General features: G+C 36.2%; 3 protein-coding genes and 1 long non-coding RNA gene across 6 annotated transcripts; 1 reads left to right on the top strand and 3 right to left on the bottom strand.

Annotated features, from left to right (window-relative positions):
• Positions 1-3,591: 3,591 nt before the first annotated feature.
• On the top strand, positions 3,592-3,921 carry LOC128197918 (chaperone protein dnaJ 20, chloroplastic-like). The gene has a single exon (XM_052880770.1). It carries the CDS (start codon positions 3,592-3,594, stop codon positions 3,919-3,921), a length of 330 nt encoding a protein of 109 aa, XP_052736730.1.
• A 35,249-nt stretch (positions 3,922-39,170) lies between these two features.
• On the bottom strand, positions 39,171-52,800 carry LOC108338231 (AP-4 complex subunit mu). Its single transcript, XM_017574991.2, has 13 exons — positions 52,660-52,800; positions 51,640-51,734; positions 51,013-51,216; positions 47,349-47,465; positions 47,113-47,241; positions 46,175-46,301; positions 45,983-46,086; positions 45,773-45,877; positions 45,554-45,648; positions 44,291-44,378; positions 44,091-44,151; positions 43,918-43,991; positions 39,171-39,424 (listed from the first exon to the last, which is right to left on the bottom strand). Exons 1-13 carry the CDS (start codon positions 52,715-52,717, stop codon positions 39,326-39,328), a joined length of 1,356 nt encoding a protein of 451 aa, XP_017430480.1. The 5' UTR covers positions 52,718-52,800; the 3' UTR covers positions 39,171-39,325.
• Positions 52,801-61,455: 8,655 nt separating this feature from the next.
• Positions 61,456-66,298, bottom strand: LOC108338372 (beta carbonic anhydrase 5, chloroplastic). 3 transcript variants are annotated; one of them, XM_052880291.1, is made up of 10 exons: positions 66,093-66,298; positions 65,865-66,014; positions 65,657-65,712; positions 65,347-65,493; positions 65,206-65,254; positions 65,016-65,129; positions 64,840-64,893; positions 62,243-62,325; positions 62,043-62,166; positions 61,456-61,875 (listed from the first exon to the last, which is right to left on the bottom strand). In XM_052880291.1, exons 3-10 carry the CDS (start codon positions 65,710-65,712, stop codon positions 61,672-61,674), a joined length of 831 nt encoding a protein of 276 aa, XP_052736251.1. In that variant the 5' UTR covers positions 65,865-66,014; positions 66,093-66,298; the 3' UTR covers positions 61,456-61,671. The 3 variants fall into 3 exon arrangements, with proteins under 3 accessions (XP_052736251.1, XP_017430702.1, XP_017430703.1); XM_017575213.2 differs by having other exon boundaries at positions 65,865-65,992; XM_017575214.2 differs by having other exon boundaries at positions 62,043-62,148; positions 65,865-65,992; positions 66,093-66,296.
• Positions 66,299-66,846: 548 nt separating this feature from the next.
• Positions 66,847-69,221, bottom strand: LOC108338373 (uncharacterized). The gene is made up of 3 exons (XR_008250465.1): positions 69,078-69,221; positions 68,858-68,928; positions 66,847-67,063 (listed from the first exon to the last, which is right to left on the bottom strand). It is a non-coding gene; the product is annotated as an uncharacterized LOC108338373 (long non-coding RNA).
• Positions 69,222-72,089: the final 2,868 nt, after the last annotated feature.

Genomic DNA, 72,089 nt, shown 5'->3' with positions numbered 1-72,089 from the left:
GAGAAATCATAGTTGTTGCTTTCCAAGGATGAAGGAAGATCATGGAGATAAGGAAGAAAAACTCGTTCACCATGACTCTGTGATGGAAAATATGAACCCTACCTTAGAAAACCAGTGAAATTCAAGAACGGGTTATGGGTTATTGATAACAGTTGAAAAACTGTTATTTTTATACTTAAAATTGACTTCAATTACAACCTTTATGACTTAGAAATTAGCTTGAACTCATGATTTTGTTGAATTGTTGGAAATAAGAGAGTTGGACAGGTTTTATGCTTGATTTCCCTGTTTTTGCAGGTTTTGAGATGAAATTAATGAAAGAAGAGAAAAGGGATAGTGATGGAATCAGAAAAGGACACAAAAAGTGCAAAAGAACAGAAACTGCAAGTACCGCTCAGCGCAAATTACCGTTGAGCGGCACTCTCAAAGACCCGTTGGCACCGCTGAGGGGAAGAATTGGTCACGCACTATTACCGTTGAGCGGTATGTACCGCTGAGCAGCACTTTTATGAGCTTGGGCCTAATTTACTGTATTTTTTAGAATAGTATATAAGCTTTAGGACGTTCTAGGGTTCGTATCTCTGGTTGGGACGAAGCAAAAACGCACTCTTTCATCCCTTGGAGGAGGATTTTGGATGCTAAGGCTCCTTTCTCAACTTTCTAGGGTTTTATCCTTCACTTTTCCATTGTATTTCATCTAGTTTCACCATGAATATGGTGAACTAAACGTATTTTGTTGTTGAGGAATCAATGTAAATCCTTAGAAACTCTCTTGTATCGAATTTGTTCTTCAAGATCATTTTTATGATACATGCTTTCTTTCATTAATAGTTAGGGTTTTTCCTCTTTGCTCAAAGCATGCATTGTTTAACTCATTCGATGTCATGGTTATTGGTTTTGTCGATATGGACACATACAGGGAAATCTAGATCTGGGGAATCTCTCCCAACAGTATATTACAAACCTAGACATAGGAGTATGATGGTTGGTTGCCTTTAAGCTTCTGTTCACTATAATGCATGATTAATTGCTAGGGAGATAAGACATTGTAAACTAGTGATTAAGATTAGGCTTTCTTCGTTGAGACATCGGGTTTAAAGTAATTTAGAAAGTGGCATTAATATTAATGAAAAGAATGATGAACTCCTAAATACAAGAGAGTGGATAGGATGAAATTGATAAACCCCAACAACATATTAATCCATATATTTCAATTCACGTGTTTTGTTTCTTCTTGCCCATTGATCATCACATGCATACATATTTACTTTTCAATATTTTGCATTTAAACCTATAAGAATTTGTTCACAAGTTTTAGATAATCAACGAAACACACAACTGTCTAGGCCGTGAGTCCTTTGGGAGAACGATACTTGGTCTTACCAGGTTTATTACTTGATACGATTCGGTTACACTTGCCGAGGGTTAAGAAGTTTTTGACTCCATTTTCGAGGATTGAAGTAAAAGAAAAAGGAAAATAAAAGAAAGACAAAGAAAGGCTCAATGCAAAAGAAAGTTGGGAAGAAGGAAGAATGGTTGTGTTTAGATGATTCACTTAACTCAAGGATTTTGTGATCCAGAAAAACCAATTTTCTTGTTAGCCCAGCCACATTATAAGCCATAGAAAAGTCCTTGTGATGATACTTGCTTGTGAATGTGTTTGATTGTGGTTAAATGATAGGCAAAGTTAATTCGTGTGACATTATGATAGTAGAGTGAATGAGTGACCTCTTATACACTTGTGTGTTTGAGTGAAACACTTTATCTAGTGAGGAAAGATTCCATGAACATATAAGTGCATCTATGCTTAGTTGAATGATCATTCATAAGAATAACATTTGTTGAATATTATGTGATTATGTGAACACTAAAGCATGTGTGCATCTTGACTGAATTCTTTGTGTTAAGCTTATATGAGTAATTACTTATTTTGAAAGAAGGAGTTTTGAATGTGGTGAACCATTGTATGGATTGGTGGAAGATTGAGTTACATTTTGTTTGCTTGAGGACAAGCAAAGTTCTAAGTTTGGGGTTGTAATAATAGTTGAAAAACTGTTATTTTTAGACTTAATTTTGACCTTAAAGACAAACTTTATGACTTAGAAACTAGCTTGTAATCATGCTTTTGCTTATGTTTTGGAAATAAGAGAGTTTGATGGGTTTTATGCTTGGTTTCTCTTCTTTTTGCAGGTTTTAAAATGAATTGAATAGAAGAAGTGAAGTAGCTATACATTGGAGTCAGAAAAGGAAGAAAAACTGCATAAAAGAATAAGTGAAGTAGCCATAAGTTAGAGTCAGAAAAGGAAGAAAAAGTGCATAAAAGAAGAGTTGCAAGTACCGCTCAGCGGAAATTACCGTTGAGCGGCATTCTGAAGTCCCGTAGTCACTGCTGAGGCGCAAAACTGTAGATGAGCGTCAAATAGAACAATCGCACTTATCGTTGAGCAGTAATTACCGCTAAGCACCATTTTAATGGGCCTTGGGCCACTTTTCTGTAATCTTTAAGAGTCTATTTAAGGTTTTAGTCGACCTAGGGTTAGTATCTTTTGGCAGAATGAAGCAAAATCACACTTTCTTCACCCCTTGGAGGAGGATTTTGGATGTTCAAGCTCCACTCTTAAAATTCTAGGGTTCCATCTTTCATTCTTTCATTATGGTGAACTAAACCTTCATTGTTGTTAGGGAATCAATGTAATCCTTTGAAACTCTCTGATGAGTCAATATTTTCTTGATTTCACTTAGCTTATTGTGTTAGAATTAATTAGGGAATTGTGCTTAAATGTCCGGTATTTTTCTGTTTTTGTTAATTGTGCTTAATTTGATCAGAAATTCTTATTTTAATTAATTTGAATTATCTGAGACTAATTATTTGCATTATTAATTGTAGGGAAATTGTTGGATAACAATTTGGGACATTTGGAAGGTTGTCACTTAATTCAAGACTCTCCATAAAAGAAGTGTGCACAAGAAAGAGGACACTATGGTGATTTTACTCTTTGCCCCTTTGAGAAAGGGGTGCTTCAATTGAAAAAGGGGGTGCATCCAGCAGCACTCACGCATTTGGGTGGAAAGAAGCACCACGAACAGCAGCTTCCGTTCTTCATTCATCACGGTTTGCACCCATTTATTTCTTCATCCAACAATCCAACACATGAAGAAAGAGGGTGTTACTCCCTCCACCACCACCACTTCTCCCTCCACCTCCCCACAAATTTCGTAATGACAAAATTGTCCTTTTAAATTTTAACTTTTTTACTTTTAATTACCAAATCCTACATACATCACTTTTACTCTCTCGCTCATAGCCCTACCCCCTAAGCTTTCTCTTACTCTCTCTCTTGAGATCCGCCTCTTCTTCTCACCTCCGTCACACTCTTTTCTCTCGCTCAGACATCTCATCCAAACTCTACCTTTGCTCTCCGTGGTGGTGTGGTGCTCTCTCTGTGTGGTGGTGTGGTGCTCTCTCTCCGTGGTGGTGCGGTGCGGTGGTGTGATGCTCATATCTATTATTAGTTTTTCGTTTCATGCAGAGCCACGAAACAACAGGCATGTGTGAAGGAGAACTTGTACAAGGTACTGAGTTTGAGTCCCATGAGTGCAACCACAGATGACATAAAGAAAGCGTACAGATCAATGGCTCTTCAGTACCACCCCAACGTGTGCCATGACGGTTCCAAGAAAGAAGAGTTGACGAGGATGTTTGTGCAGCTCAACGCCGCCTACACCACCTTGTCCAACCCACAGCTTCGAGCGGATTATGATTATGAGTTGGGTTTGAGAAGCAAGAAAAGTGTGGGTAATGAGAATTGGAGATGTAGGTGGCAGGAGCGGGTGGTTGAGTTGAAGAGAAGGTCTTACACGCGTATGGCACAAAGGGACGGATCCTGGGGCTCTAGAGTCAGAGCACGAAACATGAATTGAAATCAAACATCTCAATGAACCACTTCAAAAACTCAGATAGTTTTGGACTAACTTGTGTTTTTATTTCGATGAATATATGTAATATGTAGTTCAGTTTTTCAATACTAAAAACTACGCAGGATTAGTTCAACTACAGTGGTTGATGTATGTATAATAATTTCTCTGTAGTAATTCCATTTTTCTCGCTACTTCCTCGTATTATTTTTTGTGAAGAAAAGTTTAGGGTAAACTATATATATATATATATACATTTATATTTATATATATATATATATATATATATATTTATATATATATATATATATATATATATATATATATATATATATATATATATATATATATATATATATATATATATATATATATATATATATATATCGTTCACTAATAAATATTCAAAGCTATTCACACCAGTGTAAAACTAAGCTTCCACAACGTACAACTTATTATAGACTCAGAAAAATTAAAAATAGAATAATTATACGGTGACATTATGTAAATAAGTAGAACTTTTTTATGTAAAAATAACACTTAATGTTATTATATTTGTGAAAATTTTGAATAAATTACTAGTTTTGTATTTAGGATGGGTGAAATTCACACATGCAGTCAGAAGGTGTACAGGAGTATATTCACAAGTGGGTTTGGATTAGATTTGAAAAAGTATAATTCAAAAGAATTAATTTTATTGATCAGAGTTGCCCAAAAATTTGCACCATCTAAATCAAATTATCAAATGAGATATGAGATGCTTCACATCAGAAAAATGGATCCCAATCATACCATACAAATATATATATAAGATATTGTTCTTAATCTTGTGGTGTGTGTTGGTCATCGATCAGGTATAGCAAACTCCCTGAAACATTTTTATTTGCGACATTCCATCCATATAGAAATCAAGCATATATAATCAACTTTATCCATCAAATCATGAAGTCAATTTTCTCTCTTCTTCTGCAACTATTGAGCGCATGTATATCATTACGAATATATTAATATTCCCATAAATTAAGATATAAACACATAACACATTTTATATTTCCTTTTCCTTTCATACATCAGCATATAAAACATGAAATAATAGAAGATAACCAAGCAGAGCTATGGAAGACACATCTGCATACTCCCTGCTCAGAAACTTTCTAATGAGCACTTTGAATTAATTCCTACCCTTTGGATTTCAACGGTTGAATTGAAGCTATAGTTATTTAATTTCTTCATAATACTCCTTCACCATTTGCACTTGAAACAACATCAGCCACTGTTGGAAATATGTTATTTTCTCCAATGACATCCGTTAACTTAGATGCACAGAGTTTCTTTATCACAATTGGTCCTGGGTTTGCCATGATAAGCTCAAAATTAACATAATAGAATAAACTAATAAAAACAAAATCTTAAAAATCTTAAATTAACGTATTAAATGGATATGAGCATCCATTAACGGATGTCAACATCCGTTTAAGGTGAAACGGATGTCGACATCCGTTTCCCCTTAAACGGATGTTCACGTCCGTTGACGGATGCTCATATTCGTTTAATGGTTTCCACGTTAATTTAGGGTTCATACCTTGCCGCTTTTTCACAGTGCTTTCAGTAAGTTTTCCAAAGCGTTGATGGAGTCCACCACCACCTTCAAGCAATCCCGAGACTGAATTTTGCCACTGCTACAGCAATTCCTTCAACCACATGCAACCTCTCACTCACCACACCCTCACACCACAACAATGAAAGAAAGAGAGGAGAAAGAATTCCCAAAATGAATAGGTTGTGTATCGCTGCATGCGCTCAGAGGATTGGAGTGGTTAAAAATTATAAAATTTTAATCCTAAAAATAAAGTTTTACTGAAGGATAAAATAGGAATAAAGAGATGGAGTGAGGGGTAGAAGAGAAAGAGGGAGGTGGAGGGAGCAAGGGGTGGTGGTGGAGGGAGCAACACCCGAAGAAAGAAGTAGCAGCCCAGTAGCACACTCACGCTCACGGCCCAAAGGAAGGAACAACATCTTGGGAGGTGTGTGCTTGGAGAGAAAGGGAGGTGCAGCAGCGGGTGGTGTCCAATGCGGAAGAGTCCATCACGTCCATCACAGCAACTGCCACCGAGACGAGGGAATCTAGTAGCACACCACACGGACTCAATGAAAAAGAAGGGTGATGTCAAGCAATTTGTAGCACACCTCCATGGTCCACGTGCATCCAACTATTTTCACGCACCCACCATCAGCACACGAGCGGCCCACGGGAATTGAACCTAGTCCAGCATCCGGACATCCACGCGGCCCAGCACAGCAGCAAGGGCACATGTGTGCTTAAAGAAAAAGACCAGTCGCCACTTGCCATTTTTGCCATTTACTCTCTCGGTCTTTGGTTTTTAGGCTTTTGGTTTTTGAACTTTTCTTTGGCTGGAACGCTGTTTTGAATGAAGAGAACCAGGAGGTTTTTAGAGTGATGTAAGGTAGAGAAAGAAAAAAAAAAGGAAGAACGGAGAGGGAGATATGGAAGGCTACGGTTGAGGAGAGAATGCACATTTGATTTTGGCTGGAAGCAGCAGCAGCATGTGGAAATGGAAGTAGGTCCTGGACTTTGGAAGGAGAGACGTGGAGGATGACCCAGCCGCCACCTGTAGCACATTCCAATATTTTGCTTTCATTCAGCATGAAATGGGTCACGCACATTCCAACATTTTGGATTTAGAAGCTGCCAAGGTAGCTTTTAGAGAGGGGAGTCCAACCGCACGTAGAGCAGGAGCGGAGAGCACAAGGGGATGAGTCATTTTGAGTGGTGTCTTGGCCTGCTGGAACGTTTTTATTTTTGAAGAAAAAGAGGTGAATGATGTTACGGTGTTAGGAAAAGCTCTACTTTAGTTTTATATTGCTGATTACTCATTGCCGATTTATTTTTATTTCATTTGCTTCATGAAACTTGAGTGAAGCGTGTGCGGAGAGCACGGTGATGGATTGAAAGAGAAAAAGGTGACTCATTTTGCTAGAAGGAGAGTGATGAGAGGGTCGCACCTCTCACAAAAGTTGTGCATAAAAGAATGCAGTATAGACTAGGAAGTGACTCCTAGGTCGTCTCTCAAGGACCAAATGTGGTTCGAGTCTTAAATCAAACACGTAGTGGGGGGTTTTGGTGAAAGATTTTTACTTTGATGTGGTAAAATTAAATTAAACTGAAATTAAATAAAACACAACCGAATATAATTGAAAGAATTAAAGTGCATGAAGGCGTTTAAAGAAAACAATACAATAGATAAATATTCAAACACAATTCAAGTTATAAAAATGCAACACTTAAGATAAAACATTAAATGAAATATTGTAAGGTAAACATTAAAACAATGAATCTAAAAGAAAGAAGAAATATGGATGCAACCCGTGAACGTGACACCACATCTCCTCCAACGTACTTCACTTCTTTTCCCAAATAAAAATTGCCCACCGTTGCACCATCTTCATTCAATTACTAAAAAAAAATAAAACATTCTATCCTTCAACGTGTCCCATCACCGCACAATGCTTCACATTCACGTGGACACACCTTACTTCTAAATTAAAAAAAAACATGAACACTTAAGGAATCAAAATAAGTGGCAGCAAATAAAATAAACTAAAACTACTCCAAGCTAGAATGAAAAAATTGAAAGCATCCTAAACAAATAAAAGTGTGATGCGGCTGCACCAACTCAAAGAAATAAAAGAAAAATTAATCATGTAGACCACTTCTTTCTTTACGTAAATCACCAACCATCCTTCCACTTTTGCTTTCTAAAGTGGATGAATTCTTCTCCACATGGCAGCTGCACCGTGACCCCACTTACCTTCAAAAACCGTGCTCTCTTCTTTCATCAAGGAAAGGAAATGAAAATTAACTTTTTCTAAAAGAAACCACCCATCACCGTGAGCAACTCTTCGTGGCTTCCCATCAACTTTCAACTAATCAATTCTTCATTTGTCAAAGCATTTAATTACCAAATGAAAATGATAAAGGCTGCCAGCATGCACACTTTAACACTAATATAAAAATAAAAATCTGGTTCAAACATGAAGACAAAATCAAGAATAAGACTCTTCAAAATTCTTCTTTGTTTCAACATAGAAAAGAAAACGAAAAAAAACTTCTACACTGCTATCACCATGCGTCTAAGAAAAGAGAATGAAATGCTTCTCTTCCCTGGTTGAAGTGTGCTTCCAGCTTGTAAAGAGTAAATGTATCACTTCCAAAATCAATCATGTGCTTTCTTGTTGCTACCCGTAACCCTCCATGCTTTCTTTCTTTCTTCCGTTCTGCTCCTTTCTCGGTGGTGGCTCTCTCCTCTCTTTCAATACTTCCCAAGATGATGATAATAATTCTCCCTAAAAAGTAACGTTCAAAGTAAAAACAAGCAATTGGTAGCTGGCTGCCTCCCGGCCGTGTGCTCCTCCATTCTCATTCAAAAACAATGTTCCCCCCCCAAAATCCAAGAGCAGAATGAGAGAATAAATTCCGTGAGGGGTGGTGGCTGGGCTCTCTTTCTAAGGGCCGTGTGTCCTCATTTTTAGGGTAGGGTCCACACACAATCAAACCCTAGGTCCAAGTCATTAATTTCTAATTTTGGGTCTAATCTAATTTACCAAAAATTGACTCAAAATATAAGAGTTGATTTAAGAATTCTAAACTACTGAGTTACAATTTAATTAATTCTAAAATGTTTGTTTGGAGAGTCTTGAATTTATTTGGCATTCTTCCTGATGTCCCAAAATGTATTTCCGCAATTTTCCTGCACTTCAAAAAATGCACTTAATCAGCTCAGAAAATCCAAATTAGCACAATTACAAATTTCTGACCAAATTAAGCAGAATTCGGAAAACGGGGAAATAACAAACAATTAAACACAATTCCCTGGTTTATTTAAGTGCAATAAACTAAATATAATTCAAGAAATAACGACTCATCAAAATAGACCACACTTAGTCTTTTGCACTCCTGGGCAAAACCAAGACGAAAACCAGGGAACTACTCAAACATCAGGGAGCTGACACAGACTCGACAGACAGACAACAAAGACTCAACAAAGACAGAAACAGAATTACACAGTTCTCCAGAAATCTGGACCAAGAAAAGAAGTAGACATTATCCGACACAGAATCAATCAGAAAAAGCAGATACTCATGAAATCATCCAAGCAATTCAGTACAAGGAAAGCAGTCAATCAGTTCAAGAGATGAATCAAAAGCAACAGAGCCTCACAGATGCACACAATCAGTGTTTCTCTCAAGTGTTTAAGGTAAATCAATGTCACTCAATGCACTCAAGAAAGCAATCACAAACAGACTTGGCAAGCCTCTAATATCAACACTTAAGCACATACGCATGTTCAAATCAAAAGGTCTTTTCATGGTTGTAATGGGGCCAAGGACCAGGGAGGATACATCTGGATAAGAAGCTTCAAACCATACGGAACAGAGGAGCAGTGGGGAACAAGTGTAAACACATTCAAACACACTCACAACCTCTAATTCCATCCTCTTCTTGACTCCATTATTCACAATTATTCACATTTTTTTTTCTTCACTATTTTTCTACTCTTTTTTTTTTTCATACTGTCTCTTTTCTTTTCTCTCTTTTCAAAACAAAACTGTAAAAGACAAGATACACATATATTTACCAAAAACAAAACAAGAAGAGGAACCAACTAGCCAATTCATATGAATCCCCAAGAAGACCACACTTGTTCCCAAAACACTTCCAAAGCTCCAAAATTCCCTAAGGTTAAGGTAATCATGGTTTTTTCACTTAGGGCTAGTGTATGAGCTTCAAAACAAAGAAATGAGGAACGTATAGGCTCAAAAGGGGTTTTCAAAGGATTAGAACAAGGTAAGCTTATTTGGCTAGAGGGGTTCAAGAACAAAACTGCCTTTATCACTTCCAAACATGCATATCAATCAAGAATTATCAACAAGAGTCAAGCCAAGGCATATGTGCAAGCAATCAAGAGACATATCACACACAAGAAAGAACATAAAGTGGCTCAAATTCTCACACAGGGCATTTGTGTCACAATCAATTCAACTCTCAAACATCATGATCATCTTCCAAGCAAAGAAAAGCAAGGAATCCAACATCTCAGAGTATCAATGAAGTGCAGTGAAAGACTAGTCTACAACTTAAACACAGTCCAGAATTGAAGAGAAAAATGAAAAATTGTACACAAGACACGACAAAAATAACCTAGAAAAGAAAAAATTTAACCAAGAAAACAAAAACTAACAGAAAAATCAGAATCTCCCCCAATAGACCACACTTAAACTACACAATGTCCTCAATGTGTCATAAGCATAAGATCGAAAATCAAAACAGTGAACAGATCATGGACAAGTGCAATAAAAGTAGGGAAAAGGGGAGAAGAGAGAAAGGAAACTCCCCTGATCATGGTGGCAGTTGCCAATTTTGGACTTTCAGGGAGATGTCTTCCACCATAGTATCCAGCAAGGAGGTTTTGAGGACAAATTGCTTCATCCTCCAAATCTGATCTAGCAGTGAAATGTTTTCCACAGCTGGATCTATGCAATGATTGTTGATGAGCAGGTTCAACAGGTGCCTGTTGATCTTCAAACTATTGTGTATGTAAGCACCCTTGTCTTCCACTGGGGGTGCATGTTGGTCAAATTCATATGTACCTCCTGCAGCATGGTTAGTACATTGTGGCTCCAAAGAATTGACACACAAGGGTATAACACCCAATCCCAGTGTAACAGGCTGAACAACAGATAAACTCTCAGAACATGAATCAATTTCAAATTCAGAAACAATATTAATCACAGACTCAGATTCATGTTCAGTGCATGGAGAATAAACATACGAATTTGATATCAAAAATTGATTCTCATCATGTAGAGAGGAAGAATTAAAAACAGACTCATCAACAATACAATCATCAGCATACCTCTCAATAACATAATCAAATTGAGGTATGCTTACCTCCTCTTCCTTGAAGATTGCTAAAGTGTGGGAAGATGAAGGTGGTCTACCTGGTTCAGGGTTACTGCTTATTTCTGCCTGCTCCTCAAAATACTCATCACTCTCCTCAGGTGCAAGAGTAGGGACATAGGATAATGTGAAAGTAGATGGCACAATAGTAAGTTCATGACTCTTCTCCCCATCTTCTATGTTGATGCCACTATCATCATCATCTGGAATCTGAACAGTCTGAAATGGTAACTCTGAATCTTGAGACTGTTCCTCAACGAGTTGAGTGGCCATCTGCCCTATCTGATCAGTCATACTCTGAATGGCAGCTCCTATCTCTTGCTGGAACTGCATGTTCTCTTGCTGGAACTGAAAGTTCTGCATGGTCATCTGCTCCAACAACTCCTGCAATGTAGGCTCAGAAGTAGAAGGCTGAGGAGCTATTTCGGCAGGAGCACTATACTGCTGACTCTCGTATTGCTGGACTGGTGGAGGCATAAAAGTACTCTGGAATGGTGGTTCTTGATATTGATGCTGTGGAGCATCATACCATCCCAAGGTAGGGTCATTCCATCCAAGACCGTTGCTGTAAGCATATTGCACAGGGGAAAATTTGCTCAGAAACTGATGCTCAAGATATCCCCAATCGGTAACGGATCTCAGAGGAAGAGAGTCTTTCCAATCCTTAGCTGCTCCTTGTAATGAATGCGGAAATGCGCTCAAGAAAATGTAATCAAGAGGGACATCTAGAGGCTTCATTGAAGAGCACATGATGTGGAGCTCCTCCAAATGTCTGTGTGGGCATTCTCCTGCAAAACCATGAAACTTAGGCAGCAAATGTATCAGTCCAGGGGTGAGATCGCAATGAAGATCATCCTCCTTAAGTGAAACCGGCTCACAAAGAGAACTCTCAGAAATTAGAGGATGAGTCATATTGTTCTCAACATAGAAATCAGCAGAATATGAATTATAATCAGAGTAACATGCAGAAGGAGAATCATAATCAGAGACACTCACAGAATAAGCACCATTCACATAACCAAAATAGGTAGACATGGAAAAAGAAAAATACTAAAAATTACGAAACAAATAAAACACAACACATTTATACATGCACCACGCACACAAAACAGAACATCACATCACATCACATCACAACACAAGACAAAACACAACACACACAAACACAACAAAAAGACCTAAGACTAAACCATTGGTCCCCGGCAACGGCGCCATTTTGATGAGAGGGTCGCACCTCACACAAAAGTTGATTGCAAAATTAATGCAGTATAGTACTAGGCAGTGACTCCTAAGTCGTCTCTCAAGGACCAAATGTGGGTTCAGTCTCAGATCAAACACGAAGTGGGGGGTTTTGAAAGTGTTTTTGTGATTAAAAATGAACTAAATTAAAATTGGAAATTAAACACGGATGTAAATGAAGAATCAAAACGGTTGGTCACTAAAGCTAACAATACAATTAAATTATCACAATTGAATATAATAGACAACATTAAAATGAATCAAGCAGTAAACTGAACGGTCCTAAAGTAAGATGTGTGAACTAATTTAAATGCACTAAAGAAATCTGAAAATTCATCTAACACTATTGAATTGCAAAAAGTCACGCATGAACAGTAAGCTGAATTAAAATGAGCAAGCTGCTTCCAAACTAAATGCAATGTATATAATATAGAACATTCTGGATGCAAGTGTGTGTAAAGAAAAAGATTAAAGAAACCTTCCTGATGCGAACCATGTGCGCCTCCAGTGAATCAACGTTTTCTTTTAATAAAAATAATAAACATCTAAGTAATCACCGTTTTCTCCCTAAGAGAATGAAAATGTATCCTAGAACTAAACATTAAATTCATCATGCCAACCGTGCAAAAAAAAACACTTGAACACAGTAAAAGGATTGAATCGAAGTTTCTTTGAGCTACTCCCTTGGATGTGACAGCTGCACCCTTGTGCAATTAAAATGCATTTGAGTCTCCCAAAATCACTTAACGCCTCTGCCTATCAAGCAACGTGCACACCCTTCAACCATCGGATTTGTACCTCTCCATTCTGTTCTTCAACTCACGTGTGCGTGCAGTTTGCTTCCCCTCCGTGAGCTTCCAAAATGAAAAACCTCGTGAGCCCCTTAAGAGCCGTGACACCACTGCCCTCAATAATTAATCATTGTGCTTTATCTAAAATAAAGAAAATGCATTGCTTGTGGATATTAAAGAAAGAAAACGTGAATCACGGTGCTTTCAAGACGTGACAGAGGTGCCTCTTTTCCAATTGAAAGAAAACGTAAATCTCCAAGTAAATAGTTTTGTGCATCTAGCCTATGGAACAAGTAAAAGTGCTTCTAAAATTTCATCCAAAATCTCGTAACAGCATGCTACCCATTTCTACAAAATTAAGAAAATTGCTCAAAGAAAACTCAAAAATGAATGTGGCGGCTGGACTGCCCAAAGTAAAAGTCACCCCCCTCTTCATCCAACGTCACGGGTTTTAAAAACCCTTCTCCAAGCTGCAGGACGTGCTACGTGAATCAGCTGGGAGCGTGAAGTCCAGCCCATTTCCACAATGTGCTGCTGTACTGGACGCTGGACGGTGATGCTTCTTCATGCACCCCCAAACTGTTGGGCCTTGGGCCTACTGCTGGACGTGCGCTGGAGTGTGCTGGACGTGCGCTGTCTCGCAACCTGCTGGACGCGTGAATCCCCTCATCCGCGGGCTCCCTTTTCCATTTCCCGGACGCATGGTCTTGTGTTGGACCGCGAGTGGACGTCCGTTGCTGCCCCAACTGGACGCTGCTATCCGCGTGAAGCCAAACTAGGCCGTGCGTTCTCTTCATTTTGCAGCTCCCAAGCTTGCTGGACCGTTCGCCTTGTGCACCTTTTCTCATGCTGCTGGGCCGCCTGCTGGACGTAGCTGCTGCCCTTCCGTGAGCTGGATATAACTTTGGAGCTTTCCATTCCAGCACGTCACCAATTAATAATCACTTTTTCTAATTGTTCACGTGACAACTACTGTGCTTTTGTGCTCTTCACTCATTTTACCTCCAAGTGTCCCAAATTGTATTTCCAGAATTTTTCTGCAAATTAATAATGCAAATAATTTGTTCAAATAATCCAAATTAATTAAAATTAGAATTTTTGGTCAAATTAAGCACAAATAGCAAAAACGGAAAAATACCGGACATTTAAGCACAATTCCCTGATTAATTCTAGCACACTAAACTAAGTGAAATCAATAAAATATTGATTCATCAGAGAGGACGGTGATTGATGATGGAGAAAGGGGCAGCTGCACGTTGGAAGAAGAGAAAGCATTTTTGTTTTGGAGAGCGCACGGTGATGGATGTGCATTGGTGCTTCCAAACCATAATACCCTCTTTATTTCTCAAGTTTAATAGTTGCATGTTTTAATTGGATAATTGCAATTGATTCCTCCTCTGCATTTAATTGGTTCAAGCATTTTTCTTGCATTAAAATATGATTCCAGTGCATTAAGTTTTTCAATTGTTGCTTCTATTCTCGGGTTGCATTTAATGATTCGTATTCAAGCTCATTTGGTTCATTTAATTCAGCAATCAGTTTCGTTATGCATTTATGCGTGTACTCTATTTATCTGTTACATTTTAATTAGTTCAAACATCTTACTTTAGGAATGTTGGTTCACTACTTTCAGTCACTTTAATTTGTTTACTGTCTTCGATTCACTATGTTGTCTATTCCATTCGGTTTTTTTTTTATCTTCCGGCATTTTTAATTTCCTCACTTATTTTAGAAACCTTTCGGTCTCAATGTAGAATCGTTCGGTCTTCATGTTTTATTCGTTTATTTCAAAGTGTTTTCAATTATGTTTGATTGTATTTAAGTTCCAGTTTTAATTTAGTTCATTTTGAATCACAAAAACACTTTCAAAACCCCGCACTACGTGTTTGACCTGAGACTCGAACCACATTTGGTCCTTGAGAGACGACCCAAGAGTCACTTCTTAGTTTATACTGCATTCTTTAATGCACATCAAATTTGATGGGCCGCGACAGCCCGCATCAAACTTTGGCGCCGTTGCCGGGGACCAACGGTTCGGTCTTAGGTCTTTTGTTGTGTTAGTGTATGTTGTGTTTTGTCTTGTGTTGTGCGTGTGATGTTTTGTTTTGTGTGTTATTGTGTGTGCATGTCCCATGTTTGATTGTGTTGAGTTTTATTTGTTTCGTAATTTTTAGCATTTCCTTTCCACCTTCCCCCTTCTTTCACCATGTCTACCTATTTTGATGATGTGAATACTGCTTCTTCTGCTTGTGCCTCTAAGTACGATTCTCCTTCTGCATGTTACTCTGATTGTAATTCATATTATGCTGATTTTTATGTTGAGAATAATATGGCTCATCCTCCAACTTATGAAAGCTCTCCTTGGGAGCCAGTTCCACCTAATAGGGATGGTGATCATCTCTTTCTCAACACTGGAATGATAAAAATGTTGCCCTAGTTTCATGGTTTTGCATATGAATGCCCACATGAACATTTGGAGCGGTTCTATCGAATTTGTTGTTTTATGAAACCTCCAAATGTCCCGGATGATCAGGTTTTCTTAAGGGCATTTTCGTACTCATTAAAAGGAGCAGCAAAGGATTTGAAAGTGTTAGCAAAATGATGAAGATGAAGTTTTGATGATGTCCAAATCAAGTCAAGAACAATCAAGACTCATGAAGAATGATCTTTGAAGACTTGTAACCTTTTGTAATAATTGTATGAACATAGGAAAATTAGTAGTTTTATGTATGCATTCAAAAGTGATGTAAAAATAAACCAAAAAGCCAAAACTATGCAGTGCTAATCGATTAACAGAGGGTGTTAATCGATTGTTCCAGTGCGCCATGAAGAAGCCCAGCATTGCAGTGTTAATCGATTAACACAGGGTGTTAATCGATTAACGTTAATCGATTAACAAGGGCTGTTAATCGATTAACGTTAATCGATTAACAAGGGCTGTTAATCGATTAACACAGGAGCCGTTTGAAAAACTAGCCGTTTTAAGAGCCGTTGAAGTATCCGTTGGGTTGTTAATCGATTAACCACTGTAGCTAATCGATTAACACAGTCAGAAAAGCTGAAAACGGAAAATGGAGGAGCCTTTGGATGAGTCTATAAATAGACTCTCATTTTCTCTCAAGAAAAGAACCTCTACTCTTCCCTTGTGCTCAAATACTCAGAAACTCTTGAGAATTGTGTGCTCTTGCTCAGCTAAGGAAACTCTGTCTGTAGAGTTGGTGATATACTGCTACGGTGATAGAGGAATAGCTGGTTCATCCTTGGTGTGTCTAAGGAGGTGTCTGGAAGAGGAAGTTCATCCTTCGTGAAGTATTCGAAGGAGGTGTTCATCCTTCGTGAAGTAATTCGGAGGAAGTGTTTCATCCTTTGTGAAGATTCAAAGGAGGTGTTGTCTCATCTCTTGTGGCATCAAGAGAGGTGTTTTCTAAACTTTTACAAATTGTATCTTTGTGATTGTAGTTTGTAATTGTTTTGTGTTAGTGAAACTGTTTATCTTGTTTTGAGATAAGCGACTGGACGTAGGATTGGTAAGATCCGAACCAGGATAAAATCATCTGTGCAAATTTCTCTCTACCTTACTCTTGCATTATTTGTCTTTATTAATTGCTAAGTAAGTTTAATTGAGTTGAAATTAAAAGGCACACGTTAGTATAAAAACCCTCTTGGTTTGTTATCCCACGCTAACCATTCCGCTGCAGCCGCTTCTGACAATTGGTATCAGAGCATGCTTTGATAGTCATTCAAATGGCGGGATCATATCAAACATTCGCAGAGGGTGCTTCTATCAATAGACCACCACTATTCACAGGTGAAAATTACGCATTTTGGAAGGTCAGAATGCAAATATTTATGGAATCTATTGATATAGATATTTGGGATGTTGTTGCATTTGGTCCTTTTGTTCCAACAAACAATATGCAGGAACCAAAGCCCCGTGACCAATGGACTGCTCAAGATAAGAAAAAATTTGGTAATGATGTAAAAGCTCGTAATATTATTTCATCTGCTTTAACTGTTGATGAGTTTTACAGGATTTCTGTTTGTAAAACTGCACAAGAAATGTGGGAAGTACTGAAAGTAACCCATGAAGGTACAAATGATGTTAAGAGAGCTAGAAAGAATACCTTAATCCAGGAATACGAAATGTTCAGGATGAAGCAAGGGGAAACAATAGTAGATGTTCAGAAACGCTTCACCAACATCGTAAATCATCTTATTGGACTAGGTAAGTCTTTCGATACTGATGAGCTTAATATAAAAATTCTAAAATCTTTAGACAGGTCTTGGCAACCAAAAGTGACTGCAATTTCTGAGTCACAAAATCTCAACACAATGACCATGGCTGCATTATTTGGAAAGTTGAGAGAGCATGAACATGACCTCGGAAGACTTGATGAAGAAGAAGCAAAAGCCAAAAACAACAAGAAGAGTTTGGCGTTAAAGTCGGAGGTTGAAAGAAGTAAAGGTAAATCGGAAGATGAAGACTCAGACGAAGAAGAAGAATTGAGACTCATGATAAAAAGGCTCAACAAGTTCATGAAGTCTAAAGGTAAAGGAAAATTTAGATACGAAAAGAAAGATAATCCAGTATCTTCCTCAAATTACCGATGCTATGGTTGCGGAGAAAAGGGGCATCTAAAAGCAGACTGCCCAAATCAAAGGAAGGGTGAAGAAAAGAAAGAAAAGAAATTCTTCAAGAAAAAGAAGGCATACATTGCATGGGAAGACGACAATGAGATCATTTCAGATTCAAGCTACTCAGATGAAGAAGCAAACATCTGTTTAGTGGTGAACGACGACGCTGGAAGCCAAGTAAGTACATCTAGCGATTCTGATAATTCTAGTCAAATTAGTGAAGATGAATTGCATGAAATTTATGCTGCTTTAATAGTAGAATCTGAAAAACTAGATCTTGCTCATAAGAAATTGAAAAAGGATTTCAAAGAGTTAAAATTGAATTTTGAAAATACTCTTGAAGAAAATCAAAATTTAAAAACAAATTTTGAAACTATTATTGATGAAAATAAAACTTTGAAAAATAGAGTTTTATTTCTTGAAAAGGGTAAATTTACTAGTAGTGATGAATGTGCTTCTTGTGAAAATTTTAAGAAACTACTAGAACAAACAACCTCAGGAGAATGTAGTAAAACAAATGAAAATAAGGTTGTTAAAAATAAGTATGTTCCTAAAATTAAAAATAAACATAATCATAGAACCCATAGAACTTGGGTAGAAAAAGGAACAACTTATAGGAACACAAATGTTGTATCATGCTTTTATTGTATGAAAAAGGGTCATACATCAAACAAATGTAAAATTAAGCATTATGGTGTTCCAAGTGGTAGATATATTTGGGTTGTAAAATGATTTCAAATTTTTAATTTAACCCAAAGGACCCATACAAAATAGTTGGGTACCTATTGTTTAAAATTTAGAATATCTTTAAAAACAATATTGTTTTGTTCTAAATATTTGAAAAGAAGAATTAAGAAATTTTTATTTCAAAGAAAATGGAATTATTTTTCAAACGGAAAAATAGAAGAATGTGTGCATGTTGTCTTTGATGAAATTGTAGACCTTGAGGCAAAACCTCTTGAGTCATTTAAATTATTTGCAGGCAATGATGAAGATTTGTAGAAGACAACAAATGAAGTGAAGAATGATGTCAATCCTCAAGATGAAGATCTAAACAAAATGTGAAAACAACCTAGAGGATTCTCATTACAAAATTGGAGGGATATCTAAAGGGGTACTTTATATTTCTATGTTTTTTTTTATGCCCTTTATATTTCCTTGTATGCCTACCTCTTTAAATTCAATAAAATGTATGTTGCTTTTCTTATTATTTCTCTACATACATGCTTTTATTAAGGGGGAGTATATTTTCTAATAAATTTAGGGGGAGCTATACTACATCACTTTTTAATAATGATCAAAAAGGGGGAGAAATATTTAAAGTCTTAAACTTATTTCTAAGTTTACTAACAATTGTTTCTTCCTTAAGTTGTATTTTAAATACAGATTATTATCAAAAGCCTTAAATCAAGAAGGTTTTGATCATCATCAAAAAGGGGGAGATTGTTAGCAAAATGATGAAGATGAAGTTTTGATGATGTCCAAATCAAGTCAAGAACAATCAAGACTCATGAAGAATGATCTTTGAAGACTTGTAACCTTTTGTAATAATTGTATGAACATAGGAAAATTAGTAGTTTTATGTATGCATTCAAAAGTGATGTAAAAATAAACCAAAAAGCCAAAACTATGCAGTGCTAATCGATTAACAGAGGGTGTTAATCGATTGTTCCAGTGCGCCATGAAGAAGCCCAGCATTGCAGTGTTAATCGATTAACACAGGGTGTTAATCGATTAACGTTAATCGATTAACAAGGGCTGTTAATCGATTAACGTTAATCGATTAACAAGGGCTGTTAATCGATTAACACAGGAGCCGTTTGAAAAACTAGCCGTTTTAAGAGCCGTTGAAGTATCCGTTGGGTTGTTAATCGATTAACCACTGTAGCTAATCGATTAACACAGTCAGAAAAGCTGAAAACGGAAAATGGAGGAGCCTTTGGATGAGTCTATAAATAGACTCTCATTTTCTCTCAAGAAAAGAACCTCTACTCTTCCCTTGTGCTCAAATACTCAGAAACTCTTGAGAATTGTGTGCTCTTGCTCAGCTAAGGAAACTCTGTCTGTAGAGTTGGTGATATACTGCTACGGTGATAGAGGAATAGCTGGTTCATCCTTGGTGTGTCTAAGGAGGTGTCTGGAAGAGGAAGTTCATCCTTCGTGAAGTATTCGAAGGAGGTGTTCATCCTTCGTGAAGTAATTCGGAGGAAGTGTTTCATCCTTTGTGAAGATTCAAAGGAGGTGTTGTCTCATCTCTTGTGGCATCAAGAGAGGTGTTTTCTAAACTTTTACAAATTGTATCTTTGTGATTGTAGTTTGTAATTGTTTTGTGTTAGTGAAACTGTTTATCTTGTTTTGAGATAAGCGACTGGACGTAGGATTGGTAAGATCCGAACCAGGATAAAATCATCTGTGCAAATTTCTCTCTACCTTACTCTTGCATTATTTGTCTTTATTAATTGCTAAGTAAGTTTAATTGAGTTGAAATTAAAAGGCACACGTTAGTATAAAAACCCTCTTGGTTTGTTATCCCACGCTAACCATTCCGCTGCAGCCGCTTCTGACAGAAAGATCGTCTTCCTCGAGGATGCGTTACCAGATGGGAAAATCTTAAGCATCAGTTTCTGAAGAAATTTCCCCCTGTGCAAAATAGTTACAACAACGATTCTGGATGGAATGACACTGGTTTGGGATGGTATGAAGCTCCACAAAAATATCAGGAAGCACCATCTCAAAATACCAGGAAGCACCATCACAAAAATTTCTCCGCCAGTCCAACAACAACAGCAGATGCAATTTTATGATGCTCCTTCCCAAATAGCGCCTCAACCTTCTACTTCTGAGCCTACATTGGAGGAGTTACTGAGGGAGATGGCCATGCAGAACATTGATTTCATGCAAGAGACCAGAGCATCCATTCAGAGCTTGAATGACCAAATAGGGCAGATGGCCACTCAACTAAATCAAGAACAGTCACAAGTTTTAGAGGAATCACTATTTCAGACTGTTCAGATTCCTGATAATGACAGTGCCATCAACATAGGAGATGAGAACCAGAGTCACGTGCTCACTGCACCACCCACTTTCACATCGTTCTATGTCCCTACTCTTGCACTTGAGGAGACTGACAAATATTTTGAGGACCATGTGATAACAGTTGAAAAACTGTTATTTTCATGCTTAAATTTGATACTAAAAGCAACCTTTAACACTTAGAAACTAGCTTGAAATCATGCTTTTGGTTATATTTTTAGAAATAAGAGAGTTGGACAGGTTTATGCTTGATTTTAGTGTTTTATGCAGGTTTTAAGGTGAATTTAGTGAAAGAAGTGAAGAAGGATAGGAATGGAATCAGAAAAGACATTAAAAAGTGCAAAAGGAGAAGCCGCAACCACCGCTCAGCGGCAGTTTACCGCTGAGCGGCACTCAGAAACCCACGTTGGATCCGCTGAGGGGTGAAAAGGCCGCTGAGGGGAGGAAACCAACTCACGCACTTACCGCTGAGCGGTAGTTTACCGCTGAGCGGCATTATTTTAAGCTTGGGCCTAATTTTCTGTATTATTACAAACAGTATATAAGCTTTAGGTATTCCTAGGGTTGGTATCTTTGGCTGGGACAAAGCAAACACTCTCTTTTCCACCCCTTTGAAGGAAGATCTTGGATGCTCAGGCTACCTCTCTACCTTTCTAGGGTTTTATCTTTCATTCTTTCATTATTGTTCATCTAGATTCACCATGAATATGGTGAACTAAACCTTGTATTGTTGTTGGGGGATCAATGTAATCTTGTGAAACTCTCATATATGGAATTTGTGATTAAACATCTTATTTGAGATACATGCTTTCTTTCATCAGTAGTTAGGGTTTTTCCTCTTTGCTTAATGCTTGCATTGTTTAACTCATTCATTGTCATGATCATTGATTTTGTCGATATGGGAGTGGCATTAACATTGATGAAAAGATTGATGAATTCCTAAAGTATATGGGAGTGGATAAGATGAAATTGATAACCCCAACAACATACTCATCCATATAATTCATTCCGTGTTTGTTTTACTCTTTTTGCCATTGATCAAATTCATGCATACATATTTAATTACTGTCTTTTGCATTAAAAACCTACAATCAATCGTTCACAAGTCTTAAATAATCAACAAATCAGATAACTAACTAGGTCGTGAGTCCTTTGGGTAAACGATACTTGGTCTTACCTAGTTTTATTACTTGATACGATTCGGTCACACTTGCCGATTGTTAAACAAGTTTGTGGCGCCGTTTTCGGTGTTCATAAATTTGTCATCAAGTTTTTGGCGCCGTTGCCGGGGACTCGTGGTTTAACTAGTTTATTTGTTTGATTATTGATTATCTTTGACTTGTTTTTGAATTTTTAATTTAAATTTCGAATTTTTATTTTCTGTTTATACTTTTCAGTTTTTATTTTATTTTATTTTATTTTATTTTATTTTTTGGTTATTATTTTATTTTATTTTATTTTATTTTTCTGTTTTTATTTTTTTGTTTTCTGTTTTTATTTTATCTTCTTATGGCTGATCTTATATCTTCTTTTATATCTTTTTGTGCTAACAATTGTTTTTAGGGTTTTGTGCCTAATGTCTGCAGAATGCAATTTGGTCAAGAATTTAACTATATGGGCACTCAATTCTACCAAAGTAATCTCAACCACTGGTGGGAACCTCACTCAAGCATGGATCAAAGCCAATTTTGGCAAGCTGCTGGACAATTTGAGAACCAACCACAACAACAATGGCAGCAACAAAGCTTTAAAATCAACAAAGGGAAGCGAAATATCTCTTCATTTAGATAAGGCATGGAGGAAACACTAGGTCACGCATGGGACAGGTACAAAAGCCTATTAAGAAAGACTCCCACGCATGGATTTGACGAAGGAGAAGTAGTCCTAATCTTCCTTGGAGGTCTTGGTTCACAAACCATGATGATGCTTGACACCTTAGCTGGAGGCAATATAAAATGGAAGACTCCAGAGGAAGCCACATAAATAATTGAAAACATGACTACTAATGACAATAAGTGGAACAGTGAAAGAGGAGCTCCTATTCAACAAAAAGGAGTTCTACAGTTGCAATCCAATTATGCCTTGATAGCTCAGAACAAGTTAATAACTCAACAATTGGAGAATCTCACAAAGATACTTGAACAACTGCCAAAAGAGTTAAAGACTGTTGCACAGGTTCAATCACAGTTGTGTGAATTATGTGGAGGTGATCATATCAATGGTCAATGCGCCTTTCCAGCAGAAGCTTTAGAGGATGTTAACTTCATGGCCAATCAATTTCCATACAGTCAGGAGAATTTCAATCAAGGGTGGAAACCACACCCAAGTATTGGTCAAGGATAAAGTGGGCAAGCTGGACAAACTGGACAATTTAACAAGCAACAGCAACAACCAACCTTATGGCAATAGATTTCTATACTTAATGAAAGATCAATAAGGATGGAAGAAACTCTTCAGCAATTTATACAGAAAACTGAATCTTCTCAAAAGAGCACTAAAGCTGCTATTAAGAACTTGAAGATTCAAATGGGGAAGATTACCAAGCAGTTGGAAGAAAAGCTTGACACAAATTTTGGGGCTAATACTGAGGTTAACCCCAGGGAAGAGTGTCAAGAGCTAGTGAGTGTAAATGTTGAAAAAGTTGAGTTGGAAAAAGAAGAGAGAAAAGAGAGAGAAGAGAAAGAAGAAGAGAAAATTTGTGTGAAGATTGAGAAGGTGAGTAGAAAAAGAAAAGAAAAAAAGAAAGTGAGAGAAAAGAGAAAGAGGACGAGAGGAAAAAAGAAAGAATCATATGAAAAACCTTGTCCCCATCCAAAGCAGTATCATAGGAAGAAGGAATTTGAGCGCTTTATGGAAATCTTCAAGAAATTGGAGATTAAAGTTCCTATGATTGAGACATTGCAACAGGTTCCTGGTTTGATCAAATTTCTGAAGAAGTTCAGTAGAAAGAAGAAAAAGAAGATGGAACATGAGCTTTATTGGGTCAAGCTAGTGACGCTAAAAGAGCGCTTGTTGGGAGGCAACCCAGTGATTTAAGAACTTTTAATTTTTGATTTGGTGATGTAATTTTGAACTTTTTGGGTATTTTTGTTTTTGTTATAAGTTTGTTACAGGGTTTACATCTACTGATGGATGTTAGGCGGAAGAGTATCTACTGAAGGATACTATGTTTGTATACACCTACTGATGGGTGTTGGTAAGGAATATTTGCACCTACTGAAGGGTGCTGGAGGATTTTGGGTCAGGCTCGTGACATTAAACAAGCGCTACCTGGGAGGCAACCCAGTTGATTGACTTTTCTGTATTTTTTGTTTGGATCCTGCTTTAGTTGCATAATAGGGTTGTGCATGAGTGATCTGAAAATTTTATTGCATGGAGCCAGTGAGGGGTATGTTTAGGACGCATCTGGGTCAAGCTAAGAAGAAGAACACTTCCCGTAAGTGCCGCTGAGCGGTAGTGTCGCAGAAGGGGCTTGGGTTGCCCCTCAGCGGAACCCGAGCCCATTAGGGGTATTTTTATACCCTAAGCTGCGCCTTGGCCTCTCCTTTTAGATTTTTCTCTGCACACACATTCCTACATACGTTTCCAAAGTTTTCTACAACTTTTCCCTCACCCCTTTTGAGAAAATTTCTTTTCCACTCACTTTCTTACTTGTTGTTCATCTAAGTTTGGGGTTGGGAGAGAGCATCATTGATGGGGCTGAGTTTTTCAAAGCACTAAAGTAGGATTTGTCTTATTTATTTATTTTTGTTTAGGGTTCGATGTACTCAATTGGAAACTTTATCTGTTATGATGGTTTGCTGATGATTGTGATTGTATGATAAGTAATGCTTGAATGATGCTTTGATATGGATTGATTTTGAGATATGTACATTACATGCTTATACAGGTGGTTCACAAGCTTTGTGAACAAATGCAAGTTGTTATGATTGTGAATGAGCTTTTATGTGAGGTTTTGAGCTCCAGAGTTATTACTTTGAAGTTATTACTTTGGAAGCATGAATAACTTTGCCCAGGTTTTCTATGATTGGATTACTTGCTTGTTTGCATTATATGATCAAGGCCGTTTGTTGGAAACCCTTATATTAGCCAAAATTGCATGAAATAAGCCACTAAAAGAGAACACTATGTGTTCTATCATTTAAACCCTTAGCCTTGGACATAAATTTAAAACCCTTTTTGAAAGCTTTACCTTGAGTTAAGTAGAAAATATTCTATGGTATTGATAAATGTTCAAGTTTGGGGTTGTTGGAAAATAAAAAGGGAAATTGATAGCATTGAGCTAAGAGCTAAGAATTAAGTATGTGAAAATAGAAAGAAAAGAAAAGAAAAGAAAAAGCAAAGCTCAATGCAAAGGAAAGTTGGGAAAAGTAAGAATGATTGTTTTTATATGATTCTCTTAACTCAAGGGTTTTGTGATCTAGAAAAACCAATTTTCTTGTTAGCCCAGCCACATGATAAGCCATTGAAAAAGTCCTTGTGATGATGCATGCTTGTGAATTTATTTGATCGTGGTTAAATGAAAGGCAAAGTTAATTCATGTGACACTGTGATAGTAGAGTGAATGAGTGATTACCTCTTATACACTTGTGTTTGAGAGAAACACTTTACCTAGTGAGGAAATATTCCATGAGCACATGAACATCCATGCTTAGTTGATTGATCATTCATGAAAAATAGCATGTGTTGGATATTAAGTAATTTAGTGAACACCCAAAGCATGTGCACATCTTGATTGAAATCTTTGTCATGAGTTTAATTGAAGTTTTTACTTATCTTGAAAAGAGGATTTTTGAATAGAGTAAATCATTGTACAGATTGGTAGAAGATTGAGTTACATTTTGTTTGCTTGAGGACAAGCAAAGTTCTAAGTTTGGGGTTGTGATAACAGTTGAAAAACTGTTATTTTCATGCTTATATTTGATACTAAAAGCAACCTTTAACACTTAGAAACTAGCTTGAAATCATGCTTTTGGTTATATTTTTAGAAATAAGAGAGCTTGACAGGTTTATGCTTGATTTCAGTGTTTTATGCAGGTTTTAAGGTGAATTTGGTGAAAGAAGTGAAGAAGGATAGGAATGGAATCAGAAAAGTCATTAAAAAGTGCAAAAGGAGAAGCCGCAACCACCGCTCAGCGGCAGTTTACCGCTCAGCGGCACTCAGAAACCCACGTTGGCTCCGCTGAGGGGTGCAAAAGCCGTTGAGGGGAGGAAACCAACTCACGCACTTACCGCTGAGGGGTAGTTTACCGCTGAGCGGCATTATTTTTGGCTTGGGCCTAATTTTCTGTATTATTACGAACAATATATAAGCTTTATGTATTCCTAGGGTTGGTATCTTTGGCTGGGACGAAGCAAACACTCTCTTTTCCACCCCTTTGAAGGAAGATCTTGGATGCTCAGGCTACCTCTCTACCTTTCTAGGGTTTTATCTTTCATTCTTTCATTATTGTTCATCTAGATTCACCATGAATATGGTGAACTAAACCTTGTATTGTTGTTGGGGGATCAATGTAATCTTGTGAAACTCTCATATATGGAATTTGTCTTTAAACATCTTATTTGAGATACATGCTTTCTTTCATCAGTAGTTAGGGTTTTTCCTCTTTGCTTAATGCTTACATTGTTTAACTCATTCATTGTCATGATCATTGATTTTGTCGATATGGGAACGTACGGGGAAGTCTAGATCTGGGGAATTTCTCCCAATAGCATATTGGTTGCCTTTAAGCTCCTGCACTTCAGAACTAATTACTAGGAATGCTAGGAATTGTATGAACTCGTAATTAAGGATAGGCCTTCTTGACAAGGTGATTTAGAGAGTGGCATTAACATTGATGAAAAGATTGATGAATTCCTAAAGTATATGAGAGTGGATAAGATGAAATTGATAACCCCAACAACATACTCATCCATATAATTCATTCCGTGTTTGTTTTACTCTTTTTGCCATTGATCAAATTCATGCATACATATTTAATTACTTTTTTTTGCATTAAAAACCTACAATCAATCGTTCACAAGTCTTAAATAATCAACAAATCAGATAACTAACTAAGTCGTGAGTCCTTTGGGAAAACGATACTTGGTCTTACCTAGTTTTATTACTTGATACGATTCGGTCACACTTGCCGATTGTTAAACAAGTTTGTGGCGCCGTTTTCGGTGTTCATAAATTTGTCATCACCAGGCACGAATAAGCAATACTTTTGAGAAAGGTAGACCACCATCATCATCTTCTACCACTCTTCCAACCTTCAGGGAAGTAGAGGTAAACATACCTAAATTTGATTATGCTGTTGATGAATATGTTTTGCATGATTATGCTGTTGATGGGTATGTTATTGATGATTATATTGTTGATGAGAATGCTTTTAATTTTCCCTTTCTACATGATGAGAAACCACTTTTGCCATCATATCTGAATACTTCTTATCCATGCACTGAACATGAATTTGAGTCTGTGGTTGATAATGTTTCTGAAATTGAAATTGATTCATGTTCTGAGGATGTATCTAAGGTTCAGCCAGTTACAATAGGATTGGGTGTTATACGCCTGCATGAAATTTCTGTAGAGACACATTGCACTAACCATGATGTAGGAGGTACACATGTATTTAATCAACAAGCACCCACAATTGATGACAAAGGTGCAAGCCTAAAAAATGGTTTGAAGATCAATTGGGACCTGCTGAACCCGCTCATCAACAATTACTGCTTAGATCCAGCTGTGGAAGACATTTCCCTACTAGATCAAATCTGGGGATGAAGCAATTCTTCCTCACAACTTCTTTGCTAGATCCAATGGTGGAAGATATCTCCCTACAAGTCCAAAATTGGCAACTGCCACCATGATCAGGGGAGTCTTCTTTCTCTCTTCTCCCCCTTTCAGTACTTTTATTGCACTTGTCCATGATCTGTTCACTGTTCCAATTTCTGATCTTATTGTTTGTGACCCACTGAGGACACTGTCTAGTTTAAGTGTGGTCTATTGGGGGAGATTTTTATTTTTTTCTTCGTTAGTTTTTGTCTTCTTGGTTAAATTTTTTCTTTTCTAGGTAATTTTTGTTTTGTCTTGTGTACAGTTTGCATGTTTCTCTTGATTTTTGGACTTTGTTTAGGTTGTAGACTTAACCTTCACTTCATTGATACTTGGCTTGAAATCCTTGCTTTTCTTTGCTTAGGAAGATGATTATGATGTTTGAGAGGTTGAATTGATTGTGACACAAATGCCCTGTGTGAGATTTGAGCCACTTTATGTTCTTTCTTGTGTGATATGTCTCTTGATTGCTTGCGCATATGCCTTGGTTTGACTCTTTTTGATAATTCTTGATGGATATGCATGTTTGGAAGTGATAAAGGCAGTTTTGTTTTTGAGCCTCTCTAGCCAAATAAGCTTACCTTGTTCTGATCCTTTGAAAACCCCTTTTGAGCCTATACTTTCCTCATTTCTTTGTTTTGAAGTTCATACACTAGCCCTAAGTGAAAAACCATGATTACCTTAACCTTAGGGAATTTTGGAGCTTTGGAAGTTTTTGGGAACAAGTGTGGTCTCCTTGGGGATTCTGATGAATTGGCTAGTTAGTTCTTCTTCTTGTTTTGTTTTTGTAGATATATGTGTATCTTGTCTTTTATAGTTTTGTTCTGAAAAGAAAAAAAAGAAAAGAGACAAGATGAAAAAAAAATAGAGAAAAATGACAAAAATAAAAAAAATTTGTTGTGAATAGTGGAGTCAAGAAGAGGATTGAAGTAGAGGTTTGGGTGTGATTTCATTGCATTTTCACTTGTTCCCATTTGCTCCTCTATTCTTTTTGAGTTGTAGCTATTTATCCATATTTTATCCTCCCCTGTCCTTGGCCCCATTTCACCCATAAAAGACCTTTCGATTTGAACATGCATACGTTTTGAGTGTTGATATTAGAGGCTTGCCAAGTCTACTTGTGTTTGCTTTCTTGAGTGCTTCGAGTTGACATTATTTAGCCTAGACACTTGAGAGAAACACTGATAAGTGAAACTGTGAGATTTTGTTATTTTTGATTCACCTCTTGAGCTGATTGATCATTTTGTCATGCTTTGAATTGCTTGGATGATTTCATGAGTATCTGCTTTCTTTGATTTTGTGTTGGATATTGTCTACTTCTTTTCTTTGTCCAGATTTCTTGAGAACTGTGTAATTCGGTTTGTTTTCTCGTGAGTCTTTGTTTTCTGTGTGTTGAGTTTCTATCACTTCCCTGATGTCCTTTGAACTATTCCTTGATTTGCGTCTTGATTTTGCCCAGGAGTGCAAAAGACTAAGTGTGGTCTATTTTGATGAGTCAATATTTTCTTGATTTCACTTAGCTTATTGTGTTAGAATTAATCAGGGAATTGTGCTTAAATGTCCGATATTTTTCCGTTTTTGTTAATTGTGCTTAATTTGATCAGAAATTCTTATTTTAATTAATTTGAATTATTTGAGACTAATTATTTGCATTATTAATTGTAGGGAAATTATTGGATAACAATTTGGGACATTTGGAAGGTTGTCACTTAATTCAAGACTCTCCATAAAAGAAGTGTGCACAAGAAAGAGGACACACTATGGTAATTTTACTCTTTGGCCCTTTGAGAAAGGGGTGCTTCAATTGAAAAAGGGGGTGCATCCAGCAGCAGCACTCACGCATTTGGGTTGGAAAGAAGCACCACGAACAGCAGCTTCCGTTCTTCATTCATCACGATTTGCACCCATTTATTTCTTCATCCAATAATCCAACACATGAAGAAAGAAGTAACAACCAGTAGCACACTCATGCTCACAGCCCAAAGGAAGGAACAACATCCTTGGAGGTGTGTGCTTGGAGAGAAAGGGAGGTGCAGCAGCGGGTGGTGTCCAATGCGGAAGAGTCCATCACGTTCATCACAGCAGCTGCCACCGAGACGAGGGAATCCAGTAGCACACCACACGGACTCAATGAAAAAGAAGGGTGATGTCAAGCAATTTGCAGCACACCTCCATGGTCCATGTGCATCCAGCTATCTTCACGCACCCACCATCAGCACACGAGCGGCCCACAGGAATTGAACCTAGTCCAGTTATCTTCACTATGTTGTCTATTCCATTCGGTTTTTTTTTTTTATCTTCCGGCATTTTCAATTTCCTCACTTATTTTAGAAACCTTTCGGTCTCAATGTAGAACCATTCGGTCTTCATGTTTTATTCGTTTATTTCAAAGTGTTTTCAATTATGTTTGGTTGTATTTATATTCCAGTTTTAATTTAGTTCATTTTGAATCACAAAAACACTTTCAAAACCCTCCACTACGTGTTTGACCTCAGACTCGAACCACATTTGGTCCTTGAGAGACGACCTAGGAGTCACTTCCTAGTTTATACTGCATTCTTTTATGCACATCAAATTTGATGGGCCGCGACAGCCCGCATCACTCTCATGTATTGAATTGGTTCTCTAATCCATATGCTTTCTTTCATTAATTGTTAGGGTTTTTCTTATATACTCTATGCATTCTTTGTTTAACTCATTCAATTGCATGATCATTGATTTTATTTGTATGGACACATATAGATAAATCTAGATATGAAGAAATTCTCCCAATAGTAATATTGCCTAGACATAAGGATAGGAGGATTGGTTGCCTTTAAGCTTCTGTGCGAATGTAATTGATGACAAATTTATGAACACCGAAAAACGGCGCCACAAACTTGTTTAACTCTCAGCAAGTGTGACCGAATCGTATCAAGTAATAAACTCGGTAAGACCAAGTATCGTTCTCCCAAAGGACTCACGGCCTAGTTAGTTATATGATTTGTTGATTATTCAAGACTTGAAAAGTAAAATAAAAAGGAAAGAAAAGAAAGAAAAAGAAAGGCTCAATGCAAAAGAAAGTTGGGAAGAGGGAAGAATGGTTGTGTTTAGATGAATTACTTAACTCAAGGATTTTATGATCCAGAAAAACCAATTTTCTTGTTAGCCCATCCACATTATAAGCCATAGAAAAGTCCTTGCGATGATACTTGCTTGTGAATGTGTTTGAATGTGGTTAAATGAAAGGCAAAGTTAATTCATGTGACATTGTGATAGTAGAGTGAAGGAGTGACCTCTTATACACTTGTGTGTTTGAGTGAAACACTTTATTTGGTGAGGAAAGATTCCATGAGCACATGGTTACATCTATGCTTAGTTAATTCATCATTCATGAGAATAGCATTTGCTGGATACTATGTGATTATGTGAACATTAAGGCATGTGTGCATCTTGACTCAATTCTTTGTGATGAGCTGATTTGAGTAATTACTTGTCTTGGAAAAAAGAGTTTTGAATGTGGTGAACCGTTGTATGGAATTGTTGAAGACTGAGTTACATCTTGTTTGCTTGAGGACAAGAAAAGTTTTAAGTTTGGGGTTGTGATAACAGTTGAAAAACTGTTATTTTTATACTTAATTTTGATTTTAAAGACAACCTTTATGACTTACAAATTAGCTTGAAATCATGTTTTTGCTTATGTATTGGAAATAAGAGAGTTGGATAAGTTTTATGCTTGGTTTTCCTTGTTTTGGCAGGTTTTAAGATGAATTGAATGAAAGAAGTGAAGTAGCCAGGAGTTGGACTGAGAAAAGGAAGGAAAAGTGCACAAAAGAAGAGTCGTAGTTACTGCTCAGTGCCACTTTTACCGCTGAGCGGCACTCTGAAGTCTCGCAGTCACCGCTGAGGGGCAAAACTGCAACTGAGCGTCAAAATAGAAGAACCGTACTTACCGCTGAGCGCCATTTAGTTTGGGCTTGGGCCTATTTTCTTTAACTTTTAGGAATCTATATAAGGTTTTAGCCGAATTAGGGTTAGTATCTTTGGACAAAAAGAGGTGAAATCACACTTTCTTCACCCCTTGGAGGAGGATTTTGGATGCTCAAGCTCTATTCTTCAACTTCTAGGGTTCTATCTTTCATTCTTTCATTGTTTTTCATCTAGTTTCACCATGATTATGGTGAACTAATCCTTCATTGTTGTTGGGGAACTGATGTAATCTTTTGAAACTCTCATGTATTGAATTGGTTCTATATTCTATATGTTTTCTTTCATTAATTGTTAGGGTTTTTGTTCTATACTTTATGCATGCTTTGTTTAACTCATTCAATTGCATGATCATTGATGTTATTTGTATGGACACATATAAGTAAATCTAGAACAGAAGAAATTCTCCCAAGAGCAATATTGCCTAGATATAGGGATAGGAGGATTGGTTGCCTTTAAGCTTCTGTGCGAATGTAATGCATGAATAATTGCTAGGGAGACAATACATTGTAAACTAGTGATTACGAGTAGGCTTTCTTCACCAAGACATCGGGTTTAAGGTAAATTAGAAAGTGGCATTAACATTAATGAAGAAATATGAATTCTTGAATACATGGAGTGGATAGAATGAATCGGAAACCCCAACAACATAATCATTCAAATTATACATCAACCATTTTTGCATCTTTCAAGTCCATTGATCAAAACTTTGCATTCATGTTTATTTTTCATAATTCAACAACAATATTTTCGGTTACAAGTCTAAGATAATCAACAAATCACATAATTGTTTAGGCCGTGAGTCCTTTGGGAAACGATACTTGGTCTTACCATTTTTTTATTACTTGATACGATTCGGTACACTTGTCGAGGGTTAACAGATGGCAAAGTCCAATGTTACCCGAACAAGTTTAGAGAATGGAGAGAAACAGGTCATGTGGTACTTGGATAATGGATGCTCGAGGCACATGACAGGCGATCCGAACAAGTTTACAAGCCTCTCACACAAGACAAGTGGTCATGTCACATATAGTGACAACAAGTAGGCATTGAGGCCGAACCAGTATAAAAACATTTTCTTCTCCATATCTTTTTACATTTGTGCATACATTCTGTAATTGTTTTTTACGCATACTGTCTTCATTGCACACCATTTCTTACGACACAAGAAAGTTTTCAAGAACAATATCATTTGCGAAAAAGATTCGAAAAGTGCACATTTTTGTAAAACACCAATTCACCACCGTCCCCCCTTCTTGGTGTTGAGGAACAAAGTCAATCTTTTCTAACATGGTTTATTATAATTACACTAGCTTACCATGATGTCTGTTGTGTTGTGGTTTGTCTGCATGTTAAGATCATATGTTATACGTAAGTAGAGGGCATTGTAGGTGAAAGAGTTGTGAAGAGTAGGATTGTTGATTGCACTAGTACAAAAACAGCGTATAACGTCACACGTTCAACGTCAAACCACTGAATAACCAACGTTAAAAATGAGCGGTGACATTTTTGTTAATAAATGCAATTATTAAACGTCGTTTAGAATTGTAATTCGACGTAAAAGGATATAAAACGTTGAATGACTTTTAAATTCGACGTGAAAAGGTTAGTGAATTCAATAAAAATTTGAGCGGGAGATTGAAAATTCATTCACTTTATCTTAGTGCGAGATACCCTCTTTTCGTCTCAAACTTTTCTCGAACGAAGTTTAACGACCATCACATTTAATCTTTCTTTCATTTGATACAAATGCATGTTAATTAATTACTTTCTGTATGATTTTTGTTTGTTTTAACCAATTATTTTCTTGTTCTTGTCCTTCATAGGCACATTCTGCTTTCTCTCTCACTGTGATGAAACTTTATTCCGACGAACCCACCTTTTGAAGAATAGTTTTCATTTTCGTTTTCGTTTTGAAGAACTTATTGTTGAACTTGTTTTTTGTTTTTTTTTTTTTGTTAAACTTGTTTGTTGTTGTTTAGTTGAACTTGTTTGATTGAACTTGTTTGTTGTTGGTCATTATTGTTTGTTGTTGATACTATACTACATGTTCATAGTTCATGCTTTATAAAATACCAAAATTAAAATTTGTTGTTTTTTTGCTTTTCAGGTCTCGTAGAGTTGTAAAAAATGATCACAATTAATTAAAAAAAAACAAAAAAAAATTATTAACGTCGAATATTGACAAAATTCGACGTTAATTTAACGTCGTATATTAACAAAATTCGATGTTAATTTAACGTCGAATTTTTTAAATTCGACGTAAATTTAACGTCTCCTAATATGACATCAATCGTGAATTTGTCGTTAAAAGCCCAAAATATTCGACGTTGTACGCGATTTTTGTACTAGTGTTGTCTTATTATAAAGAGTAGTTCACTGTGCAAAGTTTACTTTTTACATAAGTTATTTGGAGCCAATTACATTAGTTTTGGACCTACCTAATGTAGATATTACTGATGTAATAAATTTAAGACTTTATATTGGTTAAAGTGAAAAAAAAAATCTTCCATTCCTTCATTTTCCTTGTTTGTAGGTATGTAATAACCATCACGCATCACAATCTCCATCTTCCATGCATCATCATTAGACTGAATCCTCTGTTCATTTCCCTTGCGCACATCATCATGCACAGAGAAGGGGGGCATGCAACATCTTTTAGCCATTCTTCCTCCTTCATTAGCGAAAAAAAAGGCATTCCTTTAGACTACTCTGAGAAAAGTGTCATCTTTAATCAAAATAAACAACAAAGTCATTGGAAACGACATTACCAAGTACCAACAAGCTCCCTTGATATTCATTTAAACCCTCCACGCCTTAAAAGATAAACTTTGAAAAAATTATATTTATTCCTCAAAATTGAGAAACTCAACAAAACAGTCACCACATGATATTCATATTATTAAAGAACATACGTTGTTGAAATGACAAATCAAACGTAGAACTAGGAAGCTTCTCGCCGCTGGTGACTCATTGGCCATGGTAAGTGCTACAACAATGGAGTTCTGAGAGGAGAAAGCCTTACAGACTATGATATCATCAATCCAGCACACTAATGATATGGGCATTACAGTGGAAAGGGAAAAAGATTTTTGGGCTTGGAAAAGGAGAGAGAAAGGACTTAAAAAGAAAGAAGAGATGTTACGTGTTGGAGATATTTATAGGATTTTCAAGTCTATATTACATCGATTCTTATTACAATCGATGTAATAATCAAAACCTGAGTAGATTTTAGATCGGTTTTTTCTCTAATCCAATTTAGTAGTTAACTTTGATGTAGATTTTACAATCGGTTTCTGTGAGGTCTCGGAAATTTAAACCATGATTACTGTCAAATCTGTCATTTATTTCACTGCTGAGTCACCTGGCTGCTTCCATAAATGCTCCGCGCCACACGTTTAGTGCATTAAAAAACGCACTAAACGCTGCATGCATGAGCGCCACTTGTCGCATAGAAGTTTCGGAAGTCAGAAGTGAGAGTGCAGGTGTCAGCAGAGGAGACGCTCGTTCGTTTGGGCGTGGAAATTAACAAAACTGAGTTTCGAAAAACGCTATCTCACCTGCACGCACTCACACTCTTCTTCTTCCTCAGAACCAAAACCTTTCATTTTCTCTAACTTCTCTCTAAAACCAGTTCACCTTCTCTCTACTGTAACTCACCATCTCCTTCTCCGATCACGTCTCAGAACCGTAGAAACGTTCCTGGAGACGTGAGCGTCATTCTGATCCGAACAGAATTTGGAACGGAACTGGTAAGTCCTCATTTTTAAGCGTTCGTCTTTTTGGTTTCATGCGAACCCTAGTTCTGGTTGCATGCATGGGTTCTAGGTCTAAGTTATTCTGATTTCTGGTGTTTTAGAGTAAGTGGAAATTATTGAGCGAAACCTGAGGGTAGGACGTTGTTAGAGGAAGCGCTAAATCTTGCTCTTTGGGAGTACACTGCTATCCAGGTAAGGGAAGCTTAATAATTTAGTTTATACGTATATGATTATGTGAGAGCATGATAGAATTAGAATGTATGAGATGTATGCTGTGATGGAATATGCCTGAACGATCGCTGTATGCCTGAGTGAATATGCTATGTGTGGATTGATATGTATGAATTAGATACTAGTTGATTTTAGTATAGTATGAGTGATTAATATAAATTCTATAAAGTATGTGAATTAAATGATGAAATCTGAAATTATAAGAATCATGAATTGTATGAGAAATGTTGAGTTAGAATAGATGAAAAATCTGAATCTGATAAGCCTTTCTATGATAAAATACGTTCGTCATCGTACGGTCCTATACTGAGCGTTCGTCCTAAATAGCGCTCGGTCTTACACTGAGCGTTCGTCCTAAATAGCGCTCGGTCTTATACTGAGCGTTCGTCCTAAATAGCGCTCGGTCTTATACTGAGCGTTCGTCCTAAATAGCGCTCGGTTTTACACCAAGCGTTCGTCTTAAGTAACGCTCGGTCTTAAAATGAGCGTTCGTCCTAAATAGCGCCGATTTAATATTTAGCGTTCGTCCTGAGAAGTGTACGGTCTTATACCGAACGTTCGTCCATACCTTTGAATTGCAGAACGTACGTAAATAGCGTTCGTCTCAAATTATCAGTAAATGATTATTCGCTTTCGGTCATTGACTGACGGTTGATCCTGTTAAACACTTGTTCTCAGAGTACTAAATATTCGTCTTGTTGTATCTTTATTCTTTTGAATTTATTCTAAGGTCTTTAAATCCAAATTATTCTGAATCAGTTATATTATATCGCTAAGAGTCGGTTCATTTAACTGATTCTTGCGAAAGTCACGTTCGTCCTCGTTGTGAAGAGGATTGAACGCTCGTCTTTTTATGGAAGTGGAACATAGAATGAAAATGTAAATAAAAGGAAGTATTAAGGTGTGCGAACCCTATAATAAGTGAAATTATGATTTTGGTTTTTGAACGAGCGTTCCATGGAAGAACGACTCTGATATATATATTGAATATTAAATTTGGTAAAGTATGACTGTGGATAAGTTAAGACTCGCTGTTCATCCTGATGTTCCGTGAATACTATCTTCATGTAGAGGAAGTATGTCATGTGTGGGAACGGCAGGAGGTCCTTAGTCCATAAGTTAACATGGGCGACGTAAGAACGGACTGACCTCGAGTGGCAGCTGTTTGGTGTATCCCAGTTACTACACCACTCGGGTGCAAGGACGCTTGTAACTACACAGATTCATACAGTCCGGACGGTCGGTCTAGTATTTATATATATATATATATATATATATATATATATAAATACTCATTACATCATACTCATCTCTTAGCATAAGCTTTCATATTATCAAATACTCATATCATAGTCCATTTCATAATTCTCATACATCAACTCATAATCAAAATCATATACCAAAGATCAACTAATACAGATTTCATACTTCATAAACTCATATAACTTCATACAGCACAACAGATACACAAGAATTAAACTTAATAAGCTTCCCTTACCTGGATTCGTGAACGAATGTCCTAACGTGTATTCTGGATTCACCCAACTACCACTTCTATCCTCAGATCACTCAACTCTTGTGAACTAAAACAATTTACAGAATCAAAATTTGATTCAGCCAAAGCGAATGCAGGTAACCAGGTTTGGTTTTGCATAAAACCTAAGAATGAACGACTAAGGGAAGAAACTTACCAGCTTTAAAACTTGAACTTGTTCGGTTTAATGCAAAGCTTAGGACGTCGGGATTTCTTCTACGGTCTCTGAAATTTGATCGGAGAAAAGGAAAGTGAGTTACGATAGAAAGAAGATGGAGGTTTTCTAGAGAGAAGGTAGAGAATTGGAAAGTCAGAATTTTGGGGAAGAAGAAGAAGCATGCAGAAGAGTGGGAAGAGGGTTTTCTAAAAAATCATTTTCCCTTCCCACGTAGGACGAGCGTCCATTCTCCTACTGCCACTTGTATTCCACTAACTGATTCCAGATTCTTGTTTAACGACACCTGGTGTCCGTGTGCAAAGTTTTGGTGCATTTTTAATGCAATCTGAACAGGGTTTGAGCGCATTAAATGCGATTTAACAGGTGGGGTTTTAGTGTATAATTACGGGGCTGACAACTAATATTCTCTAAGATCTCATAATTAGATTAGAAGCAGAATTCACACATAGAGAGACTAGTCAAAATAATTAAAAACAAATGTTCATGTTTGACATCATTAATTTGCGGTTTTCTTTAACATTTTCGAAGTAGTTATTGTAACTTCTAGAAGAAGAAGAAGAAAAATCTTATGTATGCCGCAATTTTTCTTTACATTAAATACGAACTTTATTATTTAAAATCAGAAAAATTATTAAATTATTTTTATAAGTTTTTAATGGGTCTTCTTAAAAAATATAACTTTTTAATCATATTTATTGAGAATGCATAAAAAAAATTACAGTGAAAGTATGTGTGTTGCTGAATGAAGTGATAGAAAGTAGGGAAGTAAAAGAGAAAATAAAGTAAAGTAATTGAGATGAAAAGTTACGGTTTTGAAATAAATGAAAAAGAATAAAAAGATAAGAAAAATAGGTGGAAAAGTGATAAATCTACCTAATAGATTTGAAAGAAGAGAAAATATGAGAGTTTATTTTTTATGGAATCACCATATTATCTTTCATCTAAATTAAGTATTAACATTTGAATCATCTTCCTTGTAATTAAATTTGGATTCTAAATGAGTGCATACTGAATTAAGATCGACTATAATTAACAGTGTCCCGCTTAATATAATTTATATTTCATCAAATTAAAGACATAATGAATTATACTTTATATAGTCATAATGTATGAAAAAGGAAATGTTTCCCGTCTTCATAATCAATTATATAAGCTCTTGCCATAATTGTGTTTGGCGTTCAAATATAGATAACTTATTAGGAATTTTACACCATTAATTATATATTCATAAAAACATTATCACTCAACAAGCACAATTTGGAGAAAGTCATTATTATCTATAATTTTATAAGAAAAAAAAATGTAAAATTGAGTAAAATAGAAGTGTGGAGGAATAATATATATATATATATATATATATATATATATAACAGAGTGAAAATAAGCATTGTTTAGAGGACAAAAAAAAGTAGAAAAGAGAATAAAGATAAATAACATCTCAAAATGGAAAATATGCATTGTGATTTACCTCAAAATGGTTTGTTTCGCTTTCAAAAAGAGTATTTTATTTTTTGTCCGATACATACCTGTAAAGAATTCTATTTAAACGTTCCCCTCTTTATGTAGCTTTAGGTTTAAAAAACTATTTTAAAGTAAAAAAAATGACTTTTGAACTGTAAGTTACATGCATAAAGCTTGCCAAAACAACCTCCTTGACCTTGTGTCTACGTGAATAAGGTGGTATTTTTATAAATTTAAAAGAGTTAAATACATTTGTCTCTATTTCAAACTTTAATATAATCTAATTATTAAATTTTAAAAATAAATATAATGTTTCTAATCTTGAATATTTTTTATGGATTAAATAACATTTCAAGTTAGTGTTTAAGTTATTTATATCATTTAACATGTAAAAAAAATATAACACCATAAGATTAAAAGACTACATTCATTTAGTAGTTTTAAAATTTGGAGACCAAATGCATTAAACTGAAACAGACTAATACTAATTTTGCATTTAAGTTGATGGACTAAACACACTCATTTAAAATGGATAAAGTGATGGTGAATGTGATGGGAAATTAGGAAGATAAAGAAGTTTTGAAAGTAATTCATCCAGCTTGTATGATCAGGTTGAATTTGTGCAATGAATGACAAGACAAACAACTAACGTCATCTATATTCGACTTAGATGAAATTTACAAATAAAGAATAAAGTAAACAAAACAAAGCATATGTATAATGATGACCAAGAGGAAGGAAAATGAAAAAACTGAAGTGGGTGGGGAACAATGTTTTTGAAGGCATCATATACGAGCAACGTAGGAATTTGCCTGTGTAACATACCTAACCCACCGGTATGGCTCATGCGTAGCAGATTTCTTTGCTATCTGCAAATACTTTACCTGCATTTAGAAAAATTATGAAGTACTTAGCACATCCAAATTAAACTCATTTTTTTATTCTACAGGAATATCACCAACTTCGGTTATGCAATTCTCAACGCACGTAGAGGGCAAAGTATTTCCATGTTCTACTTTTTAGCAAACGTTTTTGGGTAGTAAATTTGATTTCTCAGTCAATATAAATAAAATAAAAGTTAATATTAGCAGAATTCCTAATTTAGCTAGCCCAAAACATTGTGTTTTTCCAACATTGGATGTTTTTCAAAAGTAGGGTGGTAAAGCTAGTATGCCATATACAGATATGATATTGAACCTTGATGTTAATATTTTATAATTATCAAAAACGGAACTTAGTACCATGTTCAGGGTTAGTTGAGTAATAGACACGGCTGTACATACAGGGCAACGTGACAAAATAGAAAACGGCTGTACAAACATATTTATGTATGTTCAATACAAACAGTTTTAGAGAGATCTCAGAATGAACATGTTAGGGTATAAGGTGGGAGGTAATGAGAAGGAGAAGAAAGGTAGCAGGGAAGTGAGGCCGAACGGTATTGACCGTAAAGGCCGAACGGTGGAAGGCATGGAGAGGTAAGGCCGAACGGTGCACAAAGGGGAGCGACCAGGCCAAACGGTGGACAACGGGGAGCGACCAGACCGAACGGTGGGAGGCAGGGAGCGACCAGGCCAAATGGTGGGAGGCAGGGAGCAACCAGGCCGAACAGTGGGAAGCAGGGAAGGACCTGAGCCGAACGATTGAAGAATCACCATCTTAACTGTGCAGCGGTTAGGGGGACAAGAGCTAATTACAGTAAAAGAAGCCACAATAGGATAGAATATTCAGTATAAGTTAATTAGAGTAAATAAATATATATCCTAGTGAAATATTCAATATAAGATATTTATAATTAAGGATATATGCTAGGATAATATACAGGGGATATGTATATGCTAGGATAATATACGGTAACTGCTGTGGACAGCCGAGCGGCAATCACGGAGAGTGGGGGTTCTGGACGAAAGGAAAGAAACTTGAGGAATCTGCCTTATGATGAATATGTGAAACGGAGAGAAGAACGAAGGTGCTTTAGATGCGGCGGTCTGTTCGGTCTTGCTCACCACTGTCCGGACATGAGTTGGAGAATCACGATATTGGCGGAAGATGAGGAGGGATGGCCACCACCCGAGCCTCCAGACCTGAATTGATGAGGAGCCATGAGATCAAGCTCCCCAATTCCAACCTTGAGGACAAGGTTGTTTTGTAGCGGGGTGTAATGTTAGGGTATAAGGTGGGAGATAATGAGAAGGAGAAGAAAGGAAGCAGGGAAGTGAGGCCGAACGGTATTGATTGTAAAGGCTGAACGATGGAAGGCATGGAGAGGTAAGGCCGAACGGTGGACAAAGGGGAGCGACCAGGCCGAACGATGGACAACGGGGAGCGACCATGCCAAATGGCGGGAGACAGGGAACAACCAGGCCGATTGGTGGGAGGCAGAGAGCGACCAGGCCGAACGATGGGAAGCAGGGAGCGAGCAGGCCGAACGCTTGAAAAATCACCATCGTAACTGTGCAGCGATTAGGGGGGGCGAGAGCTAATTACAGTAAAATGAGCCACAATATGAGAGAATATTCAGTATAAGTTAATTAGAGTAAATAAATATATATCCTAGTGAAATATTCAATATAAGATATTTATAATTATGGATATATGCTAGGATAATATACGAGGGATATTTATATTAAATATAGAGATATTTATATTAAATGCAGATATATTCTATGGAAATATTTAGTAAGAGATGGGGCGGGAAATAATTAGTATAAATAAAGCTAGAGTCTAGGGTTCAGGGTATGCTTTTGATTATTGAGTTTTGTGATAGACATTATTGTCTTGTGAGGGAGGTTATGCTCCCAATTATTGTTTACTTTTGTTTATTCAGATACTACCATCAATAAAAGATATTCATTCGTTCAATTCCATTCTTTCATTATCTTTTGCTTGTTGTGAGTGTGTGAGAAGGTGATTTCTTTACGTCTCCTACTCGGATACGTAACAGAACACCATCAAATCTGTTAGAATATTTACCCTATTTATCATGATTATATTGTGTCTAGGGTTACCTTATTTATCATGATTATATTGTGTCTAGGGTTACCCTATTTATCATGATTATATTGTGTCTAGGGTTACCTTATTTATCATGATTATATTGTGTCTAAGGTTACCCTAATTATCATGTACTCTTGTATCAATTTATTTTTATAAATAGAAGATTATGAGAGAGATCAATTAAGCCCTCTAGAATTATTTTACAATTTCAATCTCAAGTTGGTATCAGAGCAGGTTGTCTGAGTCTCTTCCTACTCTGTCTTTGTTGTCGCTGGTGACCAGCGCCGCCACCGGCGGCCTTAAAAATTTCATCTTTTCTTAAATATCTAAATGAGCAGTCTTGTTCTGGTTTCTATCTAGTCTCCAAACACTAGTTGTTGTCCGCATGTTTGCCGCTGTCTGGTGCTGTTTGTCGCTGCCTGGCGTCGTTTGTCGTTGTCTGGCGTCCTTTGTCGTTGTCTGGCGTCGTTTGTCGTTGTCCACTTGGCACTATTTTTCCACCTGTCCACATAAGTTTGTCACCATCAACCTCTATTTCCTGTCATTCTGACATTGTCCGCTAATGCCGGCCACCGCCACAGTTTAGTCCGGTGATCAATGGATCTAGATCGCGTCCTTGAGCAATGGTCAACCCTGCCTGTGTCTAGGGCTAGTTCTCATCCAAGCACCGCCACGCACGCCACATCTGTTCTACCTCCGCCACCGTTGTCGTCTCGTTTTCTCTGGCGAAGTTAGGGGATTTGTGAGCATCGAGGAGCGCGACCCATCCCTGTTGTCGCTGCCTGATTCTCCTCCACACGCACCGTCACGAACAACTTCTCTCTGATCAGCTTCTGGTGCGTGTTGGTCACAAGTCACCTTCCCAATGTCAGAATCATAAAAATTCTTTGTTTCAGCATGGTTCCTTGGCCTCTTTCATAATGTGTGTTTAGCTTTGCATATTGTAGCAGTTGTGATGTTTCTGATGGCTTGTGTCATTTATTTACAAGTCTCCAAGGACAGTCAGTGTTAATAGGTTGTTAAGACAAGGAATTTCAAAACCAAAGTCATAGGTTGAAGGTTCCTCATGGCGTGAGGGGGAGTCTATTTCTGGCAAGATTAAGAATCTTAGTCAAACAATTTCACCAGTCCTTTGTGAGATCTATTTTTGGATGCTTTGATGAATAGGAGACCATAATGATCTTCCACCTTCACGATTTTTCTTGGCGCGTCATCATTTCTGTCGTTTGCCGTGAGGGGGAGTATGTTTCCAGCCACTGCAATTTGTTTCCAGCCACTGCATGCCCCATCAGTCAGTGATGACAGTCCCTGCAGTTTTGTCCTTTCAGCCACTACAGGCCCCCATCACCTCATCAGCCAGTGATGGCAGTCCCTGCAGTTTGTTGCTTTCAACCACTCCAGGCCCCCATCAGTCAATGATGGCAGTTTAGTCCCTGTAGTATGTTTCAGCCACTGCAAACCCCATCAATCAGTGATGGTAGTTTAGCCCCTACAGTTTGGTCGCTTTCAACCACTACAGGCTCCATCAGTCACTATGGCAATTTAATCCCTGTAGTTTGTCGCTTTTAGCCACTATAGGCCCCATCAGTCACTAATGACAATTTAATCCCTGTAGTTTGTCGCTTTTAGCCACTGCAAGCCCCATGCTTTCTCGATGGAATCCAGTCTCTGCCGTTTGTCGCTTTTAGTCATGCAGGCCCCATCCTTACTTGATGGCAATCCAGTTTCAGCAGTTTGTCTCTGTCTACAACTCGTCATTCACTTTTGATGGAAATCAACTTTGTCAAAGTCATCCTACTTGAAAGTTCATGGTGCTAGATGAAGTTTCGTGGTTGTCCAATATTATTCTCCACAAGCTTATGAGGAGTCTCTTTGGTTACGCTAGTTTGTGAGTCCAATTTGGTTTATAGACCTCTCTCGATGGTATGAAGCATATGTGCATCTTGTTCGAAGCCAAATTACCACGTCTATTGTCTCGACATTTTAGACAAGTTGATTTTGTTGCATTGAGTTTATTTATTCCAAGCTTGGCACATACAATTTGTATGCTCCAGCTTGAGGGGAGTGTTAGAATATTTACCCTACTTATCATGATTATATTGTGTCTAAGGTTACCCTATTTATCATAATTATATTGTGTCTAGGGTTACCCTATTTATCATGATTATATTGTGTCTAGGGTTACCTTATTTATCATGATTATATTGTGTCTAAGGTTACCCTATTTATAAATAGAAGATTATGACAGGATCAATTAAGCCCTCTAGAATTATTTTACAATTTCAATCTCAAGTAAATCAATCTACATAACGTCTGATAAAAAGGAAGCTTTTGCTCAAATAAAAACTAGAAAGAATAAAAGTTCACATGGTCACTTTACCTGAAGCCGTGATGCGTTATACATTGGTATAGTAAATGTCACGCTAACAGGTCCGGATTCTTTCGTTACATTAACTGTTAACAAATATATATGCATAATTATGACATATTAATCACCCAACCAAAAAATCAAACTATCCATTTTGAGCATGCATCAAGTATAAGGGTATATACCGTGAGATTCCTGAGCAAAGGTTAGCTTTGCCCGCAGAGTATGCTCAGATCCCCCGACAATCTGTTACGTTGCACTTATAAGTGACTAATTCTCTAGAAAAACGTAATGATACAAATCATCCAATAAAAAGCTTTTTTTAAAGAATTACAGACAATGAAACACGCAAAAAATAGGTTAGAGAAATGACAAGAAATATGACCTTTTTTAAACTCCATTCGAGCCTCTTGTTTGCTTCCTTAAAATCAGTTGTTTGTCCAACAGCTCCAGGTTCCAGCTCAAAACTAACTCTGTGACAATTCCGTTTAACTTACATCAGCAACTACAGTGTCGGCCATCGTTTATCCACACAGTAAAATTAGCAAGATAAATAATAGCACCCCATAATACTTGATGACATTCATTGACCTTTATTAACTGCTTTGTTAACTTCTACCGTACGTAATGCAAAGTCTTCACCTACTAGCATAGAAATGGTCCTTGACACAATCAAAAAGCCTTCGATCCAAATCTAATATTGACATAATGGTCCCTTGAACTACTTTTTCCAACAATTTGTGTTCAGATTTCACACATATACGTCATGAATTGTTGGATCAGAGACTCAATTCTATATGCAACATGGTCCAACACACTTAAGACCCTACGGTTCTGAAATGTGGACAAGGCACACACCCAGCACCCTACCTTGTGCTGAAATTTAACTTAACTTAGAAAAAGGAGCAAGAACATTACATATAAAGCGTGCCAATGATCATAAGCAACTAGTCACAAATGATCTGTTATAACTTTAGATTCTAGTCACACACCAAAATTGGCAATTAAGATTATTTCAATAATAGATTATTTCAATAATAAATTATAATAAGAAACAATTTTTGTTTGGGTAAATTTATTGAAAAACAATTTTAAGGTAATTAATTCCATTTGGATACAACAACAAAAAAATTAGTTTTATATAGTAAATTTGTGATAAATATGGTATGCAAAAAAGCTAAAACAGAAAAAGCTTATTTAATAATTTGGGGAAAACCGTTTAAGGAGAACGAAAACTGTTTGCAAAATATATAAGCTTAAAATATATAGAGGCATGAAAACAGCCTTTTTTTTTTCAAAGAAAAAACTGTAAATTTCAGCATCAATCCCAAACACTATTTTTTAAATAGTTTACTTTTCAAATTTCCTTTCAGTATAACCTATGGTCAAAAACATCCCTATTGCCCCAAGGGGATAAAAAAATGTTTGTAATTTATAAAACATTATAATTAATTCCCTCTATATTTTTCATAAAATCAGTGGACAATCCCCTCAAGAGTTCTATAAACTGATGCAGTCCAAAACCTATTAGGGGATACTTCAGTAAAAATACTAAACGCATCAACATGTCAGTTTCCAGTTAACTAAAAATCACTTTCAAAGATAGTATCCCATTTATTAAACGACATTGAGAAATTTAGAATAATACCTGGAGGTATATTTCGGTAGTGGCATCTGCAATTTGATAGTATTTGCTGTTACACTTGAAGCAAACTCGGCACTTATTTTAAGAATTACTTCTGCCTGCAATAGCAATTTCAAAAGTGTTATTCTGCTAGTGACTGCAAGGGAAAGAGGAATACACACACATACAGAAAGATACATAAGACAGAAAACTAGAGAATAACTATTTAAAAGTAGGAATCACCTTAAGCGATCCTGCCTCTTCAATCAGAGCATTAATACGAAAAGGAGGCCTAAATTCCTGTGTCATACGGTAGTTCATGACTGGAAATTCACCATCTGGTGGGATCTAAAATTGGCAGTGTACCATTAAAATAAATGTTCAAAAGTAAACAAGTCAATAAAATACCTCTATATTCTGAATGAAAAAGTTTAAGACTACTTTGGTACCCACCAGGGATAGAGTTCTATCAATATCAAAACTATCTAGGCGAACAGATTCATGGAAATTACAGTCATCTAATACAACTGTTCCTGAGCCAGATGAGCTCCTATAACCTGCTCTAGAAACATTTCCACATAAGTATAATATAATTATAATTCTTGGAAAACTACTGGAAACAATGATTGAATGATTGGAAGTTACCGTAAGCTGCTCCCACATTTCTTCCAATGGAGAGATCATCATTAAGTGCTAATCGAATTTCAGGATTGCCAGAAAGATAGCTCTTCATTTGTATGGTGCCATCAATCTCAGAAGTCAGAATGTATCCCTGGCCAAATTACATTAAAAATACTGAGAATGATGAACACATGCTACAAGGGAATCATTTGAATACAAATATTCATTCTGAATTGTAAGTGTTGGGAGAACCAAGTTTTAGCTAATTTTTCGAAGGGAAGATCTTTGGAAGGATAATTCATACAGTCCAGTCTTTTCTTTTTCAATTATTTCTTGTTTCTTGGTCCTTTCTCTTGGAAAACTCAGACTTTGTTATTTTTGGTTGTAATGTAACTATCCACAATCTAATTGGCTATTTTTTACAGGGCTTCTATTGGTCTTCTCCACGCATGGCTAAACCGTCTTAGGTTAGATTTTGCCATATTCTCCTCAAAATGTTCTCCTTCTACTTTCTTTTTAGAACCTCCATCCCTAATCCTTTTTCTTGTATGTGCATTAATCCACCACAATGTTTTCATTTTGCACGACTTCAATTGTTCTCTTGTATGAACTTTACCAAAAAACTTTTGGTGTCATAAAAGCACTAGTTCACTATAATGCATAAAAAGATTTCAATCAAAATTGACTATTTATGTTTCATTAGGCAAGGTAAGTTTTTCCCCTGTGCATTTGATAAGTAGAATTTCTAATTGGAACGGATGGTTCATTACTTAGATTAAATTAGTTTCAGACACTAGAGAGTCAAGAGTAAATCCATGCTCGAAAGAAATCATAATTAAGTTTTGTAAATAGCATCCAGAAACCATAAGCAAAGCGTCTATACTCATGATACATGATGGACGATGTAACAATGGAACAATGTAATGAAATTCATCGTTTAATATTTTAACATATTTACTAACACTGGAGCTAAAAGTGATGCTGATTTTCTCAATTATATCTACAAAAATCTCTTCCCTCCTTCTACCCCCAGGCTCTGTAGAAACAACAGATTTTGTGACAGCTATGCCTGGCATTCTTTTTGTCCCTTGCTGCATGCAACCAAAATTAAGAAATAATGATATCATAAATAAGTGCTAGCAATAATAACATAAAAACAAAATAACTGCGCAGATATAGAACATAGTAAACATCATACCGTGAAAATTGAACCAGGTCCAAGAGGTGATAGACGTGCAGCATCAACTACAAGTGGCTCATTGAAAACATAGGCTTTCAACATCTCGGTAGATGTTGTTTGAACATAACCAAAATCCTTCGAAAACATCAATGGGTCACTCATAAGTACGACTTTTGGAAACATGACTAATTAACTATGATTCTCAGGCCTAAGCAGGAGTAAAACTTACAAGAAAATTACAAATAGGCTCTTTAAGTAATATTTTCAAAAGAAAAACAGTACAATATTGTTAGGAATAAAAGAGGAGAGAATTAACCTAATACCGAACGATAAGGCAAGGGGAAGTAAGGCCGAACGGTGCATGAGAGGAGAAGCCAAATGGTAAGTCAAGGGGGAAGTGAGGCCGAACAGAGAGACAGGGGGAAGCGAGGCCGAACGGTAAGGCAAGGGAGAAGTATAGACCGAACGGTATCCAAAAGGGAGGAGGGAAGTAGAGGCAGACAAAAGGGAGGATGGGATCAAAGGCCGAAAGGTATATATACGATAGTACCGAACGGTAATTAGTAGAAGCAGATTGGGTTATCATAAAGGATAGGGCACGGGAAGGCGACACTATAAATAGTCTTCTTTTATTTTTGTTCAGGAGATTATTTTCTTGAGTATAGACTGGGCATATTAGCCAGTGGAGGAAGATAGGCTTCCTTGGGGGAGAGTATACTTGTATTTTCGATACTTTACTGAATCAATAATACATACATACTTTTCAATTCTGTTGTGCAAGTGTTGAAGTGAGAAGAGGGGATCGAATTAGGTTATTTGCATAAAGTAACCTAACAAATTGGTCCGACCTGCCGGATCGGTTTCGAAGGGAAGAAGAGCGAGCGAGGAGGAACAATAGCGAAGAAAAATGGAGGGGAAATTAAACGCACTTGAAGGAAGAATGGCGGTGATGGAGTCATCAATGGAGGAAGTGAAGGCGGTGCAGGAGATGACTCTTGAGTTCCAACGAGCTTCAGGACGAGGCTCCAGGAACCATTATCAGAGCTCCGAAGGAAGTCGTGATTCCGTCAATGTTGGACGCGAACGACGACCACCGGAAAACTCGGAGGAGGAATCGGAAGAAGACAGAGGAGAAGTTCGACGCAGTTAGAGGAAGCACGTTGAACTACCTACAATTGAAGGTGCGGATCCCACGGGCTGGATCGCACAGGCAGAGAAATTCTTCGACCTCCAGAGCGTGACGGAGAAGGAGAAGATGAAGCTCATCTATAGATGCATGGAGGGAGGTTTGGCGAGTTATTGGTTCCGCTTCTGGCTGAAAAAAAATAGGCATCCGACTTGGAGGATGTTCACGGACACTCTGACACGAAGGGTTGGCGAACTAAATCGGGGCACCGTTCTTGAGAAAATGGCAGCGGTACGACAGGAGGGGAGCGTCAACGAGTACATCCAGGAGTTTGAGATCCTGGTGCACAAGTATCTGGCAAACCAGATCACTCCTCACTTTCTGTTTCTATCGATCTTGGAGCTAGAATTATAACTGGTGTTGAAGCTGTGGTGGCTACTAAGCGAAGATCAGATCCATCCCCGTTGATTGGTGATCAATTGGGCCTTGAGTTGACAATGTTGAACAATGATTGCCCTCCTTATGACACAGTGACAGAACAAAAAGTTCCTGTCGCTATGGATGAAGCACGGGAAGCTGAATATAATGCCCTTATAGATGCCCTTGTTAATGTTCCACTTGGCTGTTTGAAGGTTGAAACTATACAGTTCTCCCCACCTTTGCCACAATGGAAATGTTCTTCTGTTCAACATCTTAGTTATGGAGCTCTGAATAAAGTGGTTTTGGAATTTCCTAGTGTACTTTGGGATGATGCTGTGGACTACTTTGGAGCAACAGCTGAGGGGAAAAACAGTAGAGGTAACTGTTTTATGTTCTGGAATGTCAGGAAAACAATTGGGGCTTCTGCCCTTATTGCATTAGGGGTTGATAAAGTAGCCATAGATGGTCAAAGCTTGAGCTCTTCTGATCATGTTAAACATGCATTGAAGGTTCTCCAACAATTTTTTGGGCAAGATTCAGTTCCAGAACCTAATGCCTATGTGGTCACTGATTGGGTAACCTGCCACAAGAGCACCCAGATAATGTTAGAGGAGTGATGATGAGCGGACTACGAGAGTTTGCTCGCATCATTGACATAGTGAGCAATGGAAATGATTATATTATTGAGATGGAGGGATTAGAAATCAGAGATAAACTTTATCTCTTTGAGTTGGGAGGTATGGATGTGATATTAGGAGTTACCTGGTTGGCATCCCGGGGAGAAATGAAAGTAGATTGGTGGCAGCTGAGCATGAAGATTGAGCATGCAGGGAAGGAGGTAGAGATCAAGGGGGATCCCACTTTAACAAGAAGAGTTATTACTCTGAAGGCACTCCTAAGGGAAATAGAGATTGAAACCATGACTCTAGCTTGGAGCTTGAGCCAAACTGAATTTGGGGAGGGGGAGACAGAAGAGAGTGACTTAACTCCCAATGAAGAGGGACCTGCAGAGGGGAGAGAGCTGCTTGAAGCATTGAAAGACATTGAAGATCATTTTTTCCGAGCTTATGATTTTGGAAAAGAGGTGACCAGAATGTTGGAAGTTAATAGAATCCAGGAAGAATGGAAGACAGTGGAGGAGGATTTACCACCAACCAAGCCTCCAAACCTGAATTGGAGGGCGCCACCTAGAAAGAGGAGCATTACGTCAAATAACAGTTCCCTGACTTTGAGGGGTAGAGTAATGTTAGGAATAAAAGAGGAGGGAATTAACCTAATACCGAACGATAAGGCAGGGGGAAGTAAGGTCGAACGGTACATGAGAGGAGAAGCCGAATGATAAGTCAAGGGGGAAATGAGGCCGAACAGAGAGACAGGGGGAAATGAGGCCGAACAGAGAGACAGGGGGAAGCGAGGCCGAACGGTGTGAGAGGAGAAGCCGAACCGTAAGACAAGGGGGAAGTATAAACCGAACGGTATCCAGAAGGGAGGAGGGAAGTAGAGTCAGATGAAAGGGAGGATGGGATCAAAGGCCGAACAGTATATATACGATAGTACCGAACGGTAATTAGTAGAAGCAGATTGGGTTATCAGAAAGGATAGGGCACAGGAAGGCGACACTATAATAATCTTCTTTTATTTTTGTTCAGGAGGTTATTTTCTTTTGAGTATAGACTGGGCATATTAGCTAGTGGAGGAAGATAGGCTTCCTTGGGGGAGAGTATACTTGTATTTTCGATACTTTACTGAATCAATAATACATACATACTTTTCACTTTTGTTGTTCGAGTGTTGAAGTGAGAAGAGGGGATCGAATTAGGTTATTTGCATAAAGTAACCTAACAAATATCCACCCAAAATTTTAGAGGTTTGTAATTTATGTCATACATTACCAGAAAAATATTGTAAACACATCTGTCAGATCTATCAGTGGCTACTAATATTAACTGTTAAAAAATACATACAATTGTATCAACAATCAACTATGATAAAATGAGCCTCGAGTATGAATATTAGATTTAAAAAACGAGCTAGCAAGGATAAAGTGATAATATAATTCAACGAAGCATTAAAGTTAAGAAAACAAAGGCCTTTTAAAGGCATAATGAACCAAATAGAGCTAGGGAGGAAGCTCACAATAACTTCATCGAGTAACTCGTACACAAGCACAAAGTTTTTTCGTAGCGAGTCTTCATTGAGAATCCCAAGATAATCTTTAATAACACGAGCAATTCTTTGCAAAAGCTCCAAGACTAAAGAGGGTGATACATTAACCCTTGTAGTTGCAACAAACAATAACCCAACAACTTTCACATGAAAGTAATTTACACCGTCAACATTCTGCCAAAGAAAAAACATAACACAAAGGAAATCAGCATATTCAGCCAAAGAGTAGAAAATTACACGAAGTGAATCGAAACTTATAGCTTCAGTACAAACAATATTATGAGATCTAAACAATGGGTTAATTGGCGTAAATTAAACATTATATTACTATCAAAACCAGAAGTGGATGACATTGACAACAATAGATATCAACATTGGCATGTGGATATAGCATTTCTGCATATGATATATAAATTGAAGGCAGAACACAACAATAGTTACTAGTTAACATGAATGGTTATTCATCTACCACAAACCAAAAGAAAGGAGAGAAAAAAGGAGATAATGCCCTTAATAATTATTAATAATGTTACATACTCTCTCAAGCTTAAAGCACATTATAAAATGCTCTGCTTGATTCAGAAAGATAATACCTACAAAGACAGGTGGTGCCTCCTGCAGGTCCCCATCTTCCCAAAACTTTACTTTGCGGAAAAATATCTCTGCACTTCCCTTCTGGACTTCACCACGATCTGAAATCAAAAAAACAAAGAAGCAATGGTCACTGAGAGAGTCTGACAGTAAAGTTTCCACCCATTGGGATAGGATAAAATCTCATTCAATATAATAATAAGTTTCTAATGATAATGATTTTCACTTCACTTTCATTCCGTCCATCATTAAAATAAAAACTTTCAGATTAGAAGCAGCCGAATGTTCGCACTCCATTCCCCAGCGCATCTTAATATTTTAAGATTTTATTTACTTGACCTAGGAAATCTAAAATTTAATGCAACTATTTAAAACAGGGAAAATTCAACGAGGAAACTGAAACAGGGAGATGTTAAAAACATAACCACCGACTAGATTCTAAACTATGGTTTGAGAAACTCCATTTCTAGCAATAGTAGAATTAGTCCCAATTTTATAAACTTAAAGTGAATGCAAGGAGCATATTTTAAACAGAAAAACATCGGAGTGTGTAAGGCAGCTTCCAATACAGATCTCACCAATTATCGGTTCAAATGTTAGCTTTCTCGTGAAATGCATTTCCACTAACAATTTCCATATCCTAACGAATCAAGATGCATTCCAACGTGTTTTAGCTCGTGCAACAAAATTGAACGGTACAAATATCTCATCGAAATATCGGCCTCAGATATTTTAAAAAGTAATTAGCCACTCATAATTCGTGCTTCTAGAATTGGCCAGGGAAGTAATTAGTAATCAGTAATTAGCTCGCGATCAAGAGTGAATCGAATAAGTAAGATCTGGAAGGGTGAATTCGAATTAGGTATTATAGAGTAAAATAATCATATTACAGATCAGTAAGCTAAACTAAAACGCTCTAATAGAACAAAAATCCATCAAAGCATTGGATGACCCACACAGCACCACATCCAAACACGAGGAAAACAAAAATTGCAAAGAAAGAGGTGATTCAGAGAGAGAACTAACAGTCACGGAAAACGATGTTATCGCCACGTTGTGACAGAACGAAGAACTGCGAGATCATGGCTCCGCTGGATGCACGCACCTCTTACTGCTGCACCTTTGGGATTTGGGAAATGGCTAGTATTGGTTTCTAAGCACCTCTTAGTTGCAATTAGCGGCTGTTTTTTTTTTTTTAATTTTAAATACAAATGAATGAAATAATTTTGAAATTCATTTTATTATTATTATTTTTTTATTATTATTATTATTATTATTTTATTTCTTTTATTTTGTATTATGTAAGATATTTAAAATATTATTATTTTATTTCAAGATAATTTATATAAAGACACAATATTTAAAGTTGAGTAATTTGAATATGATAAGATAAAAAGAAATTACTACATATCTATTATATTCATATTTATTCTTTTATATTTGTAGGAATTGAATAAATAAAATAAGGATTTGCTAATGATGTCAAGATCCTTAATTTCAATAGCAAAGTGGAATTCAGATGGGTGCATAGGATTGGATCGAGTGGATTTTGATGGTAGGATATAATTAGTTTTTTCAAAAACCTCGAGCCATTCCTGCATGCACTTTCTTCTCCAAATGTTTTTGAATTTCAGTTTTATCCTCCTTCTCTCTAAACTTCTTCTTCTTCTATTTGCAAATTCTTATCTTTTCTTCTTCTAATCATCAATCAGGCAACGCTTGAGTCTTCTTGGTGTCAAGGACTTCATTTATGCACCAATCAGGTTATTGGTCTGAGCTGGTAAGTTCATCCTCTTCTTAGAATGGTTGTTTTCTGTCACATGCAAGGTAGTCTACTAGTTGCATGTGTTCTTCAAACTTATTTTCCCCTTTCTAACTCCATTTTGGTCCATTGGGTGGTCTTTCCTCACCAATCGAGGAAATATAGGTGTTTTTGGGATTTTCTGGGAGGAAGCAAACTCTGGAAAAGAATAATCGTTGTTCGATCCGGTCAAGAGGTAAAGGAAGCTAACTAATTTAATTACTTAGTTTTGATGTATGAAATTGTTGTTTGATGATGTTGCATGTATGTGAAATTGAATTATTTGATGTTCGGTGATTTTGGGTGTGGACTGTTATATGTAATATTTTGGGTTTGGATGAAATCTGTGAAGTGGTTGAGAAGTTCTGCAAGTTTTGAAGAAAATCAATCAATCGATATAGAAAGCTCGGTCTGGTCATATATTTGGACTTAGCGGTATTAGGCTTCGTAGTGATAATTTGGTTATGTGTTGTTCGGTTTAATAGTGACATTCGGTTTAAAAGTATTCATTTTCAAACTTGGCAGTCTTATGAAGGGTATTACCGGTTGTTATTAGTTGTACTAGGATTAGCATTCGTTATTAATAGTACTATGTATTAGCGTTCGGTCTTAACTGAGTTTTACTTTTGTGGATCCTTAGTTAATGACCGATCGGTCTTGTATGGATATCCAAGTGAATATAGTAGTCAGTCTAAGCATATCATTTGGTTTTAAACATTGTTTCGGTCTATCATAGGTTTTAACTATTATTGACCGCTCGGTCATGTACAGTCTTGGTAGTGCTCAGTCTTGTACTAGCGCTCGTTCTTGGTAAGTGTTTGGTCTTGGACCAACGCTCGTTCAATATAGTGCTTGGTTTTGTACTAGTATTTATGATAGTGTTAGTGATCGGTATTATTGAGTTGTGTGGTCTCTTATGAGTGCTCGTTCTTATACTAGTGTTCAATATCGTAATTGTACTAAGTTAATAGTGTTCGGTTTAAGCCAATATTGTTCGTTCTAAATCATAAGTGCTTGATATAAGTCCAAGTGTTCGACTCCTGCTTGAGTCTTATTCTCTAAATGATCATTCGATTATGTTCTCATATTAGGAGTGCTCTCCCATTCGGTCTTGTTCATAGGTTATGTTGATCTTTAACGTTCGATCATGTTCAAAGGTGGGGTTATTGTTTTACTATTATGTGTGATATTTATTTAAAGATGTGATGGATGAGGAATGATCATAATTCTACTGTAATGTGAAAGTATGATGGTATTAAGTTATGATGTGATAATTGTGATGGGATGAGAAAGTATGATGTGAAAATTATATTATGGATCTAAAAGAGAATTCCAAGGAGGAATGTCTCAGTGATTGGTTGTATTGTGGTAAAAGTATGAATAGGGAAAGCTTAGTATTGGCGTTCATCCTCAAATTCTAATGGTCACTGAGTCTCAAGTAGAGAATGGTGATGCATGTGGTGAGAATAGCAGGAGGCCCTAGCTTGGACGGTATGTATTACCTTGACCTAAGGTGAGGTATAATGGGTTAACTTCGTGTGGCAAGCTCAAGGGTTTTTCCATGCTGCAGTAATACTAATGGTTTTTTCAGGTTACCACCCACGAGTGCACGAACGACCATAGCTCATATTCATACTAGTCCGGACAATCAGTGTAAAGTGGTCGGTTATAACATGCTTTTATGATTTCTGTATATGTATAATTGTATTATGTGGGTGTTAACCCTCGGCAAGTGTAACTGAATCGTATCAAGTAATAATAAATGGTAAGACCAAGTATCGTTTCCCAAAGGACTCACGGCCTGAACAGTTATGTGATTTGTTGATTAAATTAGACTTGTGAACGAATTCTTATAGATTTAGGTGCAAATACTAAGAACTAAATATGAACGCATGTATTGATCAATTGAACAAAAGAAGCAAAGCGTGATTGAAATATATGGAATGATGATGTTGTTGGGGGTTTTCAATTCATCCTATCCACTCTCATGTATTCAAGAATTCATCTTCTTCATTAATGTTAATGTCACTTTCTAATTTACCTTAAACTCAATATCTTGGTGAAGAAAGCCTACTCCTAATCACTAGTTTACAATGTCTTGTCTCCCTAGCAATTATTCATGCATTACATTCGCACAGAAGCTTAAAGGCAACCAATCCTCCTATCCCTATGTCTAGGCAATATTACTATTGGGAGAGTTCCTTCATATCTAGATTTATCTATATGTGTCCATACAAATAAAATCAATGATCATGCAAATGAATGAATTAAACAAAGCATGCATAGAGTATAGAAGAAAAACCCTAACAATTAATGAAAGAAAGCATATGAATTAAAGAACCAATTCAATACATGAGAGCTTCAAAAGATTACATTGATTCCCAACAACAATGAAGGTTTAGTTCACCATAATCATGGTGAAACTAGATGAAAAATAATGAAAGAATGAAAGATAAAACCCTAAAATTTGAAGAGTGGAGCTTGAGCATCCAAAATCCTCCCCCAAGGGGTAAAGAAAGTGTGATTTTTCTTCGTTCTGCCAAAAAAATACTAACCCTAGATCGACTAAAATCTTATATAGATTCCTAAAGATTACAGAAAAGTGGCCCAATGCCCATTAAAATGGCGCTCAGCAGAAATTACTGCTCAGCGGTAAGTGCAGTTCTTCTATTTGACGCTTAGCTGCAGTTTTGCCCCTCAGTGGTGACTGCGAGACTTCAGAGTGCCCCTTAGCGGTAATTTCCATTGAGCGATACTTGCGGCTCTTCTTTTATGCACTTTTTCTTCCTTTTCTGACTCCAACTTATGGCTACTTCACTTCTTCCATGCAATTCATCTTAAAACCTACAAAAACAAGGAAAACCAAGCATAAAACCCATCCAACTCCCTTATTTCCAAAACATAAGCAAAAGCATGATTACAAGCTAGTTTCTAAGTCATAAAGGTTGTCTTTAAGGTCAAAATTAAGTCTAAAAATAACAGTTTTTCAACTGTTATCAGTGGGTATCTGAATTGTATGTTAACATAGTCAATTAAATTACACAAGCTTACCCTGATTTTCCTGTCTTGTCATGTTGTCCGTTCGGTCGTTTTGTCCTTGCAATGATCACCCTGTGGGTGTGAGCAAAGTGTGCAGAAGGTATTCTGGAACAGGCGCTGGCAAGAGAGGATGATTTCTATTAGAGTAAGACCGTTCGATCTTGTACCTATTTCTGTAATAGTTTAAGACCGTTCGGTCTAATATGATGCTTGTATGAACGTTCGGTTTGTAAGCAGTATAGGTTTCTTCAAAGTTTTAAATTTATGGTTATTTCAGGTTAATGATGAACAAATCTTCAATCCCCGAAAATGGAGTCAAAAACTTGTTAACCCTCGGTAAATGTAACCGAATCGTATCAAGTAATAAACCTTGTAAGACAAAGTATCATTCTCTCAAAGGACTCACGGCCTAGACAGTTGTGTGTTTCGTTGATTATCTAAAACTTGTGAACAAATTCTTATAGGTTTAAATGCAAAATATTGAAAAGTAAATATGTATGCATGTGATGATCAATGGGCAAGAAGAAACAAAACACGTGAATTGAAATATATGGATGAATATGTTGTTGGGGTTTATCAATTTCATCCTATCCACTCTCTTGTATTTTGGAATTCATCATTCTTTTCATTAATATTAATGCCACTTTCTAAATTACTTTAAACCCGATGTCTCGGCGAAGAAAGCCTAATCATAATCACTAGTTTACAATGTCTTGTCTCCCTAGCAATTAATCATGCATTATAGTGAACAGAAGCTTAAAGGCAACCAACCATCATACTTCTATGTCTAGGTTTGTAATATACTGTTGGGAGAGATTCCCCAGATTTAGATTTCCCCGTATGTGTCCATATCAACAAAACCAATAATCATGACATCGAATGAGTTAAACAATGCATGCTTTGAGCAAAGAGGAAAAACCCTAACTATTAATGAAAGAAAGCATGTATCATAGAAATGATCTTGAAGAACAAATTCCATACAAGAGAGTTTCTAAGGATTTACATTGATTCACCAAAAACAAAATAAGTTTAGTTCACCATTTTCATGGTGAAACTAGATGAAATACAATGGAAAAGTGAAGGATAGAACCCTAGAAAGTTGAGAAAGGAGCCTTAGCATCCAAAATCCTCCTCCAAGGGGTGAAAGAATGTGTTTTTGCTTCGTCCCAGCCAAAGATACGAACCCTAGAACGTCCTAAAGCTTATATAATATTCTAAAAAATACAGAAAATTAGGCCCAAGCCCATAAAAGTGCCGCTCAGCGGTACATACCGCTCAGCGGTAATAGCGTGTGACCAATTCTTCCCCTCAGCGGCATTTCTCCCCTCAACGGTGCCAACGGGTCTTTGAGAGTGTCGCTCAGCGGTAATTTGCGCTGAGCGGTACTTGTGGTTTCTCTTCTTTTGCACTTTTTGTGTCCTTTTCTGATTCCATCTCTATCCCTTTTCACTTCTTTCATCAATTTCATCTCAAAACCTGCAAAAACAAGGAAATCAAGCATAAAACTTGTCCAACTCTCTTATTTCCAATAATTCAACAAAATCATGAGTTCAAGCTAATTTCTAAGTCATAAAGATTGTAATTGAAGTCAATTTTAAGTATAAAAATAACAGTTTTTCAACTGTTATCAGTTAACTGTAAGTTAAATTTTATTCCTGTAACTGTTTTATTTTATTCTAAATGTAAGGACCCTTAAGTATAATTTAAAGCTATATTTTTGGGATGTTATAGCTAACTTATATACTCTTAAAGTATATCAAATTTTAGTTGATTAAAATATCTTATATATAAAAAATACATACTTTAAATACAAGGATATTTTAATAATTTTTATTTTTAATTTAAAATAAGAAAATAAAAATATTAGAAATTATTCAAATATCTTTAAGCTTAAAACTCAGAATCATGAAGATATTTTTGTTAACTAAAATTTAATATACTTTAAAAAGTTAAATAAGTTAACAAATCCCAAGAATCATGAAGATATTTTTGTTAACTAATTTGATATACTTGAAAAAAAATTTAATAAGTTAGAAAACCCAATAAAATATTAATAAAGTAAAGGTATTATGTATTTTAATAATTATCCAACTTTATAATATTTAAAATCATATCTTTCATTAATTAAATATTTAATAAGTCTCGGTATTAGTGAGGAGACAATATTAATTATAATAGCACTTTTATTCTTTTTTTTTCATTCAATATAGAACTTAAGTTTATCCTTACATTCCTAACAATTCCTGACTAGTTTTCTTATAACAAGCTTAAGTCATGTTGATAGATTATGATTAAGAGGTTAATAGTTAGATAATTCATAAAAATATTTATAAGTCAAATTTGAATGTATATATTCATTCTAAAAAATATAATTATAATTCATAAAATATATATTTAAATATATATTGTTAGGTAGTGAACTTTAAACTTAATTCAACTTTACAGGGTGAGGTGGTTCGATAGAGAGTGAAATGATATGTCCAACAAATACAAATCTCGCTAAGATAGGCTATAACCCATGACTTTGAAATCATGTTAAGTAGTGAACTTTAAACCTAATTCAACTTCACAAAATTGGCTTATAATGTGAGGTTTGCATCACTTATATATTCTAAATTGATCTTATCACTAATCCATATGGAACTTCAACATCTATATTACTTTTCAAGTAATTTTGATATTCATAATTTTCAAGTAATAACAAAAACATTAGTCTTTTTTATGTTTTCCTCTCATAGTGGTTTATGATAACAAAAGAAGAAGATAATCATGTTTAATAAAAAAAAATTCTTAAAGAAATTTTAAAATATTTTCACTAAAATATTGACTCTTGGATTTGGTTGTAATATTTTTAAATGATATTAAATATGTAGATGTAGTGTACCCGGTGGGCACCGAAAGAGGCCTAGTCCTGTAAGGAAGGTTGGCCGATCGGTTAGATAAGGAGGTGGCTGATCGGTTAAAACTGAGTGGGTGGAGGCAAATAATAGATTAATAAAGAGCATTAAAGGTCAATCAATGCAGTGAAAAACGAAACATGGGGGGTTAATGGTCAATAGGAAATAAAATATACGAAATGAATATGGCATTAATTAGGAGGTAACGGGACTCTCTTGGATCTAAATAATTACAGCGTTCAGACTTTTCGAACTAAAAAACTGACTTTTATTAGTGGACCGATCGGTGTAGCGGAGTTGACTATGTTAAAAGGGATCGCGGTGGCATCGCGGTGGCATCGCATGAGGAAGAAGGAAGCGCAGTATCGGTCCTACTTATAGTAGATATTGATATGTTATAATATTGAACTTTTATTAAACAATATTACATAATATTTATATATTTAACTCTTGTAGAAAATACTTATTAAGTAGTTTAATATATTCACAATAACATAAAGATATTTAGAAGCCAACTTGAAATTATGGTATGTATGTTTAACATCCTTAATATTAGATATTGAGTATATTCATCCTTTATCAATTAAAAGAACAATTCATATTCAAGAAAATAATTATAATTGTACTACTGCTTTCAACAAAAAAGTACTTAAATATCTATATCACTTCTTAAGTATATTTGATATTCATAATTGATCTACAAAAGTTGGATATAAATCCATACGTTTGATAATGTAAAATTTAATTATAATTGAAATCATAGAATCTAATTTTTTTAATTATAGGTTAAGTTTCAAATACTAACTATGATAGATAGTTTAGAATAACGTATTGAAAGATATGTACAAGTCAAACTTGAAACTACTGAATGTATACTTAGCATCATTAATATTACATATTAAGTATATTTACTGGATTGAAAAAACAATTCATATTCTTAAGAAAAATAATTATAATTGTACCTATGTTTTCAATGAAAAATATTTAAACACCAATCTAGATAAATTGGATCATTATAATTGTACTGTCTGGGCTGCCCCGACAATAAAGAGGGGTTGACGATACATCATATTAAACACTCTAGTTCAAGTCTCAACCCCAAAACATTTCTTAAGAAACATCAAGAATCAAGGTTAGAGGTAAGTACCAATTAGTGTATTAACATTCTACTAATCTTAGGTGCATCTGAAAAACCTATAAATAAATGTTAATGGTAAAAGATAGGTGATCGCATTAGTGTGAATTTATAACTTTGCTTTACTGACTTAAGCATTGGAGTACATTTGATACATACTCCCGACCATTTGGAGCACGGACAAAGAAGAATTTAGACTAGAGACGAATACAATTATCCGAACAATTAAAGAGTAAAAGTGTAAAAGTGTGTTTTATGAGATTGCTCCACTCTATACCTGAAACAAGATTGATAAGATTTACAAAAGACAAATCCTTTGTTTTTCACTCATAATTGATTTTCATGATACATGTAGAAGAAGATGAACATATTCAATAAAATTTGCTTAAAATATGTTCACTACGGATATTAACTTTTAGATGACTTAATTGTAATATTCTTAAATAATATTAAATATGTTGATATTCCATATTGTAATATTGATCATTAATTGACAATATTACACATATATTTATATTTTTGTTATATAGTTTGACTAATTATAAAATATAAAATATTAACTTAGATTTTGTTATGATTAATACTTTTATGAGAAATCTCTACACTAATAGTAAATATCGTTTTAATAGGGGAGATGTTTCACGTTTTAACGTTTTATGTGTGACCTTAGATGAACTAAGTGTATTCTAAATCATATTTAATTTAACTCTTGTAGAAGATAATGTTATGCATCAGGATTAAATTAAAAACTAATGTATAAGAATTGAACAAAAGTTAAATATCATCGAAATAACGATTTGTCTTTTTTTATAAAATTATAACTAATTTATTCTAGTTAAACTGTTTTTATCCTCTAAAAAATGTTTTAAATGGAAAACTGATATAAGAACCCATTTAACATTCAATTATAAAATTGCTTTATTAATGGTAATGAAACTGAAAAAGAAGAGTTAGAAGAAGAGAAACATTGATATATATAGATAGGGACTTTTTCTTCTTTTGATTTGTTACATGAAAAGCTGACACTGCATTAAACATCAATCATCTAAAGTTTTTGATTCATTTTCTAGCAACATAAGATTTATTGAGTTGTATAACGTAAACTGCAATTGAATTTGACTTCATCCTCATGAATGATATGTTTCAAGCTTCTTGGGATAGCAAAGTCAGCTCCAGAAATCTTGTTCTTTCACAACATAATTGATCCCTTCTTCTTTAACATTGCATCTTTCAAAATCAAGGGTCCATTTCTCAAAAGAGCAATTGTTGAAATTATAGTATCCTCCATGAAGAGAAAGCAACTCTCTTCTTACTCTATCTTCTATCCAAGGATAACTGAGCAAGTTCAGTAATGATTGGTTAATAGATTCCTGCCAAAAGTTCAATGCACTTCAGTCTTTGAAAACTATAGCTTATTTGGTGCCAAGAGCTATTTCAATTCAAGTACATGTAGTTATGTTTCACCAAATTCAAGAATTTGTTCTTAGAGGCAACTTCACATAATTTGTCTAAGCATAATGCAGTATATGATGCATACCTTCTCACAGAATCTGCATTGCTGATCAAAGCTAAGATGAGCTGTGGCAGCTGTTGTCTTCAGTTTGGCAAGTTCTCCATTGGCAACCCACTTGTGTATGAAGTTTCTTGAGAATGGATGAACACTAATGAGAATTAGAGATACAAAAAGAACTAGTTTAATGGTCAAATAAAAATTTAGTAGTAGTTAGAGATAGATACCTTGATTCTGCATCATCTTGCATATTCATCAATGTTTCAATTCCAGCACAGCTACTATGACCAATGACTAATATATTCTCAACCTAAAAATTTGAACAACCATTTTGAATTCCTCAGTTATTTAAGATATGAACTTCCACCACAAATAAGCTAATCAACATAGAATAAAATTTCCATACACAAAGGGACAATTCTCAATCAAACTCTCACTTTTAGACACAGCATGTTCTGAAATTCTTGGCTTAGGAATTCTGACACAGCATGTATAGTGTTAGTTACCTGGGTTAGGAACTTAACAATAACACTCACTCGATGTCGATAAAAGAGATGAAAAAATGAATTATCTTATTCACTGTAGTAGAATTTTCAGTTTACAAAGAATAGCGGGAGCATAATCTCCCTAGTTGAGAGCATAACCTCTCTAGAGGCTAAACCTGACTTTACGAAATAATATTCGATCTCATCTATAGAAATACAAGAGCTCTATTTAAAGCAGCTCTGACACACTCCCTTATTCAACAGAAACCTCTACCCCCTTAACCGCTCGGTCCATACTGTTGATACCGTTCGGCCGCTCGGCCTGTTATCACTACCGCTTGGTCTCTCCTGTTGATACCGTTTGGTTGTCCCCCCGTTACCGTTCGGCCTCTATCCTAAACCGATCATCCTATATCTTAACATTACACCTCGACCGAAACAACCTTGTCCTCAAGGTTGAAATATGTAAGCCTGATCAGGAGGCTTGGGTGGTGGTAAATCCTCCTCTTCATCGTCTTCTTCATCCTCTCTTCATCGTCTTCTTCATCCTCTCTTCATCGTCTTCTTCATCCTCTGCTAAGAGTACCACCCGCAGGCTCCTTTCTGGACAATGAAGACCGAGCGCGAATGGATCTCCACATTGAAAACATCGCCCCTCTTCTTTTCTCTTCAGGAACTCAGGATAGGGCAGGTTCCTCACTGTTCGGCTTCTGTTGTCGCTCCCGCCCATACCGTTCGGTCCCCCGTTACCTTTCGGTCTAGTGTTGACACTTGTTGCGACTGCTTCTCTTCTCACCGATCGTACGCTTTCTGCCCCGCTTGGTCGACTCGGATCAGGACGACTGATCTCGTTTCTTGTTTCTGCCCCGATCGCTCGTTCCCAAGATTGTGAATTCTTGGTCGCATCCCAACTTCCCCCTCTCGCTCTGTGCATTGCGTCCTCCACATCGGGTGTGATTCTCATTGCCATTGTAAGCTCTTGCAGATCATGAATTCGAACCTGCCCCTTAATGTCCTCGCGCAGTCCGGCGAGGAAATATCCCAGCACCTGCTCCTCCGATATGCCACGGGCTTGCCCCACCAATATCTCAAACTGTCGGACATAATCTTCCACGGTGTCCTCCTGTCGCAGCGTCGCCAGTCGTTCAAACACCGTCCCACGAAATCCGCCTCCAAACCGGCCAATCATGGCTGCTTTAAGGCCTTCCTAAGAACGATTCTTGGCCTTTTCTTTCCAAAACTTGAACCAGTACCCAGTGTTGCCCTCCATGCTTATGTACGCGAGTTTCACCTTCTCTTCCTCCGCCACTTTCTGAATATTGAAAAACCATTCCGCCCAATGGATCCAACTGAGAGGTTCCACCCTTCGAACGTGGATAAGTCCATCCTTTTCCTCTAATTACTCTGTACCTCCTGGTAATCGTCGTCATGATCGTGGGTTCGGTTGTCCCCGTGATCGCTACCCACTCTCCCTCCAATATCTTCCTCGCATCGTCGATGGTTCCCGTTTACGGAAGCCTGTCGTTGGTTCCCGTTTACGGAAGCCTAACTGATTGTCCTTCGTTGTTGTGAGCCCGCGCCCCCATCATCTTCATTAGTTCTTGCAAGTCCCGGCACACTGCGGCATATTCCACCTTCATCCCTTCCATCGTAATCTCTAGAGCCTCCAATCGTCCTTCTGTGCTTCCTTCCATCTTCACTTTACACCCAAATTTTGATCCAACAATTTCTTTATAACGCCTTGATCCCTTCTTGATCCTCCGACACTCTTCTCCTAAGGATATTCAACCTCTCTCCTGTTGATACGACAGTTTCTTGATCCGACAGGTTTTCGAAATGGCAGGTCGGACCAATTTGTTAGGTACCTGGGTTAGGAACCTAGCAATAACACTCACTCGATGCCGATAAAAGAAATGAAAGAATGGATTCTCTTATTCACTGTAGTAGAATTGTCAGTTTACAAGAATAGTGGGAGCATAACCTCCCTGGTTGAGAGCATAACCTCTCTCTACAGGCTAAACCTGACTTTAAAAAATAATATTCGATCCCCTCTACAGAAATACAAGAGCTCTATTTAAAGCAGCTCTGACACGCTCCCTTATTCAACAGAAACCTCTACCCCTTTAACCGCTCGGTCCATCCTGTTGATACCGTTCGACCGCTCGGCCTGTTATTGTTACCGCTCGGTCTCTCTTGTTGATACCGTTCGGTTGTCTCCCGTTACCGTTCGACTGTCCCCCGTTACCGTTCGGCCTCTATCCTAAACCTATCATCCTATATCCTAACATATAGTATGATTGATTATTACAAAGACAACAGCATTATAAATAAGTCAATACCCGAAGAGTAGTTACTGCAAACTGAAGGGCAGCATTACATTCTGATGGTCCATTCTGTCATCCAACATAAGAAAACAAAAAAGAAAAATGATGAGAGAAAAATAGAAATTAACATCGGTTTGAAGATTCCATTAATTAGTTAGGAAAGGAAAAAAAGGTAGCAATTATGGTAATACCTTCATGGGAGGTACAAGATTGGCAATGTTACGTATCATAAAGGCATCTCCAGGTTGGAATCCTAATATGTTAGAGGGGCATACCCTAGAGTCTGCACAAGCAATTACCATAAACTGTATTTGGATTTATCAGTTAAGACCAGCATACCCAATTTAAGGTAAAATGAACAACTCAGATATTTGATATCACCTTTGGAGATTGAGCTTCAGCAAGAACTTGGAAATGCTCCAACTCTTTACTGTCTAGAAGAAATATAGCTTATAAGAAACTATACCAACAACAAGAGACAATATTTTAAGAACATGAAAAAATGTACAATCCGACACTTACATGTATTTCTGGTTCTTGAAACTCATAAACCTCTGTTTCATTAAACCAAACAAATTCTGATAGCCATCAGACATATTCCCTTTATCAGTACCTTGGTTTTCTCCATCGAGTCTGACACAATAATCAGGACTCTCTGTTTGTTTCTCCCTAAAGTTAACGAAGAAAAATGATAGTTGTCGTCAAATGTTACTTCCCACACAAATCATTGAGCCAAACCCATAATTTGCCACAGATTGGTCTAAGAAAAGTTTATATAAAAAGGTTCAGCAAAATTCATGAAGGCAATATCACAAACGCCACGCCGACTTACTTGATCGAAGGCAATGATGCTGCTGTACGGCAACGATCTATCTGAATCCAATCCATCTAAAAAGCCAACAGGGGAAAACAGCAAAATCAGAAGAAAAAAAAACATCTAAGAAAAAACTACGATGAAGTAACGCTTGATGAACAGCATCAAACAGCTAAAAAAGTAACTTGTTCATGAGCTAACACAGGACAGCAGTGGAGAAACTCACAACTTTTGGCCAAGGCCTTGTTAAGGAGGAGCTGGTTGGACCTGAAAAGCGTGAGAACCACCATGATTCATAGACGTGTGAAGCCACTAACGGTGAATTTGCAAATAGAAGTGAACTTATTCTGGACCCTGCAATGCATCAGCAATTAAACTGCATTATGAACTTAATCACATCAAAGATTTATAACATGAACATTTGTGGACAACGCAATGGAAAATTGGTACTCACTAATTGGCCAAACCATCTCTTGATTCTCTTCTCTGCAACAAATGGTGACTAGTGATCACAAAATACGAACTCCCTTTGATCTACAGTGGTTGTTCATGGGAAAACGATGAGGATATAGTGAGAGGATGACATGGAAAACACTCAATTAAAGAGAGTCTTCTCCTCTGTGGTCACACGTGCCATGAAGTTATCTCATTTTATGGGACTTTCCCATCAGCCAGACATCTACGTTATACTATCTCCATTATTGTCTCTTCTCTCTCTTTCATACTTGGCAACGCTATCTTCCTTATCCTCGTGTCAATCTTTGAATTAAAAAAATGTAGTTGTCAAAATTATACAATAGATTATTTGATAAGATGGTCTTAACAAAATTAGTTTTTATTTTTTAATGAAAAAGAAAAATAAAAAGATAATGAAGGATAACGTTAAATGGAAATAAAAAAAAATTTAGTATCAAAGTATAATTTGTTCTTATATAATAATTGAGACAGAAAAGTCAAATTGTTACGTGTCCATTTCAGTTTTTTTTTCTTTCGGTGTCTTAAGAGTGGACACTGGTTAAAAATAGTTAATAAGTATTAAATTTTATAAAAGTTTATAGTTAAATGTGACATTAAATAAATTTAAACCTCAATAATTATTAATTCAATTTTATTTTATTTACAGGAAAAATGTGACATCCCAATATTATACTTCATACAAGTATATAAATTAAGACGTCAACATAGATGATAATAGAAAACAGTTAGAATAATAAAATAGCAAATAAGGTTCTAAGAAATTAAAATTTAAGGATTACAGTAATCCGGAATGTAGAAGAAATTTTAAAACGTGGAATACTAAAGTACTTCAAAATACAAGAACTGGAATTGTTAAGATACATGGAAAGCTATGGAATTCCTAGAGAGACTAAGAAGTTGCTTCCTCATTCCCCTCCAGGACATTCTCCACTGAGGCCTCATTCTCCTCTGCTCACATCCAAGTGGATGATCATTGCAAAAGGAAAAGCATGCAACAAACACAAACACAAACACAAACAAGCAAGGGTGAGCTAATTATATAAAATCATGCAACTCAATTTAAGCATATACATACAAGAAATAACTCACACCAAATAATTTCAGAAATACAACCTAAGCATGTTAATTTCTAGACTTGACTCGTCCGGACTTTAAAATGATAGTCGGGCTATGGCGAGTCTTGCACCCGTGGTGGCTTATGAAACTTGGGTTCCCCACCCTGCCACACTTACTAGGTTAGTCCGTTCCGCGCCTTGAGGCATACTGGGAGCCCCTAAGACTAAGGACCTCCTACTACTCCTCACCACATGGTTCAACCTCTCTAAGTGAGTATGATTGGCCATTGGAGCGTCAGAATGACTCCCAAGGCTGAGCCCCTACTTTCATTTTAAAACACTAAGAATCTCATCAAGAGATTCTACATTTGAAACTACCATAAGCAACCATGAAATCATGTTTCAGTCTTTCCCAATTCACACACCTTTGAATTATAATCAAACCACATATTTAAGCCTTAAATATCAAATCATATATAACAAAACATGCTCCACAATCAATTTCAATCATCTCTAATAGACGATATTGTCATGTTATTACCAAACAGTAATATATACCAAACAGTAAGATAAAAATTATGGATTATATGTAAAAATAATAATAGCATAATCTCTGAAAACTAAAACAATTTTATTATTGCAAATTTAATATACTGAATGAAATAATAAATAAAAAAAAGAAAACAGCTTGCATCTTATTCTTTTGATAGATTCATAAAAATATAATATATATATATATATATATTACGTTACCTATATATATTATATATATTACGTTAGTTATAATACATTATATATATAACGTTACCTATCTATATTATATATATATTACGTTACTATAAATATTTATATTTATAATATTAAACTAATATATATATATATATATATATAATCTATACATTAATAATATAATATATTATCATATGTATTATCTCTAAATAACTTACAATGTTCTCTTAATTATGAAACTGTTTGTTAAATTTTTCATTACCATAAAATACTTGTTCTCCACTTCACATCACTACCCAATTGGTCACCGGAGAGGGTTCAGATGTCTGAACGCATCAGACTCACATTCGGCGCTAGCATATGACTAGTCACAACTGACTGGACCAGGCCAGGGCTGCTCTATGATCAGGGATGTGCCAACTCAGGTTTTTAAGTCCCCTCTATCCTACCAACAAAGAAAGGCTCTCAACCAATTTTAATTAATTTATTTAAGTTACCTAAACTAATCTGTTGTGCTCTAAACCTCAATTGCCAATTTATATATATATATATATATATATATATATATATATATATATATATATATATATATATTTTATTTCCTCTCACGGTAATCTAAAACAATGTCTGTATACCTACTTACTACCCATATCAATGCCATTACAGAATCTTACTCCAAACCCTCAAACCAGAACAATTTCAGCCAACCAACATTCGAAACAGATTAAAATAATCATATCACAACATGCACAATTCCACAGTTTCAATTATAACACCCAATACAATAAAAGTTATAACACAGTTTCACAAGAGTACACCAGTTCAATTCAAACCATCCTATATACTAAAAATCCAAAATACCGTACAAAATCGCACGACAGTCCAAAATTCAACATGCATACATTTACAAATCAGATTCAAACAATAAATTCAAAGAAAAATAATTAGCTCCCCTCACCTGATGGGTTGCTCAACACAGTTCACAAATGCTCTAATAGTACCCCTACACCGTGCGAAACTGTACAGAACCTATAAATCACCAAATAGGTGCTAGACTTTAGCTCTTTGAGTCGGAATAAACCGAGAATGAAAGACAAAATCACACAGGGCACAGGAAATCAGAAAATGGTACAACCTAGGACAAGAACAGTGAAGGGAAAGAAGGAACATCTACTTACCCGCTGGAATGCAAAACCAATCAGATGGTTTCGTAGCTCTTGACTCCAGGAACAAGAAAACACCACCAAATTAGGGCAATGTTTCTGTTCTAGAGAGAGAGGAATCTGTGAAATGAAATCTGACTTGCAAGGAAAAAGCCCCTCCCAAGGTTCAAGTGTCCTTGGGTCAATGGGCCTGACTTGTCAAATTAGGGCCCAATGACTTTATAAAATCTTTGGACCATTACAAAAAAAATATTCATAAGTGTTATACAATTATAATTGACAATTTATTTAATACACACAAAATACAAATTAAAAAAAAATTAAATAATAAAATAATTTTAACATTGTTGTATCATTTCTCTTTCTTTTTAACTATCTGTCTTTCATTCTAATGTTGTTGAAATTAAAATATAATTAAAAATAAAAATTAAATTAACATAGAAAGCAAACGAAAATGGAAAAAGTAAGCAATCTAGACAAGATTTAACTAGGCATTTAGGCATTGTATCATAATTTCATAAAGAATGTGGATAGAACCCAAATATCTAACCAAACTTCAAAATTCAAATCTAAGATTGATTATGTAATTTGTTTTTCTCAATCTAGCTACGCACAAGCAAAAACAACATGAAAAATAAAAAAAAATGGAAGAAAAAATTATCATCATATGTACCATTCACAGATATCTAAACCAAACAAGTAAAATTAATTTGAAGGAGTGGCAGAAAGTAATATAAAGAAAGGGGAAATTTTTCAATAAAAAAAATGCAATCTTTTTATCAAAAGAAGAATTTGAAAAATGTTAGAAATTTCAAGGAAAATTTTCTTTTCTCAAAAATTAAAGACCATACATTTCAAATTTTCAAGCCTTCACATTTCAAGTTTTCACTAAAAGAGATCTTTAAGCCTCATGAAGATATTTTTGCTTGCTTCTTGATACAGAAGTTAGAAATTCTGAAGTGTTTGTTTTGTGTTTAGAAAATTATTATAGACATAAAAGACAATTTTTATTTTGTATTTAGACAATCTGTTATACGAATTTATATTATTTAAATTAGTAGTGATAATTATTCTAGATTTCAACGTAAATATAGTAGAATTAATGATGATTAATTATATCTTAAATAGTATATTTAGGACGCTGGTTAACAATCACCTTTTTTTCTTTTGTAAATATATATTCTAGTTATAAAAGTGTGATTAATATTTAGTTTAATAATTTTTATTTATCCAAGTTTTTTAATTTAGTTCTATTATTTTCACAGGTTTTCACTTTAGTTCTTATTGTTTAAAAATAATTAATTTGGTTCCTTTGAGTGAAGTCAATGGTAAATGTGTTCAGAAAGTGATGATTTTGTATAATTAATCTTATGAATATGCTTCATAGTCTTGTCATTTCATACATGTATTCTCTCTCTTTAGAGAGATTTTATTACCTCCCAAATCATTAACCTCATCTTTATCTTTTTTTCTTCGCTTACAGGCTAGTAAACCTTCTGCGATCTAATGGGAGCCTTCAAAAGAATAGGACTTGCAAATGGATTGTGCCATTTCAAAAAGAAATCAAACGGGCTGTTCTTAAACCAGTCAAAGGTTGATTTTTTGTGATTATTTCTCTTAAAGTTTGGTTGTTTCAAATAGTTTATTTTGGATTATTGTTAAAGACTTAATGTTAGAGTAGATTTCTGAGATTTGGTGTGTTGCAATGCTAGCATAAAAAAAAGGATAGTATCAGAAATTACGACTGAATTTTTTAGATTTCAAACTGGGTGTTAGTTGCTAATATCTCATATTAACTATTCTCATTATAGTTATCATCAATTTAATTAAAAAAACCTAAAATAACTATTTAAAAAAATAGAATCAAATTGAAAGTTTTAAAAATATAAAACTAAATTAGGAAAAAAAATAACAAAATAAATTTTTAATTCCTACTAAAATTAAAGCTATTGTTTAATTAAATGAAATTTTTTTATTTCTATTTAATTTTTTGTAATAATAATGTTTTGTTACTTAATTTTTTTAAGATGTAAGAAATTGTTCTTATGATAAAATTTTAATTATTTTTTAATTTAGCTTTGCATTCATTGTGTAATTAAAGAGAATTGTTGTGATGTAATTCAAAGGGAAAAGAAAAGTTGAACATTAGTTAAAAAAAACGTATTTTAACTCGCACATGACGCTTCAGATTCAGAAAAACCGAAGCCTATAGACCGAACGACCTCGGTTATTAATGAACCGATACCTAAAGATCGAACTTCCTCGGTTGTTTGAGTGACCGAAGCAGTAGTTGACCAAACGATCTCGATGAAAGCCTAACCAACGCATTTAGTCTTGTCTAAGAGACCGAATGGCCTCAGCTTTTTGTAGAAACGAAGCAATAATTGACCGAACGGCTTCGGTGGAACACTTAACCGAGGCATTTAGTCTGTCATCCCTTCAAATCCCTATGCTGACACTATAATATACAGACTGAAGAGACCGAACGACCTCGGCTTTTTGCAAAACCAAAGGAGTAGTTGACCGATCAACATTTAGTCCTGTCATCACTGCAAATCCCTCTACTGCCACTGTAATGTACAGACTGAAGAGACCGAACGACCTCAACTTTTTACAAAACCGAAGCAGTAGTTAACTGATTGACTTCGGTGGAGCAGTTAACCGAGGCATTTAGTCCTATCATCCCTGCAAATCCATCTGCTGCCGTTGTAATGTACAGACTGAAGAGACCGAACGACCTCGACTTTTTGCATAACCGAAGCAGTAGTTGACCGATCAGCTTCGGTGGAGCACTTAACCGAGGCATTTAGTCCTGTCATCCTTGAAAATCCCTCTGCTGCCATTGAAATGTACAAACTGTAGAGACCGAACGACCTCGCTCTTTTGCAGAACTGAAGCAGTAGTTGACCGAACGACTTCAGTTGAGCACCTAACCGAGGCATTTAGTCCTGCCATCCCTACAAATCCCTCTGCTACCATTGTAATGTACAGACTGAAGAGACTGAAGAGACCGAACGACCTCGGCTT

Source organism: Vigna angularis, chromosome 7 (assembly GCF_016808095.1).
Source record: "Vigna angularis cultivar LongXiaoDou No.4 chromosome 7, ASM1680809v1, whole genome shotgun sequence".
Lineage (NCBI taxonomy): Eukaryota > Viridiplantae > Streptophyta > Magnoliopsida > Fabales > Fabaceae > Vigna > Vigna angularis.
The sequence above is the reverse complement of the archived record's forward strand: the minus strand, read 5'-3'. Positions and strand labels throughout refer to the sequence as shown.

What these genes read in the sequence shown, in the direction of transcription:
- LOC128197918 (XM_052880770.1), top strand. Translation starts at nt 3,592, where the DNA reads ATGAGTGCAACCACAGATGACATAAAGAAAGCGTACAGATCAATGGCT.
- LOC108338231 (XM_017574991.2), bottom strand. Translation starts at nt 52,717, where the DNA reads ATGATCTCGCAGTTCTTCGTTCTGTCACAACGTGGCGATAACATCGTT. An exon ending in AAATGTGGGAGCAGCTTACG is followed by an intron (nt 46,087 to 46,174) that starts GTAACTTCCAAT and finishes TTTCTAGAGCAG; the next exon opens with GTTATAGGAGCTCATCTGGC. An exon ending in CTACCGAAATATACCTCCAG is followed by an intron (nt 44,379 to 45,553) that starts GTATTATTCTAA and finishes GAATTGTCACAG; the next exon opens with AGTTAGTTTTGAGCTGGAAC.
- LOC108338372 (XM_017575213.2), bottom strand. An exon ending in CAAGGCCTTGGCCAAAAGTT is followed by an intron (nt 65,713 to 65,864) that starts GTGAGTTTCTCC and finishes TTGGCTTTTTAG; the next exon opens with ATGGATTGGATTCAGATAGA. An exon ending in GCATCATTGCCTTCGATCAA is followed by an intron (nt 65,494 to 65,656) that starts GTAAGTCGGCGT and finishes CGTTAACTTTAG; the next exon opens with GGAGAAACAAACAGAGAGTC.